General features: G+C 47.5%; 1 protein-coding gene across 3 annotated transcripts; it reads right to left on the bottom strand.

Annotated features, from left to right (window-relative positions):
- Nucleotides 1–914: 914 nt before the first annotated feature.
- setd9 (SET domain containing 9) lies at nt 915–28,119 on the bottom strand. 3 transcript variants are annotated; one of them, XM_038790951.1, is made up of 6 exons: nt 27,928–28,119; nt 20,068–20,435; nt 15,982–16,105; nt 14,321–14,436; nt 5,136–5,241; nt 915–1,249 (listed from the first exon to the last, which is right to left on the bottom strand). In XM_038790951.1, the coding sequence occupies exons 2-6, from the start codon at nt 20,267–20,269 to the stop codon at nt 1,162–1,164; spliced, it is 636 nt and encodes a 211-aa protein (XP_038646879.1). In that variant the 5' UTR covers nt 20,270–20,435; nt 27,928–28,119; the 3' UTR covers nt 915–1,161. The 3 variants fall into 3 exon arrangements, with proteins under 3 accessions (XP_038646879.1, XP_038646878.1, XP_038646880.1); XM_038790950.1 differs by lacking the exon at nt 27,928–28,119 and adding an exon at nt 27,247–27,456; XM_038790952.1 differs by lacking the exon at nt 27,928–28,119 and adding an exon at nt 27,247–27,399 and having other exon boundaries at nt 20,068–20,241.
- Between the last annotated feature and the right edge of the window lie 32,829 nt (nt 28,120–60,948).

The raw sequence follows: 60,948 nt of genomic DNA, 5'->3' as shown, positions 1-60,948 counted from the left end.
GAGAAGTGTGCTGACATGTAAAAAGTAAAAGTGGCCATCGTTCCAGTTGACCATTGGCTACTTTCCCCTTTGAGGGGGAGAGCTGGCTGGTGGTTCATTTAACCTGAGGAACACACCTCAGGCAAGGTTGAGAAGGCGGGGCTTTCATGTAGAGGGCCCATGGCAGACATGGAGAGGGTAGTGGGTTCATGGCAGACTCAGCAGCATAGACTAGGCAGTGGTACACATGATGCAGTGGCACGGAGTGGATGCCAGATGCGTCATACCCCTCCATTGATCAACAGTGCCAGGAGATAACGGAGTTGGTGAGAAATCGTAGGACACCTGGGTGTGTAGAACATGAGACGATATGTGATGGTGGGAGAATAAAGGACAACACAAGGATTGACATGTGTCTTCACGTGATGCTGCAGACACTTTGACCAGTGTTATAAATGCCTCCCATAGGCAGAGAGTATACTGAAGAGTGCATTTGTGTCAGAAACTGGGACCAATTTTAACAGAACCCTCATTATGAAGAGACAACCTTCTCAGTTGTGTGCTGATAAGTCAGGGAAGAACTGATAAGGAAGGTTGGCCAGAAGAAGTGTCTGGTCAGTCTGTCCTGTCTCTCACTATTTCTATTCAACTGTCCGCACTGGACCATGGGCAGGATTCTCCGTTGGCTGATGGCGAAAATGCAAACCACAACTGGACGGACAATAGGTTCTGGCGCTAAATCCGCAGTGGGTGGCGATTTGACGCCAAATCGCAATTCTCCACCACCACGACAGCGGTGTCAATGTGGTCCGGAAGGCACGTAACCGTCTGCATATCATTAGCGGGCCTGACCCAGTATTCTCCGGGGCCTCCGCGATTCTCTGCCTCCTCAAACTGGGAATCAAAATAAAATAAATCAACTTCACCACTTTGAGTTGATTTCAGTCAAATTACATTTGCACTGTTCTCTACGTGTTAACACAAAGTGGTTGTTGTTAATTTTTAATACAAAAGTTACATGTGTTTCAAAAGGGGCTTATTTGTCCTTCTCGTCCAAATGACAATGCAATTCATCATTTAGTAAAAAGCTGTTTGTAAAGCAATAACCGAAGAATTTGGATAAAATGAGAAACTCCACACTGCTTGGGATGAAGTTCCTGATGTCATTCGTGTCCTGGTTTTTCAACGCACTATAGTATAGTAATTAGAGAACAGCTCTTCTCCCTTCTCTATCTCTCTAAGTGCCACAAGAACCACACATCGCAAAGGCCTGCAATACAAAACAAATGGAAATCTTGAGGGTCAGAAACAGATGAAACATTTAAATTGCGAGCACCACAAAGCACCACAGAAGTGTATGTGCAGTAGGAAGCTAATTCAATTCACTCTGACTGTGCTTGCTCTATTTTGTCTGGGCTTTTAAAATCTTTCTCTATTTCTTTTCATATTTGTCTTCAAGCGCTTATCCAATGATGGAGTTGGCTTAAATAATAACATATTCCCTATTGTAAACATTTTGCAGGAAAAAAAAATTATTCCAACCTACCTCTTTATGCTCTAACACTAGAACAAAGAACAAAGAAAAGTACAGCACAGGAACAGGCCCTTCAGCCCTCCAAGCCTGCGCCGACCATGCTGCCCATCTAAACTAAAATCTTCGACACTTCCGGGGTCTGTATCCCTCTATTTCCATCCTGAAAGACTAATCCAAGATGTATACCCATGTTACTGATTCACCAATCAATGGAAATAATCTTTCACTATTTACAACCTGAAACCCTTCACAATTCTAACACTTCAATTATGTCTTACTGTAACATTTTCTACTACAGTGAATAAAATCCTAGGTTTTCAAGACTTCCCTCATTATTATACCCACTCATTCCAACATATTTCTATTAAATCCATGTTTATCTTTTTCCCAATATTATTTCTATTATCAAGAAATCTAGTGTTCCAACAATGCTCCAGTGTACAAATTGATCGTCAACACCATATTTTTGTACTCGTGAAGCCCAGAGTGCCATTAGCCCTTCTGTGGCCTTTTTTGTTTACACGTCAGCTTTTAAAAATTATGTATTTTCTGTATTGGATTTTTATGTTCTTCCATTCCACTGGCAATTGCACTATTTAGGATACATTTCTAAATAGTAATGTAGTTCTTTTACATAAAATGTACTACCTGACCTTTATTTTTGGTTGAATTGAATTTGACATATATTTGTCCGCTCTGCTGGCTTGTCTACGTTCTCCTGTAGTTTTCAAAGTCCCTTAATTTGGTACCATGACCATTCATATCGTTCTCTCCATACCCAGGTCCAAATCATTTATGTATGTGGAGAATAACAGAAGTCTCAATACAGAACACTGAGCTATAGCAGTAGCTCTAACTCGATATCCATTTGCTCCAACTCATATTCTTCTATCCATGCCATTACTTTAGCTTTAATAGAACAGCACCGATGTTTGCAACAAATATATTCAAAAACTTTATTTGAATATCTAAGTATATCACACCCAATGCATTCCCTTTGTCCATCCAACTGGTAATTTAGTTGAGGAATTTGATTGAGTCAAGTGTGATCTGTCCTTTACAAACTTATGTTGTCTGTCAGTAAGATTCTTACTAATATTGTTTTCTATTCTAGCAGTTCTCCTACATTGGCAGCTCCCACATGGACAGTATAACTGGTTCTTATCTTGCACAATCTTTTCTAACTTCTGTGATATGTCCTTCCTTTGGCACCTGGAAGACAACAAAGCACCTGGAACTGAAAGTTTGGACTGTAAAAGATTATGTCAGCCCCTCTAAATACTGTCGCTATTGCATTTCCAGTTGTGCATTCGAAGCTCCAAAATTTGAGACATCTGTAGTTTGTTAATGCCATTGATATTTATTTTTTTGTCTTTGCTCATGTCCTCCAGAAGAAGCTAAAGTTTCAAATTATTTTGATATCTAAGGTCGAATTCTCTGACCATTCGCTGGTGGTGGGGTCCTCTGCCCCAGTGGGCAGCGCACTCCCGCTCAGCGGCATGGGGTGGCTTCAATGGGAATTCTCTTTGACAGCGGCGGAAGCAGAGAATCCCACAGTGGGTTGATGGGCCAAATAGCCTCCTTCTGCACTGACAGGATTGCTTTTTTTGTTGTTATTTACAGCACAGGCCATTCGGCCCATCGTGTCTGCACTAGCTCCCAAAAGAGCTACCCAGCTAGTCCCATTCTCCAACCCTATCTCCTTAACCCTCTAAATTAATCACTTTCAAAAAATTCCCAAGCTCTCTTTTGAAACCTCCTGTGGAACCCGCCTCTGCCACTCTCCCAGGCAGTGCACTCCAAATCCCAACAACTCTGAGTAAAGACGTTTCTCCTCATCTCACTCCTAACTCCCTTGCTGACCATCTTGAAATTGTGGCCCCCTAGCCACTGACATATCAACGAGTGGAAACAGAATATCCTTGTTTAGCCTGTCAAAATTGTTCAGAATTATGAGCACCTCCGTTAGGTCACCTCTTAATCTTCTCTGCTCCAAGGAGAACAAGCCCAATTTCTCCAATCTTTCCTTGTATCTAAAATTCCTCATTCCTGGTATCTTTCTAGTAAATCTCACATGAAATTCTCCAGGCTTTTAACATCCTTAAATAACTGAACACAACACTCCAAATGTGGTCTGACCAATGATTTGTAGAGGTGTAGCATCACTTCCTTGGTTTTATACTCCATGCCTCCATTTATAAAGCCAAGGATACTATAAGCCCTCTTAACAACTGTTTCAACTTGTCCGGCCAACATCAGAGAATTATACACTTGAGCCCCAAGGTCCCTCTGCTCCTGTACTCCCTTTGACGTTGTACCATTGAGCCTATATTGTCTCCCATATTTCTTTTACCAAAATGCATTATTTCACCTTTCGCTGAATTGATGTTCATCTGCCAGGTGACTGCCCATTTGGCCAACTTGTCAATGTCCCTCCTGAAGTCACTCACCGTCATCCTCCCAATTCACTATTCTCCCTAACTTAATATCATCTGCAAATTTAGAGATTTTGCAATCAACACCTATCTCTAAATCATTTATATAAATTAGAAAAAAGTGAGCCCTGGGTAATGCCACTTTCAACTTGTCTCCAGTCTGAGAAATGCCCATCTATACGTACCCTCTGTTTCCTATCTCTTTGCCAACATGCTGCCAAGGACCCATCGATCCTAAACATTTTTAATTTGCTCCCAACCTGCCATGTGGCACCGTTTCAAATGCTTTCTGAAAATCCAAATATACAGACGGCATCCACGGAACTACCTTTGTCCACCGTCTGTCATCAAAGAACTCATTTGTCAGACATGATCGGCCCCTGACAAAGCCATATTGACTGTCTAGTATTAACTAAGTGTATACTTATCTCACTCAGTAATATGGCCTCCATTAGTTTTCCCATTGTTAATGTCAAGCTGATGGGATTCTATGAAAATGCACATTCTGAAATCCTGCCATAGCTTCTCACAGCCTTGCCTGAATTTTAAGACTATACCTCTTATTTAAAACTCTTCCATTAGAGAATATAGTTTCTCTCTTTATCTATCTCCAGTAACTTTCCCATGTGAAATGTTTTATTTCATTAAGGGTGCAAGTTGTGCAGTTGCATTTTGCACCATGTCACTGTCCTGTGAGACATTTTGGCTGTGTTATTAAATATTGCGCCAAATAATACTCATTAAATGGCGCAGTGGTTAGCACTGGAACTACGGCGCTGAGGACCTGGGTTCGACCCCGGCCTCGGGTCACTGTCCGTGTGGAGTTTGCACATTCTCTCCGTGTGTGCGTGGGTTTCACCCCCACAACCCAAAAGATGTGCAGGTTAGGTGGATTGGCCACACTAAATTGCCTCTGAATTTGAAAAAAATAATTGGGTACTCTAAATTAAAAAAAAAAAATACCATTAAATACTTTGTGTATAAATGACTAACAATTGGTGTCACATATTTCATCTATTAAGTTTGAAGTACCACTTCTATACTGTATATGCAATCACTGTCTAAATTAATCTTAACTGAAGAAGGTTTTGGACAGATATTTGTAAAGTTCTCAATCCAATGCATTTTGATGCTGCTTTTTGATGGCAAAATAGTAAATCATAGTTCAAATTCCAATTGGAACCAACCTTTCCATAATGTGACCGTAGTTAACATTTGGAATATACTGACGGAGCTCTACAGGAAAAGTTGCAGGAACATCAAACTCCTGATAACATACATTAGCTGCTTTCTCTGAAACAAAACAATATACAGGATTAGTTTTTATTTAAACACACTAATGAGATCTGCAGATTTTTTTCCCGTTAATTTTCTGAATGCTTATGCACGGTAGCATAGTGGTTAGCACAATTGCTTCACAGCTTCACGGGTTAGGTGGATTGGCCATTCTAAATTACCCGTAGTGTATGGTTAATGGGGGGATTGTTGGGTTACGGGTATACGGGTATACGGGTTACGTGGGTTTAAGTAGGGTGATCATTGCTCGGCACAACATCGAGGGCCGAAGGGCCTGTTCTGTGCTGTACTGTTCTATGTTCTATGTTCAGGGTCCCAAGTTCGATTCCCGGCTTTGATCACTGTCTGTGTGGAGTCTGCACATTCTCCCCGTGTGTGGGTTTCCTCCGGGTGCTCCGGTTTCCTCCCACAATTCAAAGATGTGCAGGTTAGGTGGATTGGCCATGCTAAATTGCCCTTAGTGTCCAAAATTGCCCTTAGTGTTGAGTGGGTTACTGGGTTATGGGGATAGGGTGGAGGTGTGGGCTTGGGTAGGGTGCTCTTTCCAAGAGCAGGCATCTCCACATCATGACCTTCAATGTGATCATGGCTGATCCAATCCTGGCCTCAACTCCACTGACCTGCCTGTTCTCCATAACCCTTCAACCTATTACCAATTAAAAATGTCTAACTCCTCCTTAAATTTACTCTGTCCCAGCATCCACCACACTCTGGGGTAGCAAATTCCACAGATTCACAACTCTTTGGGAGAAGTAGTTTCTCCTCAAATCTGTTTAAAGTTTGCTACCACTTAATCTAAGATTATGACCTCTTATTTTAGAATGCCCCACAAGAGGGAGCATCAGCTCCATGTCTACTTTATCCATATCTTTTAGCATCTTGTATACCTCAATTAGATCTCCCCTTATTCTTCTAAACTCTAGAGAGTATAGGCCTAAACTGTTCAATCTCTCCTCATACGACAAATCCATCATCTCTGGAATCAATCGAGTGAACCTCCTCTGAACTGTCTCCAATGTCACTACATCTTTCCTCAAATAAGGAGACAGAGATGAGAATTTTTTTCCCCTTAAGAGGCCTGTGCATCTCTGGAGTGCTCTCCTTCAAAAGGCAGCGCAGAGCAGTCTTTGAATATTTTTAAGGCCGAGCTAGTAAGGGGTGAAAGGTTATCGGGAATAGGCAGGAATGTGGAGTTGAGGTCACAATCCGATCATACAATTATAGAATTTATAGTGCAGAAGGAGGCCATTCGGCCCATCGGGTCACCCTTGGAAAGAGCAGCCTACCCAAGCCCACAACTCCACCTTATCCCCATAACCCCAACCAACCTTTTTGGACACTGAGGGGCAATTTAGCATGGCCAATCCATCTAACCTGCACAGCTTTGGGCTGTGGGAGGAAACCGGAGCACCAGGAGGAAATCCACACACACACGGGGAGAACATGCAGACTCCACACAGACAGTGCCCCAAGCCGGGAATCGAACCTGGGACACATAATCGAGGGGCCTACACCTCCTAATTCTCACGTTCGTAATGTCTTGGTTAATATTTATCCCTCAATATCACTAAACCAGATTATCTTTATACTCAATTTCTTTCACATCATATGCCATCTTTTATTATGCTGTTAACCATTTTAACTAGTCATTTCAAAGAGAGTAACAAATGCTCCCACTTCTCAAATGGTCATCAATTGTACCATAATACGAAAGTTATTCTGCCTATCCACATTTGCTTCTTTCTCATTAAAATACATATGCACCTAGTTCAAATAAAGAACTAACCATGCCAGGCGTGCATAGGTTGTGCAGGAACTCAGGTGACAGAATTAATCTGCCTGCTAGAAGTCAGGTACAATGGAATGGGGAACTTGTCCATTCCTTTCCTTCCCTACTAGAGCTTTTGCAATTTTAAAGTACAGGCAGCAAGCATGCCTGCCTGCCTGAAGTTGACAGGGTCCTCTTTAAACATGGAGCCAGAATATAATAATAATATAATTACCTTTTATTGTCACAAGCGCCTGTTCGGGTAAGCTGGTACGGGAATTGAACCCGCGCTGCTGGCCTTGTTCTGCATCACAAACCAGCTGCCTAGCCCACTGAGCTAAACCAGCCCATGATGACATTGGACCCCATTTGCTAATTTAACCTGAAGCCTGAGCGAGGGAATAGTGATGGCTCCTCCATTGGGCTATACCTGCTGAAATCAGCACCTTGAACCAGAAGAGGCTCAACAAAGGGAGTTTTTAAAAATTTGATTCCAATTTGTTTGGTCACCTGGAACATTAGTGGTTTGAATGGCCCAGTGAAGAGGGCATTTGCCCATCTAAAGAAGTTCAACTTCGATGTTGTTGCTTTGCAAGTGACCCACTTCCGTGCCAGGGATCAGACCAGGCTGCACAAGGGGTCAGCTGGGAAAGGTTTTCATTCAATGGCAGGGCCAGGGGTACGGAGATTCTAATGAATAAAATAGTTCAGTTTTCCTCCTCTCAGATTGTAGCTGACCCCAATGGTCAATATGTTGTTGTTTGTGGATCTCTGTTGAACACCCCGGTAGTCATGGCTAATATTTATGCCCCAACTGGAATGATATGAATTTTATTAAGTCACTGCTGGTCTCCCTCCCCAACCTGGACTCACGCCAGCTTATTTTAGGTGGGGACCTGAATTGTGTTTTGGACCCTGGATTGGATCATTCCAAATCTAAATCTCTTGTTCCACCTGGGAAAGCCAAGGCTTTGTCTTCTTTATGACAAATGCGGGGTGTGGATCCTAGGTGCATTTTTGCAGCCAAATTATAGAGATTTCTCTTTTTGTTCACATGTCCAACATGCACATTCAAGGTTGATGAATTCCATTCGAGAGGTGGATCGCCTGTACTCGCTTGATCCTACTCCGAAGCTATTGGCAAGTAGGAAAAAAAATACAGACCTAGTTCGAGCTATTGTCTATGTGGGTTACAACACTCCAATGGTACTTTTTATGAGTATGGGGAGAAGGCCAGTCGTCTTCTGGCTCACCATCTCAAATGTCAAGTGGCCTCCCATGAGATCACTCAGATACTCAATTTGGGAGGCAACCTTGTGTCCACCCCTCCCCAGGTCAATACGGCTTTTAAATCCTTTTACCATGAACTCTATAGATTGGAGCCCTCTGCAGACATATGGGTCAAGTCCAACTTTATGGACAGTCTACCTATCCCAATGGTTGAGGTGGTTAAGAGCAGTGAGTTGGACTCCCTGTTACGTCCCAACGAGAGTTTAAAATATATCGAGCTGATGCAGTCTGACAAGGTACCTGTTCCGGATGGCTTTCCAATTGAATTTTACAAGAAATTCACAGAGCAGCGTGTACCTTTATTATTGGACATTATTGGTTCAATGATTCCCTAACCTGGGGACGCTGCCTCCGACTCTCACTCAAGTCTCTATTTCCCTGCTTCTTAAGAGGGACAAGGACCTGACAGAGTGTGGCTCATTCCATCCTATCTCATTTATGAATGCGTCGTTGAGCTGCTTATTAAAATGTTGGCTCTCCAGTTGGAGCCTTGCCTCCCAAATATAATTTTGGAAGTCAACCGGCTTCATGATTATACATCGCTTGTTAAATGTCATACTTTCCCCCTTCCCAGTACCCAAACCTGAGGTGACAGTATCTCTTGATGCTGAAAAGACATTTGACAGAGTGGAATGGGAGTATTTATTTTAGATTCTCGGGAGGTTTGAATTTGGTCATAAATTTGCTTCCTGGATTTGCCTGTTATATAATGCCCCTACTGCCAGTGTTCTTACGAACACTTCAAACTCTGATTATTTTACCTTGAGTAGGGGTACTAGGCAGGGCTGCCCACTTTCTCCACTCTTGTTCATCCTGGCAACGGAGCCACTCTCTATAATGTTGCAGTCCTCTAGTCAATAGAAGGGTATTAGCTGAGATGGGGTCAAGCATCGGGTGCCTCTCTATGTGGTTGACCTACTTCTTTATATTACAGACCCAGTTCCTTGCATAATGAAGTTACTTAACACCTTCAGCTCTTTCCCTGGGTACAAACTGAATTTAGGCAAGAGTGAATGTTTCCCGGTTACCTCCCCTGGGTGGCGAGCCCAATTGGGGACATTACCTTTAATCCTTTCTAATACAAACTTTTCCAATCTGGGGTCCAGGTGGCCCACAACTGGGCCTCACTTCATAAGTTGAATTCACAAGTCTGATTAATACTGTCAAAATATATTTTCAGAGGTGGAACAACCTTCCTCTATCTTTGTGGGTGGGGGGACTTCCGGTGGGGGCATGTAGGTGTAAGTCACACGTTGGGTGGCTCCTGCCCGAGGCTCTGGTTTTTGGAGTTTAATGGTTCTAGGGACAATTTTTGGATAAGCTGGTGCAGGAAGACATAAGGAAGGAGGTGAATGTCGAAGACCCAGAAACCAGAAACAAGCCGCTGGGAAGAAGGGGGCAAGTGAATGTTCGCCGTTGAGCGAACAGGTCAGCCCGGCAGCAGGAAAGGTGGTGGAGGCTGGGTCGCTGGATGGGGCCATGCCCTTCACAGTGGAGACTCTGAGCGATGGCAGTGATGAAGGAACTGGTGGAGCAGGCAATGGCGCCAGAGAAGGCGGTGGTATTGAAGACATTGGCCCGAGGCCAACTGAGTACTTTGCGAAGATGTTGGCGGAGTTGTTGGGGGAGGGGGAAGAACCCTCCCAGTATAACTGGACAGGGCGCATCGGTCGCTCAGGCCCAAGCCGAAGACAAACGAGCCACCAAGGACGGTGATCATTTGTTTTCACAAATTTCATGTCAAGAAGGTTCGGAGTTGGGCAAAACAAAGGTGTGAGATGCAATGGGAAGGAGCTGGTATTCGTATACACCAGGACTTAACTGTGGAGCTGGCGACAAGGCAGGCAGCCTTTGGAAGGGTGAAGGCAGCACTCTACAGTAATGGTGTGAGGTTTAGTGTGGTCTACCCGGCGAAGCTGAAAGTGACCTATAACGCAAGGGACTTCTACTTTTGAGACGGTGGAGGTGGCAGAGGTGTTTGTGAAGGCTGAAGGACTGGGATTAAAATGAGAGATGGGATTGGGGTTTGGTTCTGGACTGAGGAAAGGGGAGTGAAATGCTGTATACAGCCTCATTTCTTGTTTCAGGGTGTTTATTTGTTATGTATGTGGGGGGGAAACAGTTGGAGGTTTGGATTTTGGGTTGGTTGGTGGGGAAGGGTAGTGTACCCTCTACTATGATGAAACGTTATTGATTTATTTATGGTTTTAGGTGCTAATTGAATGCATAGCTAAAGAGCGAAATTATTAAAAATGTCGACTGTGAGAATACAGTCATTGTTTCAGATAATGAATTAACTATTGAACTTTAGTGTCTTGACTATGGAAATTTAGACATTGTTTTATGAATGTTTCATATAAAGAATTGACTATTGTATTTCAGTGCATTCGGCAATAAGAATGTATCAACTAATTACCTACAGCAAGGTCTATGGCCAGCAGTAGCGTGAGAAACCTATTTTCATGAGACTGCGCACGTAGATGCTGAGTTCGCTTTGATAGACACCAGTCAATCTTAAGTAATGGCCAATGTTTGATTAATAAATCATCCTCTAAGTAACAGACATCCATTTGAACAAATGAGGAAGTCTCAGCTGAGAATTAGAAACCAATGAGAGTAAATGAGGGATTAGGCCAGAGATATCGATTCCCGCAAAAGCAAGACCTTATAGTTGAGGTCTCATTTCTGAATTTCAGCCTTCCTGAATTCTTGAATCACCTATCCATTTGTTTTAACGTGATTTATTTATACTCTAATGTTTAATGCTTTTTTTGCCATGTTTTTGACCCATGAATTTATTGTTTGAAATTGTATTTCTAAGTTTGATTCAGGTCTTATGCGAGTGTATTAAAGTGAGTAGTTAACAATAAAGTTGTATTATCAACACCTCCAATCAACCAAACAATCGACTCTTCTTCGAAGAAGGTAAAACAGGAGTTCCAACATATGGGTTACAGTGGGTAGGAGAATATTGAACTTTAGGGATATGGCGGTTTTCTGGGACTTGGTTATCTTGCACGGGTTTTGTTTGTCTGTCTTTGTTTTCTGGGACTGAGTCACGGGGGAGGTGAGCGGGAGGAGGGGTCCTGGGCAAGAGCCTCCTCACTATCAAGTGAAGGTTGGCTAGTGAATGGGAGTGTGGAGGGGCCGTGGTCATTGGAACCTGGTTGAACAGGTTTTGATGGGAGGTGTGAAAGGTCGGGGGATGAGATTGATACTGGGGTGGTGTTTGCAAGAGGAAGTGGATAGGGAGTTTCTGGGAGGGGGGGGTTCGATGGCAATAAAGGGCAGGGTGGGTCAGGCCCAGTAGGCAGGACCCGGGGTGGTGATGATGGTGGATAGGAGAGACCTCTGGTCAGAATGGTAACGTGGAACGAGAGGGGGTTGGGGGGGTGCGGTGAAGAGGTTGAGGGTGTTTGCGCATTTAAAGAGTCTAAAGGCCAACGTGGTACTGTTGCAGGAGACCGATTTGAGGGTGAACGATCAGGTGAGACTCAGGAGCGACTGCGTGAGTCAGGTTTTCCATTCGGGGTTTGACAGCAGGGCTCGGTGGGGGAGGGGGGTTAGCTGTATTGGTGGGCAAGAGGGTGAGGTTTCAGATGGAGAAGATGATGGCAGATCGGAGGGCTGGTACGTGATCATAACGGGGGCATTAAAGGGGAGGTTGGTGGAGCTGGCGAGCGTATATGGCCTCAACTGCGATGATACAGGGTTTGCAAAGAGGGTGCTGGGTGCCATCCCAGATTTGGACACCCACGAGCTAATAGTAGGGAGGGATTGCAATATGGTGCAAGAGCCGAGGATGGACAGGTCTCAGTCGAGCTCGCTTGCCCAGTCAGGGGGGTGAAGGCGCTGGCTGGGCTCATGAGAGTGATGGGAGGAGTGGAACCGTGGAGGTTCCTGCACCCGAGGGAGTGGGTGTATTCATTATTCACCCCGGTACATAAAGTGCACTCGAGAATAGACTTTTTCACAGTAACTTCATTGCAATGTTAATAATTAATAATGTTTTTAAGGTAAAGATAGATAGTTTTTTGAAGAATAAAGGGATTAAGGGTTATGGTGTTCGGGCGGGAAAGTGGAGCTGAGTCCACAAAAGATCAGCCATGATCTAATTGAATGGCGGAGCAGGCTCGAGGGGCCAGATGGCCTACTCCTGCTCCTAGTTCTTATGTTCTTATGAGACTGCTTGTGACAATAATAAAGTTTGTTATTATTTTATGGTGGGGAAGGTGTTATTGGCCGGAGTCAAAGGGTTGGTGTATTCAGCGATATTGATTTTGGACCATGCGCCACATTGGGTGGATGCGGTTCTATAGAAGGGGGTGTCAGAAGCCAGGATGGAGAATAGATGTAGGGTTGTTAGGGGACCGGAGTTTTTGCGGTAAGATTGGGAAGTTGATCGAGGAATATGTGGCATTTAATTGCATAGGGAAAGTTTCACAGTCAGTGGTTTGGAGGCTTTGAAGTAGTAAAGGGGGAGGTGATCTTGTTTGAGGCCAAGGTTGACAAGGAAGAGAGGGAGGAATGCCAAAGGTTGATAGAGGAGATGCAGAAGGTGGATAGTGGATACGCAGGGGACCTGGGTCCAGCCTTTTTGGCCAGGAAGACGGAGTTTCGGGCGAAATGTGACCGGTTGTCCACAGGGAAAGCGGTGTGCCAGTTGAGAAGGGCGAGGGGGGCGCGAACAAGGGGAGAAGGCGGAGGGATGTGGTGGCTGGGAGATAGTCCAGATGTAGGATAAGATGGGGAAGCTAGTGGTGGCTCCGGAGAAGATCAATAAAGTTTTTGAGGAGTTCTATGAGAAGTTGTATAGGTCGGAGCCACCGGGTGAGGAGCGAGAAATGAGGGAGTTCCTGAAGGGGTTGGAGTACCCGAGGTTGGGGGACGATAGGGCAGGGCTGGAGAGGCTGGTGGGGGAGCAAGAAGTAAAGGAGGCAATTGGGAGGATGCAGTCATGGAGGGCGATGGGATAGATGGATTCCCAGTGGAATATTATAAGATTAAGGACATGTTGACGTCGCTGATGGTGGGAATGCTTGAGGAGGAGATAGGTAAGGGAGTCTTGCTACAGACGTTGGGGCAGGCTTCGATTTCCCTGCTGTTAAAGAAGGATAAGGACCCGGTGGAGTGTGGGTCGTATAGGCTCATATCCCTTTTTACTGTAGGTGCCAAATAATTGGCAAAGGTGCTGGTGGCAAGGTTGGAGGGGTGTCTCCCGAAGGTGATAGGAGAGGATCAGACGAAGAAGGCGAGCCACATGCTGGCGCACCAACTGCAGAGGCAGGCCGAGTCCAGGGAAATATTGAAGATACGGACTGGGGCTGGAGATGTGGGGCTGGATTCTCTGCCGGCGGGATGCTCCGTTTTGCTGGCAACCCGGGGATTTCCTGATGGCGCGAGGCTACCCCACAATGGGAAACCCCAATGACCAGCTGGCGTAACGGAGCATTCCGCCGGCGTACTGAAACTTCTAAAAAAATGTAGTTTTAACTTCCAGCTGAGCCAGCAGGAAAAAGAATAGCTTGGTACGATATTTTACTGAGATGGGTTGTTTATGTGTTGTCAATAAATCTGATAGATACTGTGCTCAATAGTCTAACCCATGTACTTGTTCTGCGGTCTTTTGAAGTCAAGGAGAACATGTGAGGTCATGGGACATATTGTAAAGCTGAAAACAGTGAAGAAGTTTTTCAGTTTAACCTTGTTATACATGCACTGGATGTGTAAAGCAAGAGTTTACTAATGAGAAAGATTTCTGTTGCTGAGCACACGGAAAGTCTGTGAGTTAAAAGTCCAGATATGAGTTAAAGAGTCTATTCCTAGTTGACTTTATTGATGGATTTTCTTGCTTTCACCATCTCCTCTGATCTCAAATGGAACTCTCACACCTTTTTCAATTGCTAATTCTGCCTTCTAGAATCTCAATTTACTTATTGATGAGTTACACATTTATTAATTGCACGGTTCCTATCTGTAGCAACAAGGTTTATAAATATCCAAAAGAATGTAACATACCATTAGAACAGTTGTTGATGTACTGACCCACAGCTAACGGATTGGCTGGGCTTTCTGAAAGCCAAGTGGCATCGCTTGTTTTATAAGGACCAAGCCTGTCCCGTCCATTGCATGATCTGAAAGTAGTCAGAGAAATGAAACTTGTCATGATAAATGTGGAGGCAATAAACCATTTATCAGAAAGCTACTTCTTTTTTTTTTAAATCCCAATAATATAAGGTTTGTGGTGTTGCATTAAATAACAGTTTTAATAGTGGTGAAATACTGCAATGTGTCAGAGTTTTGCCACACTGCATCACAGAATGCTAGGATTTGAGTGTGAACCTGCATTTGCACAGTGGTTAGCACTGTTGCTTCACAGCACCAGGGTCCCAGGTTCGATTCCCGGCTTGGGTCACAGTCTGTGCGGAGTCTGCACTTTCTCCCCATTTCTGCGTGGGTTTCCTCCGGGTGCTCCGAATTCCTTCCACAATCCAAAGATGTGCGGGTTAGGTGGATTGGTCACGATAAATTCCCCCGTAGTGCCCAAAAGTTAGAAGGGGTTGGAGGTGTGGCTTAGGTAGGGTGCTCTTTCAGGGACCGGTGTAGATCCGATGGGCCAAATGGCCTCCTTCTGCACTGTAAATTCAATGATTTAGCCCCATTCCTAAATTCTCAGTCCTAGATACACCATCACGGGCAGGAGTTGTTAGAAACCAGAGAAGGCAAAATTGGAGGGCAGTCACAGTGAACAAGTCTTGAGCACTTTTGATAGAACTCTGTTCTATCTTCAGTCGTTCGCACTCGAAACGTGAACTCTGTTTCTCTCTCCACAGATGCTGCCAGACCTAGAGTTTATCCAGCATTCTCTGTTTTTATTTCCCATTATACTGAAGTTCTGGTTTTAAGCATAGTATTTACTAGATGATTAATGAAATGAAAAAAATGAAATGAAATGATAATCGCTTATTGTCACAAGTAGGCTTCAAATGAAGTTACTGTGAAAAGACCCTAGTCGCCACATTCCGGCGCCTGTTTAGGGAGGCTGGTACGGGAATTGAACCATGCTGCTGGCCTGCCTTGGTCTGCTTTCAAAGCCAGCGATTTAGCCCTGTGCTAAACCATCCCCTTAATGATATTGATCAGCAGTTCTGTAAAATGCTGGACTCTTTCAATAATAAGTAAATTGCGCAAAGAACACACCTACAGGCATTCACTTAGTTGCCATTACAACAGAAATTAAAATCTGTATTTACACAGCTTATTTAACATAATAAAAAGGATTCCAGTCTTTCACAGAATCTTATCAAATAAAATTTGATCCCAAACCAGCGAAGCCACATATGGAGATATTAGGTATGGTGACCAAAAGCTTAGTGAAAGAGCTTTAAGGAGAGCAAGGTAAAGAGGTTTAGGGACGGGATGTCAGAGCATAGGGCCGAAGCAGCTGGAGGCCAATGGTGGAGTGATTAAAATATAGGATTCGCAAGAGATCAAAACTGGAAGGGATCAGAGATCTTGGAGTGTTGTAGAGGAGGATGCCAGGGTAGGGAAGGTCGAGTCATTTAGTTCAGTTGTAAATTCCTACTACAGACTACTTTGAAAAATTACAAGTGCATTCGGGCTTTTAAAACTGAAGTAACTGTGCTCACACCTTGAATAAAAAGGGAAATAAAACTTACCTATAAATAACTTTAGAAATTCCATTGTCATTCCCATCAATCAACACACCATCTATACATCGAAAAATGAAAGAGTTGCAAATAGACTGGAAAAAGATTGGTTCATATTGTTGATAGATAGTACCTGTTATTCATAAACACAGAGCATTTGTTAAATACGGTTAACGATGTGCTTCTCAGATTTTATAAATACACACATATTTACAACAGTTGAGAGCAGAGAGATGGTCTCATTATATCATTGAATTGTCATAGAATTTACAGTGCAGAAGGAGGCCATTCAGCCCATCGAGTCTGCACCGGCTCTTTTGAAAGAGCACCCGACCCAAGCCCACATCTCCACCCTATCCCCATAACCCAGTAACCCCACCCAACACTAAGGGCAATTTATCATGGCCAATCTACCTAACCTGCACATCTTTGGACTGTGGGAGGAAACCGGAGCACCCGGAGGAAACCCACGCATACATGGGGAGAACGTGCAGACTCCGCACAGACAGTGAACCAAGCCAGGAATCGAACCTGGGACCCTGGAGCTGTGAAGCAATTGTGCTAACCACCATGCTACCGTGCTGCCCAATTATAAGGTGAAAATTCTAGCTTTTCAAATTTAGCCAAGAATCTAGTTTGGTTTAAGCGATCTGTACATTTGCACATACGGTTTACAAGTACTTATAATCAAAGGTAGATGGGGAGAGGTATTCATTCTGCTTTATTTGATCGACTGAATCACACTTATTTTGGAGCCAAAAATTGATAACTTAGGGGGAACAACCACTCCTCATATTAACATTCAATGTAGTCCCAATCTGAAACAAGTCCTTGCTTCGACAGGGATGGATGGCCCCAAATCTTCCACCTAGCTATTTTTATGGATTGGATTTGTTTATTGTCATATGTACCGGGGTATAGTGAAATGTATTGTTCTGCGTGCAGCTCAAACAGATCATTCCGTACATGAAAAGAAAATACATAATAGGACACTAGGGTTGAAAATTCTAATTGGCTTTGGATGTACAATTCACTTGCAGCAGCTTGAATTTTGTGCTCCAACGATTGATGTTTAGAGTGATACCCTTGGGAAATATTAATTAAGCAACAACTTGCATTTATATGATTCCTTTAAGATAGGAAAATGACTCAAACTCAAGTGTTATTAAAATGACACTGAGTCACGTGAGGGAATATATGGGTGAATGACTAACAGCTTGGTCAAAGAGATAGGTTTTAAGGAGAGGTAGAAAGGAGGATAGAGGGTGGGGATGCCAGTGCTTAGGACCGAGGCAGCTTAAGTCGGAGCCGTCACTGGTGGTATGATGAAAATCGGGAATGTGCAAGAGGTCAAAATTGGAGGAGTGCTCCAGGGCTGGAATCAGTTACAGTGACAAGGACAGGTGAGGCCATGGAGGGATTTGACGAGAATTTTCAAACCAACGTGCTACCAGGAAGGCAATATAGATCATGCTGGGTGATGGGTGAACTGCATTTGGTCTGAGTTTTAAGATGCAGGCAGAAATTTTGGATAAACTCAATCTTGTAGATGGTGCAAGGTGGGACGGCAAGACAGCATTGGAATATCAGGTTCAGAATGAACAAAAGCGCGGATGAAGGTTTCAAGAGCCGAAGCAGATTATAACAGCAACTAAAATCCAAAACGACTACCCTGAAACCACTCTTGTATGCCATTCTTTTTGTACACCATGGAGTTCACAGGAAAGTTTTTAATCAAAATATAAACCTTCAAACATATAAATAGATTTAAAACCCTGAGAGCAACAGTTGTTGAGATTTAGCAAACAATGACAGCACAAATTTGCGGTCTGCATGTCCCATCAGCAAGTATCATAGTGAACACAGACAGCCAAGATGCTCCATTATAATTCAGAAGCAGAGAGTTATAATCCAGAGCTGATTAATAATGAATACTGTTCGTATGTGTGTTTTAAAAATATATATATATATATATTTGTTGATGGCAAAAGTAAAAGAATGGACAAAAATTCCCTGAGAACTCCATGATATAAAACTAAAATAATAGAAATGTAACAAGATATAATATGAATACCCGCAGAAAATATTGAGTGAGTTACAACAGTCAGTCTCAAAATACAATGAGAACTCCTGTTTGGCTTTGTCAATAGGAAACCCACGCTGAAAGTGTCAACATTTATCTACAGTATCTCTTCTGGCTGTCGACGAGACTGTGATTGCTACATATAATATTAAAAATCTGTCAAGCAGCAAAAGCTGCAATCTCAGTACTAGGTATTTTTGGTCGTAAAGTCAGCATGAGTCTAAGCATGCAGTTGCTTTAGAATTCCACTGGGTGGTACTGCAGAATAACTTTATGGAAACATGACGACTTCGGCCATCTAGAAATCATGGGCACGATTCACTGATTACTGACGGCGAAATCGCGTTCGGCGATTGACCGTAGAATCCCTTTTTACGCCAAAATCAGGGGCGGTGCCATTTTTCGAATGCTCCGCCCTGTCAAATGGCGAACTCGAGGAGTACGCCACACCCCATTGCGACGGCCTCAGGACGTCACCTGAGGCTCTCCCCCAATGAGCCGACTTCCCGACGGCGTGGGACACAGGTCCTCTCAATGTTCCTGAACCTGGCGTGCACATGCGTGGCCACAGATCCGGCCATTCTGCGTCCGTATCGGCAGGTAAGGGCTTCACGTGGCACGGCTGCTGGCCCCCCACTGGGCGGAGCATTGGTGCTCCGACTTTTTGGTCTCAAGACCAGATGCATCCTCCGGTCATAGCCGCTGAATCGGAGAATCCAGCCCCTTGAGTCAGTCACTGACTGCCTTAGGCTTCCGGTCAGACACTAAACCCAGAATTACACTCCCAATCAGAAACATCACACCCAATACATTTTTTTTCCTCTTTTTTTAAATTTAGAATACCAAATTTATTTTCCAATCAAGGGGCAATTTAGTGTGGCCAATCCACCTAGCCTGCACATCTTTGGGTTGTGGGGGTGAGATCCACGTAGACACAGGGAAAATATGCAAACTCCACACAGACAGTGACCTAGGAACGAACCCGGGTCCTCAGCGTTGTAGGCAGCAGTGCTAACCATTGTGCCACTGCGCTGTCCCTCATCCCCAATACCTGATGATTCATTCCACCCCAGACATCTGAAGATATAGTGTGCAAACATCAGCCTGTGCATGGTTCCACACCAATTATGATTCAGATTTCAGCTGAATACCCCTTCTCCAAACCTGTCCCACCTGCTGTGTCGGCATTGCCCTCAAAGCAGTGCAGTATGTGACTGGCACTCCGCAAACACCCTCACACTTTTCCTCTTGATGCTGCACCACCCTCCAAAATTTTTTTCAGCCCTGCATCTACCAGGTTGTTTTTGGGTTGCAATCCTCCCTTAACAAAGAAATGACAGTCTATGCCACCATCACACTCCTCTCCTCGCCCCACCAAAACTGTCAGACTTTCGGGTGATTGAAAACCCCACCCCCAATCAATTGCAGGATTTGATAACTCTCCTCCACCACCCTCCCAACTGATCACCTTGCAAATTCTGTTAACCTTACTCCCCCACTATTGAAAGACATTCTGAGCCTATCGCTGAGTGTCGTTGGTCCCCCACCACCACTTTTTGAGTTTGTAATCATATCCTTTCCACCCAGCAGGAAGAAGAGAAGTGAGGAGGAGATAAACAAGGGTAAGAAAGTGGTTCAGGGGAAGCTGAGGGGGAATAAGGAAGAGGGAAGTGACAATGAGGAAAAAACAGTATTCTTATTTCCCCGTTTTATTGTGTTTTTCCATCTGGGAGAGGAGAGGACAGTAGTGAGCAGGGCTAAAGAAGGAAGGGTGGGGGGTTTCAAGAGAGCTGGCAAGTAGGGAGGAATTGCAAAGGTGGTTCAGAACGGATGAGGCAGGGATGACAATGTGGACAGGCAATAGAAGCAAGTACAGGGGAGGAGAGGGGAGATGGAGATAAAAGCAGTGAAATATCATACTCCTAGTAACTAGTGCAAATGAAACAGTAACTTAACATTATGCATACAAAATTGCAGGATATAAACGTTGTTAAAAAAAATGAGTTCCGTACCAGGATACATGCAAACAACTGCTCCTTTAGGCACCTTTCCTGTTGTAACAAATACCCCTCTTCCAGCAAAGGAAAGCGAACTAGTTGCTCGATTGATAATGAATCCAAGTGTTTCAAACATTGCCTCATGAGGGTTCAAATCCATTCCACGTCCTTTTGTTTCTTTCTTAGTTTCTTTAATAGACCGAAAATTAGTTAACATATGGAAGTATTTTGATTGGCTATTTTCTGGCAGCAGGTTAAGAAACTCGGCTTGATTGCTCAAATCACTCAAGAACAAAATACGAAATAGCTTCAATAATGATGACTCAACCAGTTGATCAGAAATAACTTTATCCAAAGAATCTTCTGCAACAAATCGTAGTGTCCTGTAATAATCAATGAAAATAATTATTTGCCTGCTTTGAGAATGTCCTGGAACTCCCTCCCTAACAGCACTGTGGGTGTACGTACACCACAAGGACTGCAGCGGTTCAAGAAGGCAGCTGACCACTACCTTCTTGAGGGCAATTAGGAACGAGTAATAAATGCTGGTCTAGTCAGCGAGGCCCACAAAAGAATAATTTTTTTAAATCACTGTGCTTCTGAGAGGGAATAATCAAATTCTGGCTCTGGGGTAAGATGGCATCTGCACAAGCCGGACGGGTTGGACCGGATAAGATCTGGGATTGAGTTCCTTGCAGGGTGTTTCGCCAGTGCTACTGGAAGGGCTTTAAACTAACTCTACAGGGGTGTGGGAAACAAGAGGAAATATTAGAGAGGAATGCCAGGGTGCATAAAATACTGGGAGGGACAGAAAGCACTACTTTAAAGAATAATAAGTTAATAGGTAAAGCTGGAGTAATGGCTAAACAAAATATGTCTAAATCAGGGTTGCTGTGCATATATGTGAATGCATGGAGTATGGTAAATAAGACTGGGAGTTACAGGCACAAATTGCATTGTGAATTATGATGTTGTGACGATAACCAAAACCTGTCTCAAGGCAGGACAAGACTGGGTGTTAAATATCCCTTGGTACAAGATATTCAGAAAAGATAGGAAAGGAATGAAAGTGGGAGGGATGGCAGTATTAATTAAGGAGAGTGCTGCAATGCTGGAGATAAAGGATGTCCCTGAGGATTCAAGGACAGAATCAATTGTGGGCAGCATGGTAGCATAGTGGTTAACACTGTTGCTTCACAGCTCCAGGGTCCCAGGTTCGAATATCGGCTTGGGTCACTGTCTGTGTGGAGTCTGCACGTTCTCCCTGTGTCTGTGTGGGTTTCCTCCGGCTGCTCCGGTTTCCTCCCACAAGTCCCGAAAGACGTGCTGTTAGGTGATTGGACATTCTAAATTCTCCCTCTGTGTACCCGAACAGGCGTCGGAATGTGGCGACTAGGGGCTTTTCACAGTAACTTCATTGCAGTGTTAATGTATGCTTACTTGTGACAAAAAAGATTTTTAAATTTGGATAGTGTTAAGAAACAAAAGGGGTGCAATTATTTTGCTTGGTGTAGTCTATAGAATACCAACTCATGAGACGGGCGAGGAAGAAAGATATGTAGGGAAATTACAGAGAAATGCAAACATTATAAAGTGGTTTTAGTGGGGGTCTTTAATTACCCAAATATAGCCTTGGGTTAGTGGTAGTGTAAAGGATGGAGAGGGCAAACCTTCCTAGATTGTTTTCAGGATTTTCTACAACAGTGTGTGTCCAGTCCAACAGGAAAGGATGGACCCAGTTCTTGGAACTGAGGTGGGGCAAACTAGATCAAGTGTCAGTGGGGAACATTTAGGATATAGCGATCATTGTACTGTAAAATTTAGGATGATGATAGAAAAGGAAAATAGGCAATCCAGAGTAAAAATAATTAACTCGGGGAGATCAGACTACAAAGGGGCAGGAATGGAACTGGCCCAGTTAGACTGGAACAACTGTAGCTCAACAATGGGCCACCTTCAAAACAGAAATGGTCCAGGCACTGTCAAGGTATATTCCCTTAAAAGGGAAAGATAAGTCAAAAAATCCAGAGATCCCAGGATGAAAAAGGAGATAGAAATTAAGATAAGGGAGAAAAAATGTGTTTATGACAGGTGTCAAATAGAAAATCAATTGACAATTGAAAACCAAGAGGTGAAAAAGCACATTAGATAAACCAAGAGGGATGATGAGTAAAGACTGGTAGCCAACATAAAGGGGATTCCCAAACTCCTCCGTGGCATATAAATAATAAAATAGTGGTAAAAGGAGTAGGGTCGATTAGGGACCTAAAAAGGAATTTACACACGGAGGCAGGGTGCAAGGCTGAGGTATTAAAGGTAATATCAGACCACTGGTGGGCAAGCTTCTGGAAATAATTATCCGAGTTAGCTTCAGTAGTCACAAGAAAAAATGTGGGTTAATTAGGAAGAGCTGTCATGGATTTCTAATGGGGAAATTAGCTTGCTGGATTTTTTTTGAGGAGGTGACAGAAAGTGTCAATGAGGGTAGTGTGGTGTTCATGGACTTTCAGAAGGCATTTAGTACAGTGCCACACAGACATGTGAAAAAATGTATAGCTCATGGAATAAAGGACAGGAGCAACATGGATACAAAACTGGCTGAGTAATAGGAAGCAGAGAGTAATGGTCAATGGATATTTTTCAGGCTGGAGGAAGGTTTGTAGTGGTGCTTCCCAGGGGTCGATATTGGGACCGTAGCTTTTCCTGATATATATTAATGAAGATGACACGAAACTTGGAAGTATTGTAAACTGTGAAGAGCACAGTGTAAAACTTCAAAAGGACTTAGACAAGTTGGTGGAGTGGGCAGATAGGTGACAGATGAAGTTCAATGCAGAGAAGTGAGGGGTGATGCATTTTGGCAGGAGTGACAATATTGAATAAGGGGTAAAATTCTTCAAAAGGTGCAGGAGCAGAGGGACCTCGGTATATGCACATAGATCACGGAAGGTGGCAGGAAAGGTGGAGAGCGCAGTTAATAAAGCATATGGTATTCTGGGCTTTAGTAATAAGGGCATAGAGTATAACAGCAAGAAGGTTGTGCTGGTTCATATAAGATGCCAGTTAGACCTCAGCTGAAGAATTGTGTACAGTTCTGGGTGCCACACTGTAGGAAGGATGTGAAAGCATTGGAGAGAGTGCAGAAGATGTTTAGAAGAATGGCTCCAGGGATGAGAAACTTCAGTTATGAGGATAGAATGGAGAGGTTGGGACTGTTCTCCTTGGAAAGAAGAAGGTTAAGAGATTTATAGAGATGTTCAAAATCATGAGGAGGCTGGAGAGAGTAGATAGGGAGAAACTGTTCCCACTCGTAAAAGGATCAAGAATATTAGGGCACAGATTTGCAAAGAAGCAAATGCGATGTGAGGAAAAAACATTCCCACACAATGAGTGGTCGATGTCCGGAATACACTGCCTGGAAGTGTGATGGAGGCAGGTTCAATCGAGGCATTCAAGAGGGCATTAGATGGTTACTTGAATCGAATCAATGTACAGGGGTATGGGAAAAAGGCTGGGGAGTGGCACTAAGCCATGCATTTGGAGAGCCAGTGCAGACACAATGGACCAAATGGCCTCCTTCTGTGCCATAATAATTCTGTGATTCAGGACTGACCTATTGCAGGTGCCAACTACAAACTGAGAATGGTGTTTTCTGAACTACTTCTAACTATGACCTATATAATATGTTCCTGGAATAAGACCAATCAAATAAAACTAAGGGCAGAATTTTATTACCTTCGACCCTGCTAAAACGGTGAGACAAATTTCAGGTCTGGAACCCCAGGTCTCCCCACATCACACCTGGTCATTGCTTTTTTTTTCCGTCATTGCTTAATAGCAGAGGAAACTAATTCACATCCACCTCTGGCTCCCAGACCAATTAAAAGGGGAGGGGATGGCATCTGAATTATGTTTCCATTCAGTCAAAGCAAGTATTTCTAATTAAAGAGACCACAACATGGGTTACAAATTATCGCAGATTCAGGGTTAAAACACCTCATAATTGTCTTACCAATCTCAACCATTTCTTAATTACTTCCCCGTAAGGCACAAGAGGATTCCCCGCCCTCCTTCAATACCCCCTTGGGGGGAAAGCCGGAAGAGGGCAGGATTACTTTAGACTCTCAACCTTACATCAATTTCCAGGACTTTCTCACCCTGCCTGCCACAGAACCTTCCCCCACTGTGCTGGGAGAATTCTGCCCAAATTCTGGTTGCAGTTTCAAGCAGATACAAGCAGTTGTCAGCAATTTCACTCCTTACATTTTAATGGACAGGAATCTTGCAGGCTGACACTCACATAAACTGAAAACCCCAGCATCTTCTATTCTAAAGTGACTCACAACACTAAATCTTTAGAAAGCACTGGCTATCCCTCAATTGGAGCATTATGTCCAAAACTGGGCACCGCATTTTAGGAAGCATATGAAAGTCTTGGAAAGGGTACAGAAGAGAAATGGAATGGGATCAAAGTTGAGGGATTTCAGTTATGTAGAAAGACTGCTGAAGCTGGAGTTGGCCTGCTTAGATGAGAGGACAACGGACGTAAGAATTGCATATATACAGCACTATTCACAAACACTAGATGCCTCACAACGCTTTAGAGTCAATTAAGTACATTTCAAAGTGTAGTCACTGTTGTAACGTGGGAAAGACGATGCCACTTTGCACACAGCAAACTGCCAAAGACAGCAATGCGATAATGACCAGATAATCTACTTTTGTGATGTTGATTGAGAGATAAATATTAGTCAAGACACAACGGATAACTTACTTGCTCTTCTTCAAATTAGTGCCATGGGCTTCTTTACAACCACCAAACACGCAGACAGGTTTAACATCTCATTTGAAAGACTGTGCTGTACTCCCTTGGTACTGCACTGGAATTGCCTTGATTTTTGTGCTCAAGTCCTGGAATTAGATTTGAACTCAAAACTCTGTGACTTACAGGCAAGGATGCTACAAATTAAGCTACAGGTGACATTGATGGAGATTTGATAGATGTATTTTTTTTCCTTTCTTCTCTCATGGGATGTGGGTATCATCGCTGGCAAGGCCCTTCCCTTGCTTGAACTGAGTGGCTTGCTGGGCCACTTCAGAGAACAGTTAAGCGTCAGCCATACTGCTGTGGTTCCAGAGTCACATGTAGGCCAGACTGGGTAAGGATGGCAGATTTCCTTCCCTAAAGGGCATTAGTGAACTAGAAGGGTTTTATACAACATGGTCACCATTACTGAGGCTCGCTTTAAATTGCACATTTATTAACCGAGTTTAAAGTTCATGAGCTGCTGCGGTTGGATTGGAACCCATGACCCCAGAGCATTATTCTGGGCCTCTAGATTACTAGTCCAGTGACATTACCATTATGCCACCATCTCTCCTTATTTACAGTTGAGATATTTAGAGTCATGAATGGTTCCAGTGGTAGAAGAAGGCACAGATTTAATGAGATCAGCAAAGGAACCTGAGATGACACGAGAAAACAATTTCTTACACAGCAATTTGTGATGATCTGGAATTCACTGCCAAAAAGGGTAGTGGAGTAGAATTAATATCATTCAAAACAAAATTAGGAAAAAGCAAGGGAATGGAATTAATTGGAAAGCTATACAAAAGTGCCAACATAGGCACAATAGACCCAAAAGCTTCCTTCTTTGATGTATTGTTCAATGAAAGCACAGCACCTCTCCTCCAGAAACAAACACTACACAATGAACTTTTTAAAAGACCATGGGCGGGATTCTCCACCCCCCCCCGCCACATCGGAGAATCGCCGGGGGTCGGCGTGAATCCCGTCCCCGCCGTCCTCCGAATTCACCGGCCCTCCAAAAGTCGGCGAGGCGTGAGTCGCGCTGCCCGCCTCGGAGAATGGCGGGGACTGGCACGACTCAATGGGTTCCGGGGCTGCCCGAATTCTCCGGCCCGCGATGGGCCGAAGTCCCGCTGGTTTTTTGCCGGTTCCCCCGGCGTGGATCAGACTAGGCCCCTTACCGGCAGGACCTGGCTGCGTGGGAGGGCTCCGGGGTCCTTGGGGGGGGGGGGGGGGGGGGGGGCAATCTGGCCCCGGGAGGTGCCCCCACGGTGATCTGGCCCCCGATCAGGGCCCACCGATCCGCGGGCGGGCCTGTGCCATGGGGGCACTCTTTTCCTACGCGTCGGCCGTCTCAGCCTCCACGATGGCTGGCGCGTAGGTGAACCCCCCCCCTCCCCCACTCTGCGCATGCGCAGAGATGACGTCAGCAGCCGCTGACGCTCCTGTGCGGTCTCTCGCCGGCCGGCTGAGTCCCTTCGGCCCCGGCTGGCGTGGCGCCAAAGGCCTTCCACGCCAGTCGGTAGGGCGCAAACCACTCCGGCGCCGGCCTAGCCCCTGAAGGTGTCGAGGATTCCGCACCTTTGGGGTGGGCCGACGCCGGAGTGGTTCACGCCACTCCGTCCCACCGGGTATGGGAGAATCCCGCCCCATATCCTCTCATTTAGCTATGGAAAATGTCACTGTAGATTTACTTTGTATCATATACACACTGAATAACAAGTATTAAGAAGATTAAGGAGTATGAGGGTCCAAAGCCTATCCAGTTCTTCAATGTGGAAGTGTCACTACTGGTACAGTGTGCTCTAAGGAAAAGGAAGTGCTTATGAGTTTATTTTTGAATTGAGATTTAAACATTTTCCACAAGTTCAAAATGAGGCAATTGAAGAAAACCTCTTTCTTTTCCTTTTAATTTATATTATCAAAAACATTTTGTGTTTGGTGTATGATGGGGCAGCACGTTAACACAGTGGTTAGCACTGTGCCTTCACAGCGCCAGTGTCCCAGGTTTGATTCCCCCGGGTCACTGTCTGTGCGGAGTCTGCACATTCTCCCGGTGTCTGCGTGGGTTTCCTCCGGATGATCCGGTTTCCTTCCACAAGTCCTGAAAGAGGAGACACCGCACAAACATTTGGTGTATGTTACTTTATTTAATATCTTCAGTTGCTGTCGTTTGATATTTTATTTCCATTAATATCTTACTCTTGTATTTATGGTGTAATAAATTAATTTTAAATAGTTTGTGTTGCTCAATTAAATTGTTGAATATTTTGCATTGACTATATATTCTATTACAATTATAGTGTTAATTCCACGGTTTTAATGTGGGTTAATGACTATTTTGTGATGCAGATTTTGAGTTGGTTATTTATTGGTGTTTTTACCTTTGGTTTTTCCACAGGTTCAGGGCGATCCAGGGCACTAGCCTGTATTTATAGCGATTCCAGCCCGATACCAGCTTCTTCAGCATAGCCGCAGCTGACAGCCCAGAGCGCGGCCAGGCGCTCGGCTCTCTCCTGGAGGGAGGGAACAGGCCCGGTTCTCCCCGGGAGGAAATAGGCGGGCTCGGTCCCCGGGAAGTTAGGGCGGGCTCGGTCCCCGGGAAGTTAGGGCGGGCTCGCCCGCCCCCCCCGGGAGGTTAGGGCGGGCTCGGCCCCCCCGCCCCCCCCGGGAGGTTAGGGCGGGCTCGGCCCCCCCGCTCTCCCCGGGAAGTTAGGGCGGGCTCGGTCCCCGGGAAGTTAGGGCGGGCTCGGTCCCCGGGAAGTTAGGGCGGGCTCGCCCGCCCCCCCGCTCTCCCCGGGAGGCTAGGCCGGGCTCGGTCCCCGGTTCTCTCCCCGGGAGCTAGGCTCGCCTCCCCGAAAGGGTAGGCTGGCCTCGGCCCCCGCTCTTCCCGGTTCAGCTCCTCAATCAGTGTTGAGCTGTACCTTTACTGTGAGTCAGTTGATGTCACTGTGAACACTAACGTTGGTGGATGTCACTGTTATTATTAGTTCCAGGTTTAGTCTGGTTGTTTCAGTCAAATGTGCTTTTTTGTTTTTTCTTTCTCATAAAATGGAGCAATTCACCTGGTGCCACTCCTCTACATTTTCCATTTAGCCCTGCAGATTTTTTTCTCTTCAGATGACAATCCCATTCTCCTTTGAAAACCATGATTAAATCTGCCGCCAGCACTCTCTCAGATGGTGCATTCCAGGTCATAACCACTTGCCGTGTATAGAACATTTTCATGTCACTATTGCTTCTTTTGATAATCGCCTGAAGTCAGCATCCTCAATCAGCGTGTTTCTTCATTGTTTTACCATTGGGAACAGTGTATTTCTATCTACTCTGTCCATAAGGTCATACGAAGTAGGAACGGGCCTACTTAAGCCTGCTCCACCATTCAGTAAGATCATGGTTGATCTGATTGCAGCCATAACTCCACTTCCCTACGCAACCCCAAATAACCCTTGACTTCTTTGTCAATCAAAAATCAAACTTGGCCTTGAATATGTGCAATGACCCAGTCTGCACTGCTCTCTTTGGAAGACGAATAACAAGTCTCACAACACCAGGTTAAAGTCCAACAGGTTTATTTGAAATCACAAGCTTTCGGAGCACTGCTCTTTCGTCTACTAAAGACTAATAGCCCCTTCATGATTTTGAATGCCTCCATCAAATCCTCTCTTAACCTTCATTTTTCCAAGGAGAACAATCATATCTTCTCAATCTATCCACATAACTAAAGTTCCTCAGCCTTGGAAACACTCATTTTTTCTGCGCACCCTTTAAATCTTTATTTTCTTCAAAAATCTTGACACCCCCACCTTTTGTTTTAGAAATGAAACACCGTTATTTAAAGACAATTTCATTTCTCAACCACAAGTTCTACCTTATCGAACATTTCAAAGATCCAAATGCATGTATTAACATAAAATATCAGCCATGATATGATATGATAATAAATGGCGGAGTAGGCTCGACTGGCCAAATGGCCACCTCCTGCTTCTATTTTTATGTATATACCCCACAGTATTTTCACATAAGGTCAATGTCAATCCTTTTCCACTCGCGACAGTGCATCAGCAATGATGTTCTCCAAACCAGGTGAATAATTTTCAAATTAAACAGTTGAAATAACAGACTCCCATCAAAGCAACCCGGTGTTCAAATTTCAAAATGTCTCCAGTCACATTAAGGGATTATGGTCTGTGTATGAGATTGCTTCTGCTGTATTACCGGCAACATAAATCTCAAAATGTTGGAATGCTCAAACTCAAACCAAACTCAAAATCTCTTTTCCAACTGTAGAATATTTCTGTTGATGAGAATTTAATTTCCTTGAGAAATTCCCAGAGACTTCTCATTCAAAGTTAATTTTCTTGCAACAACACAGTCTCCACACCAATATCACTAACATGCACAGCCATTTTAAACTGTCATAATTTGGTGGCGTCGTCAACAGTTTTTAAATGTTGGTATGCAGTTTGGCAGTTTACTGTCCAGTTGAATTTCTTATTCTTCTTCAAGAGTTCTGTTAGTGGTGCCATAACACTGATAAAGTTTGGCACAAATTTACGATAAAATCTACTAATTCCCAGAAATCTTAAAAACTCTTTCCTTGTTGTAGGTTCTGGAAAATCCCAAATGGCCTGTGTGATAACAGAAAATCTAGGTCACCACCAGTGGATGAAAACAACAACTATTTATTTACAGGCAGAAAACTATTTAAAAGTGACTATTTTACAAACATAATATGGCAAAACAACAACAATTCCTACCCTCCTGCTGTCCAGACCTTGACTGTGGGTTTTAAAGGCCTGCTCTCTAGCTAAAACTGCACAGACTCTGGTCCATTGGCTGGGAGTCACGTGGACTCCAAGATTTGCTGAAACCGCGGATCAGGAAGTCACGTGATCTCAAAAGTTCACCGCAACATCCTTCCCCCTTATCCTGGGTTCTTTCGACATATATGATACTGGCCCTGTCTTAGCCACAGCGATCCCAAGACCCAGCTAGAACCACTTCCAAAATTTCTTATGAAAACTGGGTCGTTCACTTCAAATGTTCTCTCCACCTTTGATGAGTCATGGTTTTTAGAATATCTTGCCTAGACTCCACCTTTTCCGCTAAATTTGGGAATATGAGGCTTAGACTGTTACACAACCGCGCCCCATTAGCAGTTCCACTGGGGCAATGCCTGTTGTTGAGTGTGGGGTAGTTCTATACGACAGCAAAAATCGTGAAATCTTGGTATTAATGGAGGCTGGCAACTGCTTCCTAATTCCGGACTTGAAAGTTTGTACAGCCTAGTCCACCAAACCATTGGACGACAAGTGGTATGCGCTGTTTTGATGTGCCTCTGACATGTTCTTGTAGCCGTAATATTCATATGAAATGGAAATCGCTTATTGTCACGAGTAGGCTTCAATGAAGTTACTGTGAAAAGCCCCTAGTCGCCACATTACGGCGCCTGTCCGGGGAGGCTGGTATGGCTATTCCACTTGTGTTTCTGGTCAATGGCAAGCCCCAGGATGTTGATAGTGGGGGTTCGGCATTTGTAATGCAATTAAATGCCAAGGGGTGATGGTTAGATTATCTTTTGTTGGTCATGGCTATTTCCTGACGCTTGTGTGGTGCGAATGTTACTTGCTACTTGTCAGCCCAAGCCTGGATGTTGTCCAAGTTGTGTTGCATTTGGACATGGACTGTTTCAGTATCTGGGGAGTTGTTGAATATTGCGAAATCATCTGCCAACATCCCCACTTCTGACCTTATGATAGGAGGAAGGTAATTGATGAAGCAGCTGAAGATGGTTGGGAAGAGGACACTATGAGGAACTCATAAATCCCCTAAAACTGATGTTGGGTTAGGATCCCAAGATCACTCCCACCTTCTCCTGGGTTTCACCAGGGCAGGATTGAAGACAAATGACTCACAGCACTCCTTTTTCTCAAAAAGTGTGATTACTGCTTGATAGGTGGTTGTCAACGTGTTGGAAAGCACTTCACTCGTCTTCAACTGCATTTTGCTGCTGCCAGCTTTCACCACGCAATTGGAGCAGCTTATGAAGCTCCACCTTGCATCTCTGCCGAGGGGTAAGAGGAAAGGCCACACTACTGCTTCCTCCTCAGCCACGGCAGAGGTAATAGACACCAGAATCTATCTGGGAGGAGGCAACAACCTCTACAAGCAAAGGATCAGCTTTCTCTATACGTCTGAGCACCTGTGTCTTGCGAGCATTGCAGTGTCTAAGAACAAGAAATATCTCCTTCGCAGTGAAACATCCACATGATGCGAGCGCTCAAGCGGCTGCAATTTCACAAGCTCCGACTCTGCTCATCTTTTTTTAAAAATCTTTTATCCATATGTACATCTCTTTTATGTATTTTCTTGGTCTGCATGCGTTTTAATATTAAATGTGCTCCATCAACAGTGCTCTCTCTGCGACAAGAACCAACTCGAGATTTGTCAGTCAGTGTCTTGGCACTAGTGTGTCGAGACAAAATGGACGGAATGGCCTCCTTTTGCACTGGAGGAATTCATGGTTCTATTACTAGAAAGTTTTACAGCATTCAGTTGAAAATCAATGGATCAGAGCAAACCTCAAAGTTTAGTGGGACCTGGGTCTGCCTTTTTGTGCAGAGCCTTTTGATCTGGGGATAAGTACATGAGAGTACCACCCGCAAATCTTGCTCCAATGACAAGCTCTCCCTCTTATTTTTTTATATATGCCAGCGTTGAAAATGCTAGTTTGCAGAGGTATGTTGTCAGAAATGGCAAGAGTACAACAATAGCATGGTCAAAGATTGTCAGATAGCCATGTGCCGCAGTCAACCAAAACACCTCCAAAGATATCTCTCCAAATGTCAGCTTCATTATGCGATCCATCCATAGTTCTGCATATTCCTCTTTTTCTTTTAATGTCTGCTTTTGTCATGAATTGGAAGAAAGTGAACTAAACAGATCACAAATCCAGTCATCCACATCTGTAATGGAGAAGTAGCACTTGAACCTCTCGCAGCATTTTGAGATATTGGAATATGAGCTGGATCTGCCGCTGATGATGTGAGTGGAAACATCTCAAGTGAACCCCCTGCCACTGTTTCTTGCCAAAGGCCCAGTTTTGACCTGAAATCATGAAGTTTATCTGTGATGGTCCGGGTTGTCCTGTTCTGCCCCAACATTTTAGTATTCAGCTCATTCAGATGGCTGAAAATGCCTGTGAGACTTGCAGGCTTACCCCACCAGTAATTATCAGATAGTAACTCTTTAGAAGGCACTTCATGCATTGTTCAAAACTCTCAGTTCTCTCTGGAGCTCATGAACACGGATGAGAACCTTCCCCCGTGATAACCATCACACCTCAGTGCAGTAAACTCTGATGTTTGGCCCCCATCTCTGCACACAAAATAGTGAACAAATCTGATTTTAATGGCCATGATTTTGTGTAATTCACGATTTTCATGGCTTGCTCTAATACTGCAGCTGAATGGTACCAGTGTTTTGGCTACATGAGCTTCACGGTGGGGGGAAAACAATGAATAGGAATTTCAGGATTTTGCTCTTTCGCCATACTGACAAATCCTTTAATTTCCCCATCATGAAGGCTGCTGTGTCAGTGCAAATGCTGCAGCACATGACCCAGATAAGTTTGTTTTCCTTCAAGTTAGTATCTGTTACCCAAAATATTTCCTCATGACTCGGTAGCTCCTTACAAAATAAAAAATTCTCCTGAATGGAATCTCCATCAAAATACTGAACTTTTCGTCTCCACCTCTGCGCGAGGTTGGGGCTGATACAGCTGAAGGTGGTATATAGAGTACACCTCACAAGGGCAAGAATGAGCCGGCTCTTTGAGGGGGCAGAAGATGTGTGTGAGTGTTGCGGGGGAGGGGGGGGTGGCCTGTATATCACTTTCATATGCTTTGGTCCTGTCCAAAGCTAGAGGATTACTGGAAGGAGGTTTTTCGGGTAATCTCTAAAGTGGTGCACGTGAAACTGGACCCGGGCCCTCGGGAGGCCATATTCGGGGTGTTGGACCAGCCGGGGTTCGAAACGAGTGCGGAGGCTTCACCTCGTTGATCGCCCAAAGGCGGATCCTGTTGGGATGGAGATCAACCTCTCCACCCTGTGCCCTGGCGTGGTGGGGAGACCTGTTGGAATTCTTGACTCTTGAGAAGGTTAAGTTTGAACTGAGGGGAAGTATGGAGGAATTCGACAATTCCATAAGATCATAAGATATAGGAGCAGAATGAGGCCACTTGGTCCACTGCTCCGCCATTCAATCATGACTGATATTTTCTCATCCCCATTCTCCTGCCTTCTCCCCATAACCCCTGATCCCTTTATTAATCAAGAACCTATCTATCTTTGTCTTAAAGACACTCAGCGAATTGGCCTCCACAGCCTTCTGCGGCAAAGAGTTCCACAGATTCACCACCCTCTGGCCGAAGGATCGTCCCTTTCGTCTGAGATGGTGTCCTCGGATTCTAGTTTCTCCTACAAGTGGAAACATCCTCTCCACATCCACACTATCCAGGCCTCGCAGTACCCTGTAAGTTTCAATAAGATCCCCTCTCATCCTTCTAAACTCCAATGAGTACAGACCCAGAGTCCTCAAACGTTGCTCATACGACAAGTTCTTCATTCCAGGGATAATTCTTGTGAACCTCCTCTGGACCCTTTCCAAGGCCAGCACATCCTTTCTTAGATATGGGGCCCAAAACTGCTCTCAATACTCCAAATGGGGTCTGACCAGAGCCTTATACAGCCTCAGAAGTACATCCTTGGTCTTGTATTCGAGCCCTCTTGACATGAATGCGAACATTAGGGCTGGTTTAGCTCACTGGGCTAAATCGCTGGCTTTTAAAGCAGACCAAGCAGGCCAACAGCCCGGTTCGATTCCTGGACCAGCCTCCCCGGACAGGCGCCGGAATGTGGCGACGAGGGGCTTTTCACAGTAAGCGATTGACAATAAGCGATTTTCATTTTCATTTCATTTCATTGCATTAGCCTTCTTAACTGCCAACTGAACCTGCACATTAACCTTAAGAGAATCGTGAACAAGAACTCCCAAGTCCCTTTGGGTTTCTGCTTTCCGAAGCATTTCCCCATGGGCGTTATTCATTGTGCACTTTTGAGAATTGGATAACATTGAACATTAGTGTGGGGGGTGTGGGGGGGGGGGGGGGGGGGGGAGAGAGAGAGACTGTATGTGTTACTGGTGACTATGGGTGATTCCTGATTCCTTTTGTTATTTATGTTAACATGCGGGCAGTTGTTTGGGGGTTGGTGGGAGGATGGGATTGTTGTTGTTTATATGGGGATTAACATTATATTCATTACTGCTGATTGTTTATTGTTGGTGGGTGCAAATTTGGGGAAAAATGTGTAAAAGGAGAATAAAAATATATTTTTAAAAAACATCCTGAACTTTGGCCTGCAGCTGACAGTGTCCACTTATATCGGTGGACTCGTCAATCTGCAAAGCAAACTTCCCAGTTGCTGTGTCTAACGTCTCTTACAGAACCTCCTTGATATCAGCCAATATGTTGTCAATTCACCATTTAACTGTATTATCAGAAAATGGAACTATGTCGATCTATCTTGCGGCATTAGCTCCTAACAGTACAGCGTTCAGTCTTTTTACATGCAGGCAGAATGAAGGTGTCGGCAATGACAGAGGGGAAGGCAGGCAGGGGGTTTGGATTTTCCGAACCTGATGTATTATTACTGGGCGGCGAAGGTGGAGAAGGTGTGGAGCTGGGTCAGAGGGGTTGATTCCCAGTGGGTCAGAATGGAGGAGAGTTTGTGCAGGGGGTCATAATTGAAGCGCTAGCAACAGCGCCGCTCCCGATGGCCCCAGGGAAATACTCGGGGAGTCCGGTAATAATAGCTTCATTGAGAATTTGGAGGTAGTTTCGCCAACACATCGGGTTGGGGGCAGGGTCAAGGGAAATGCCGATTCGGGAGAACCATAGATTTGAGCCAGGGAAGTGGGACACAAATTTTCGGAAATGGGAGAAGAAGGGGATTAAGACACTAAAAGATTTGTTTCTTGTGGGTTGGTTTGCAGGATTTAAGGAGCTGGGAGTGAAGTATGGGCTGGAGCAGGGGGAAATGTTTAGATACATGCAGGTTCGGGATTTTGCCAGGAAGGAGATACAGAGCTTCCCGGTGGAGCCGGCCTCCACATTGCTGGAGGAGGTGCTGACGACAGGGGGACTGGAGGAGGGGGTAGTGTCGGCGGTTTACTGGGCTATTTTGGAAGAGGAGAAGGCACCACTGGAAGGGATCAAAGCAAAGTGGGAGGAAGAGTTGGGAGAGGATATGGAGGAGGGGTTCTGGTGTGAGGTGCTCCGGAGAGTGAATGCCTCCACCTCGTGCGCGAGGTTGGGACTGATACAGCTGAAGGTGGTATGTAGAGTACACCTCACAAGGGCGAGGATGAGCCGGCTCTTTGAGGAGGTAGAAGATATCATAGAATTTACAGTGCAGAAGGAGGCCATTCAGCCCATCGAGTCTGCACCGGCTCTTGGAAAGAGCACCCTACCCAAGATCAACAACTCCACCCTATCCCCATAACCCAGTAACCCCACCCAACACTAAGGGCAATTTTGGACACTCAGGGCAATTTTTATCATGGCCAATCCACCTAACCTGCACATCTTTGGACTTTGGGAGGAAACCGGAGCACCCGGAGGAAATCCACGCACACACAGGGAGGATGTGCAGACTCCGCACAGACAGTGACCCAAGCCGGAATCGAACCTGGGACCCTGGAGCTGTGAAGCGATTGTGCTATCCACAATGCTACCGTGCTGAATGTTGTGGGGGGGGGGGGGGGCTAATCATGTTCATATGTTTTGGTCCTGTCCAAAGCTAGAGGATTACTGGAAGGAGGTTTTTAGGATAACCTCTAAAATGGTGCACATGAAACTGGACCCGGGTCCTCGGAAGGTCATATTCGGGGTGTCGGACCAGCAGGGGTTGAAAACGGGTGCGGAGGCAGATGTTGCAGCCTTCGCCTCGTCGATCGTCCTAAGGTGGATCCTGATAGGATGAAGAGCAGTCTCTCTACCCTGTGCCCTGGCATGGCGGGGGGACCTGTTGGAATTCTTGACTCTTGAGAAGGTTAAGTTTGAACTGAGGGGAAGGATGAGGTTGGGTGGGGAAGGGTTGGGTTGGGTGGGGGGGTTGGGTTGGGGGGATTGGATGGGGGGTAGGGGGTGTTGTGTTGGGGGAGGTTGGGTTTTGGGGGGAGGATTGGGGGGGATTGGGAGGGTTGTGGGGTTTGGATGTGTTGGGGGATTGGGACTATGTGTTCATAGTGACTACGGCCGCTTCTTGATTCCTTTTTGTTATTTGTTTAAGTTAACATGCGGGCAGTTGTTTGGGGGTTGGTGGGAGGATGGGATTGTTGTTATTGATATGGGGATTGACATGAAATTCGTTACTGATTATTGTTTATTGTTGGTGGATGTAAATTTGGGAGAAAATGTGAAAAAGGAGAATAAAAATATTTTCTAAAAAACGGTGTCGACAATGATGTGGGGCTTCTTTGATTTTTCTATAAGCTCAACCACCATGTAACTGGCTTCTTGAGCTTTTTCCAATACTCCACACAGCCCATCAGACATTGGGTCTGCTTCAAATTTTGTTCTTTAAACGATTGAAGTACTGAACGTCTTTGTTCGCAAGAGATGGAGGTTTTTTCCTGCAAATGGCGTTTTAGCTTACTTGGTACCATCGCAGCGTTTGGCAACTTGTCTCTACAGATGAGACATTCTGGTAAAGGGGAATCTCCTGTCCATGAAAATCCAAAGGCCAGATAGCTCTCGTTGTACTGTCTCTCAACATTTCTTGATTTTTATTTCTCTTGGGGTTCAGATGATTCTCACCGATTGAATGAACAGAGGAATCACCTCTTTTAGTAACAAATTTATCCATTTCTTCTTAGATCGGGGATATAAAATAGGTCCGGCAAAGCAATGTGGATACAATCGATTTTGCTGCACCTGCTTGTTTTGTCTTGTTTTACTCTCCGCAAAAAAGCAGGTTCATTCGAGGCATTCAATGGAGCGTTTGATGATTATTTGAATAGAAATAATGTGCAGGAGTACAGGGAAAAGGCGTGGGAATGGCACTTTGACTGAGCCACAATGCTTGTCTGGAAAGCCAGTGCTGACATGATGGGCCAAATGGCCGCTTTCTGTGCAGGAGTGATTGCGCGATTGAAATGTTAATTGTCCCTCCTCTGCAGGTTTGGCCTGACCTCTCTGTTTTTGGTATTGATGTCGATGAGAATTTCCATGGACTTCTCTAACAACTAGAACCTTATTGGTATGCTTTTGATGAATGTTGTGTAGCCACCGAAGTTGGCCATTCCCTCAATACAAAATGGAGGAACGCAAAGCTTGCAGGTTAAAATGGACAAAGTTTGCAGCACAAGCGGGCTGCAACAAGCCACTGTGTATTCTGTCTGCTAAGAGAGCAGACAGCACCGAAACGAACATTCCGCATACTAATGAGGCAATCTCCGGGACAGTTAACATAGTAATGGAATGATCCTAGGGACAATGGACACAAATAGGGAAGTGATTGCAACATTGTATAGTAAGCCAGACACCCTGGCACCAGCGGGGTTCGAAGACAAAGCACCTGAAGGCCCGCCCAGTAGCCGAGGGACAGCCTCAGTATTGGGGGGATTCAAACAAATCGATTGGGAAGAGACCCAATCGATCCCCAGCAGATAGAGGGTCCGCCCAAAAGGACGCGAAGCTAGGACCTATAAAAGACAGGTCCCAAACTTAGTTCATTCTTCTTGACCAGCCCTCCTCTCTTGACCAGCCCTCTCGACCAGCTTTTACCGAAGAAGACCTTGACCGAGAGAGAGGAGAGGTTCGGACAGCGGCCACCAGCAAATAAGTGTCTCACAATGATCGCTACCAGAGATAGACACTCCTAACCCCGTTTTAACCCGTACCAACCTGAAGTCTGCGGACCCAGTGCAGAACAAGGGGCCTTGTCCCCTGATCCGGCAGTTCCCTTTAAGATAAGTATTGGTTTATTCAGTGGTAGGAATAGTTTAATCATCTTAGCGTGTGCATGAGTAGTTTATAATTGTATTATAATAAACTCATTTGTTTGAACTTACTAATTGGTGTATGGTTTTATTGCTTTGAACTTGACCTTGAAACTTGTGGCGGTATCTTAACGATACCTGGCGACTCCAGAGCTAAGTAACAAAACAGAGCCAAATTGAGTGTTTTTTTTTTAAATATAATTTTTATTGGAATTTTTTACAGACAATATAAAACATAACGACAAACAATGAAATGCAACAAAATAACCCATAATAACTGTAACACCCCCGGACCATATGTATCCCATCCCCCCACCCCCCAACCCCAATGAACAACAAAATAACTTAAAAATAAATTTAAATTAAATAAACAAATATAGTCATTGTCTGCCCCCCCCCCTTTTCCCTCCCCTTTTCCCTCCCCTTTCCCCCCTCCCCCCCGGGTTGCTGCTGCTACTGTCCCTGTACCCTATCGTTGAGCCAGAAAGTCGAGAAAAGGTTGCCACCGCCGAAAGAACCCTTGTACCGACCCTCTCAGGGCGAATTTGACCTTCTCTAGCTTAATGAAACCCGCCATGTCATTGATCCAGGTCTCCACGCTTGGGGGCCTCGCATCCTTCCATTGTAGCAAGATCCTTCGCCGGGCTACTAGGGACGCAAAGGCCAGCACACCGGCCTCTTTCGCCTCCTGCACTCCCGGCTCCACCCCAACCCCAAAAATCGCGAGTCCCCATCCTGGCTTGACCCTGGATCCCACCACCCTCGACACTGTCCTCGCCACCCCCTTCTAGAACTCTTCCAGTGCCGGGCATGCCCAGAACATATGGGCATGGTTCGCTGGACTCCCCGAGCACCTGACACACCTGTCTTCACCCCCAAAGAACCTACTCATCCTCGTCCCAGTCATGTGGGCCCGGTGCAGCACCTTGAATTGGATGAGGCTAAGCCGCGCACACGAGGAGGAAGAATTAACCCTCTCCAGAGCATCAGCCCATGTCCCGTCTTCGATCTGTTCCCCCAGTTCCCCCTCCCACTTAGCTTTCAGCTCCTCTACTGACGCCTCCTCCGCCTCCTGCATAACCTTGTAGATATCAGATATCTTCCCCTCTCCGACCCAGACCCCCGAAAGCACCCTGTCGCCCACCCCCCTCGCAGGAAGCGAAGGGAATCCCTCCACCTGCCACCTAGCAAATGCCTTTACCTGCAGATACCTGAACATGTTCCCCGGGGGGAGCCCAAATTTCTCCTCCAACTCCCCCAGGCTCGCAAACCTCCCATCAATAAACAGGTCCCTCAGCTGTCTGATGCCCGCTCTGTGCCAACTCTGAAATCCCCCATCAATGTTCCCCGGGACGAACCTATGGTTCCCCCTTAACGGAGCCTCCATCGAGCCCCCCACTTCTCCCCTATGTCGCCTCCACTGCCCCCAAATCTTGAGGGTAGCTGCCACCACCGGACTCGTGGTATACCTCGTAGGAGGGAGCGGCCACGGCGCCGTTACCAGGGCCCCCAGGCTTGTATCTCCACAGGACGCCCTCTCCATCCGTTTCCATGCTGCCCCCTCCCCCTCCATTATCCACTTGCGCACCATCGACACATTGGCCGCCCAATAATACCCCGAGAGATTGGGTAACGCCAGCCCCCCCCCATCTCTACCCCGCTCCAAGAAGACCCTCTTCACCCTCGGGGTCCCATGCGCCCAAACAAAGCTCATGATGCTGCTAGTCACCCTTCTAAAAAAGGCCCTAGGGATAAAGATGGGCAAACACTGAAAAAGGAACAAGAACCTCGGGAGAACCGTCATTTTGATGGACTGCACTCTACCCGCCAACGATAGCGGTACCATGTCCCACCTTTTAAATTCCTCCTCCATCTGCTCCACCAGCCTGGTAAAATTAAGCTTATGGAGAGTCCCCCAACTCCTGGCCACCTGCACCCCCAGGTATCTGAAACTCTTCACTGCCCTCTTAAATGGGAGTCTCCCAATTCCCTCCTCCTGATCACCCGGGTGTACTACAAATACCTCACTCTTGCCTAAATTTAACCCCAAATTCCGCTAACAGCTCCATCACCCCCGGCATTCCCCCTTCTGGATCCGCCACATACAACAGCAGGTCGTCCGCATACAGTGATACACGATGTTCCTCCCCACCCCGCACCAGACCCCTCCATCTCCCTGACTCCCTCAACGCCATAGCCAAAGGTTCAATCGCCAGTGCAAAGAGCAAGGGGGACAGGGGGCACCCCTGCCTGGTCCCACGGTAGAGCCGAAAGTACTCCGATCTCCTTCCATTGGTAACTACACTTGCCATCGGAGCCGCGTAGAGCAGCCTCACCCATTTGATGAATCCCTCCCCGAATCCAAACCGCTCCAGCACCTCCCACAGGTACCCCCACTCAACTCTATCAAACGCTTTCTCCGCATCCAGCGCCACCGCTATCTCCGCCTCCCCCTCCACTGCCGGCATCATAATAACATTTAGCAGTCTCCGCAATTCGTGTTGAGCTGCCTTCCCTTGACAAATCCTGTCTGATCCTCGTGTATCACCCCTGGCACACAGTCCTCTATCCTGGTGGCCAGGATCTTCGCCAGCAACTTAGCGTCAACATTGAGGAGCGAGATAGGCCTGTATGATCCACACTGCCAGGGGTCCTTATCCCGCTTTAGGATCAGAGAGATCAGTGCCCGCGACATCGTCGGGGCCAAAGCCCCCCCCCCTCCCATGCCTCATTGAAGGCTCGCACCAACACGGGGCCCACCAGATCCGCATACTTTTTATAAAATTCCACCGGGAACCCATCCGGCCCCGGCGCCTTACCTGACTGCATTTGTCCAATCCCCCTGACTAGCTCCTCCAACTCTATCGGCGCCCCCAGCCCCTCTACCAGCTCCTCTTGAACCTTTGGGAAACATAGCCTGTTCCAAATTGAGTGTTAAGCACACTCACCCAGAACGAGCAACAGTTGGGACCGAAGGCCTTATTTAAACAAAACCCATGTAGCAAGGAGAGATAATGGCTGCCTTAGTCCTCTGGTGCGTGGAGCCCAAGATGTCCTTGTGGATGTCTGCAACACCCACTAAGCAGGGTGGTCGCTCCTGATGTGGGAATGGTAGGTTCGGAGACTGTGGCTGTGCAGACTGTGCCCAGGCTGTAGGAAGGGCATGTAACCCCCCCCCCCCCCACACACACACACACAATGGGACCATCCAAACTTCAAGGCACCAATCCCTGAATCTCTGGTGGGTCAGATTGAGGGGAGTGTCCAAAATGGAGTGAGTGAAATCCAGAATAATTAATTTTATTATCTCTTTGGATTGGGGACGCATTTCAGGGGATGGTGGTGTCCAGTCTGGTGAGTGGGAAGGGAGTCAGCCAATGGAAATGAAGTACTGACTTCCAGTGGCAGACATGGAGTAAGTGGTCGCACACAGGGCGGCTCCTGCTTGAAGCCGTTGGTTTAGGTCCCTTTACCTGAACTTTAGGGAATTCCGGCAGAAAGGTTGTGCGGAGAGTGGAGGGGAATAAGTTCTCCCCCGATGGGCATGTCTACAGGTTACCAAACTTTCTTTTAAATTTAAAGTAATCAATCCATTTCTTTTCCAATTAAGGGGCAATTTAGTGTGGCCAATTCACCTACCCTGGACATCTTTGGGTTGTGACACGGAGAGAATGTGCTAACCCCACCTGGGGCCGGGATCGAACCCCGGCCGTTGGCGTCGTGAGGCAGCAGTGCTAACCACTGCACCACCTTGCTGCCCTACGGGTTACCAAACTTGACGGAAGACAGTGAGAGCCCTAGCTAAAGAGTTGGAGGAGACTGATGGTCCGGCATCAATTATAAAAATGGCAAAGGGGGAAGAGTCATTGTTGACTGGAAAGCTGCTAATGGAGAAGTTGATGAGCTTCATTAAGGATGAATTTCAGCAGCAGCATAAAGAAATGCAGAGTGACTGGTCAAAGGTGATTGAGGGGGCAGTGGCACCTCTTAGCGAGACCTTGGAACAAGTGGAGAAGAGTCTCGAGGTGAAAGGGGCGATGATCCAGGAGATGGAGAAGGTGGTGTCAGACCAGAGTGACCGGATTGAGAAGGTGCTGGACAAGGCCCTGGAGGTGGATCGGTCCATAGATCCATGAGGCAGAGGCCAAGAGTGGAGGAGCCACCACGGGCGGTGATTGTGGTTGTGCACAAATTTCAGGAGAAGGAAAAGATTTGGAGGTGGGCCAGAGCACAGCGGGATTGTGAGTGGGAAGGTAACCAAATCCGGATCTATCAAGACATTGGAGTGGGCGAGGTTCAACAAGGCCAAAGCAGTGCTCTATCGGCAGCAGATTCGGTTTGGGGTGCTGTACCCGGTTAGAGTTTGGGTAACTTTTGAGGGCCGGGAGTATTACTTTGCGATGTCGGAGGAGGCAAATGACTTTATTATGAACATAAGCTGGGGGAGGCTGAAGGGAAGAGTTAGCAGTGTGAAAGTTTGTTATCTGTTTTGATTTGCTGACTGGGAAAAGTTGTAATGTGGGGGCGGGGGGGGGGGGGGGTGGTTATGGGCCGGGGATGAGATTTGGAGAGAAGGAGCAGGGGGTGCAAGTCGGATTCGTGGGTGGGGGTTGTTGTTGTGGGGGACCTTCAGGCGGATTCACCCGCTAGCAAGGAATGCTAGTGAACGGAAGTGGTGGTGGGGGGGGAGGGGGGGGGGTGGTGGGGGGGGGGGCTGCGGTGGTTAGCCAGTGGGGGGAGGGGGGAGGCAGCGATGTACCAGTTATGGAGGATGAGTTTGGTCATGGACAGGGTGGGTGGCCATCTTGAGTGGGCCCAGTTCAGAGTGGGGTTGGGGCGGGCAGAGCCTAAGGTTGATGATGGCAGACTGTAGGGGTGAGGGGAGACACAAGCCTCCAGTAAGAAAGTGAGAATCGTGACATGGAATGTCCGCAGGATAAATGGGCAGGTTAAGCGGTCCCCGGTGTTCGCAGACTCAGTAATATATAGGAGGTTGTTGAGAGTAATTATGACCCCGTCAAGGGGGTGAGTGCCAGAGGTGATCGTATCCATGGACGTGGAGAAGTCCTTTGACCTGATAGAGTGGAGGTATTTGAGGTTCAGGGGAGGTTGGTGTTGTGCCGTGGGTTTGGCTGTTGTATACGTCCCCCATACAAGTATGTGAACGTATAAGACGAACCTGGAGTATTTTGGGTTGTATAGGGGGAACGAAGCAGGGGTGCCCGATGTTGCCGCTGTTGTTTGCGTTGGCGATTGAGCCCTTGGCGATGGCACTTCAGGCCTTGGTTGAGTGGCGGGGGATTGTGAGGGGGGCAGGAAGCACCTGGTGTCATTGTACGCCGATGACCTGTTACTATTTGTGTCATACCCATTGGAAAGTAGGGGGAGAATCATGGGCTTACTGGAGTTGTTTGGGGCTTTTTCGGGTTATAAATTGAATGTAAGGAAAGTGAGTTTCTTCCAGAGAATGCTGTGAGGCGGGGGAGGCGAACTTCGCAGCTCTGCCATTTAGGTGGCAAGGGAGCGGTTTCGGTACCTGGGGATCCATGAGTGGGCCACAGTGCATAGGTGGAACCTGACGAGGTTGGTGGAGGGGATCAAGGGGACCTTAAAAGGCGGGATACACTGCACCTGACATTGGCGGGTGGGTGCAGGTGGTGAAGGTGAACGTGCTGCCAAGATTCCTGTTTGTGTTTCAGTCCCTCCCACGTTTTCTCCCCAAGGCCTTTTTTTCAGAAGCGAGCTGCGCTAATCTTGGAATTTGCGTGGGCAGGGACGATGCCAAGGGTGAAGAGGGCTTTGTTTCAGAGGCGGGAGAGGGGGGGTAGACGCTCCCAATAATGTTGTATTATTATTGGGCAGCGAACGTGGAGAAGTTGAGACGATGGTGGGAGGCAGAGGGGGCGGTGTGGGTCAGGTTAGAGGAGGAGTCTTGTAAGGATACGAGCGTGAGGGCTTTGGTGATGCCCCAGTTGCCGCTCGTTCCAAGGAAGTATACAAGCAGTTTGGTGGTGGGGTTCTCTATAAAAATCTGGAACCAATCTGGAGGCATTTTAAACTGGGTCGCATGTCGATGTTGATGCCATTGTGTGGGAACCATAGTTTCACACGGTGCGTGGGGGGGGGGGGGGGGGGGGGGGGGGGGTGGGGGGATGGATGGGATGTATAGGAGGTGGAGGAAGGAGGGGTTAGTGCGGGTCAGGGACATGTTTGCAGAGGGGATGTTTGTGGGCTAGAGGAGCTGTGGGAGAGGTTTCAGCTAACAAGACGGAGTACTGCCAGGTGTGGAACTGTGCGCGGAAGGAGCTGCCCTCATTCCCTCAGATACCGGAGAAAAATGTATTGCTTCTGGAGAAAAAGCTGCTTCCGGATGAGGTGGGGGATGGTAGAATAGGAGATATATATGGGTGGTTGGGAGAGTAAGGCAAGACATTAGTGAAAAGGATCAATCGGAAGTGGGAGGAGGAGTTGGGGATGGGGTTAGGATGGGGTCCCTGGTGTGAGGTAAGCAGCACGGTATCACAGTGGTTAGAGCTGTTGCTTCACAATGCTAGTAACCCAGGTTCGATTTCTGGCTTGGGTCACTGTGCAGAGCCTGCATGTTCTCCCCGTGTCTGCGTGGGTTTCCTCTGGGTGCTCTGGTTTCCTCCCACAAGTCACGAAAGTGCTTGTTAGGTGAATTGGACATTCTGAATTCTCCCTCTGTGTACCCGAACAGTCGCCGAATGTGACGACTAGGGGATTTTCATAAGTAACATCATTGGAGTTTTAATGCAAGCCTACTCGTGACACAAATAGTGATTATTATTATTATGCAAAGTGAACTCAACCTTCTCTTGTGCAAGAATGAGTTTGATACAATTTAAGGTGGTGCACAGGTTCCACATGACTTGGGCTCTGATGAGTCAGTTTTTCCCGGGTGGTTGATGGGTATGAGAAGTGTCTGAGAGGGCCGGCGAACCATGTTCATATATCCTGGGGGTGTGAGGAGTTGGAGAACGTTTGGGAGGCGGTGTTCGAGACCCTATTGAGGATTGTAGGCTTTGAGGTGTAGCCGAGCCCTACGGTGGTGATCTTTGGAATGTCGGATGTCGACAACCCTTTTTTTGCCACAAAATAGGTACAAACACATAAATCAAATATACTCCCTCAAACACACTCCCACCTCTCTCTCTCCTTCCCTCACTAACACACTCATCTCTCTCTCCCGCACACACACACATCTCCCTCCCTCACACACTCATCTCTCTCTCCCTCCCTCACACACACACTCACATCTCTCTCTCCCTCCCTCACACCCTCACTCATCTCTCTCCCTCCCTCACACACACACTCATCTCTCTCCCTCCCTTACACACACTCATCTCTCTCCCTCCCTCACACACTCACTCATCTCTCTCCCTCCCTCACACACTCATCTCTCTCCCTCCCTCACACACTCACTCATCTCTCTCCCTCCCTCGCACACTCACTCACCTCTCTCCCTCCCTCACACACTCACTCATCTCTCTGCCTCCCTCACACACTCACTCATCTCTCTCTCTCCCTCACACACTCACTCATCTCTCTCCCTCCCTCACACACTCACATCTCTCGCTCCCTCCCTCACACACTCACTCATCTCTCTCTCTCTCTCACACCCTCACATCTCTCTCTCCCTCCCTCACACACCCACTCATCTCTCTCTCTCCCTCATGGACACGCTCATGTCCAAAGCTGAACATCCCCTCCTCTCTCACCCACACTAATTCCCCTCCTCTCTCGCCCACACACTCATTCCCTCCTCTCGCCCACACACTCATCCCTCTCCTCTCTCGCCCACACACTCATTCCCCTCCTCTCACACCCACACACTCATTCCCCTCCTCTCTCGCCCACACATTTATTCCCCTCCTCTCTCACCCACACTCATTCCCCTCCTCTCTCGCCCACACACTCATTCCCTCCTCTCTCACCCACACTCATTCCCCTACTCTCTCGCCCACACACTCATTCCCTCCTCTCTCGCCCACACTCATTCCCCTCCTCTCTCGCCCACACATTCATTCCCCTCCTCTCTCACCCACACTCATTCCCCTACTCTCTCGCCCACACACTCATTCCCCTCCTCTCACACCCACACACTCATTAACCTCCTCTCTCGCCCACACACTCATTCCCTCCTCTCGCCCACACACTCATTAACCTTCTCTCTCACCCACACTCATTCCCCTACTCTCTCGCCCACACACTCATTCCCTCCTCTCGCCCACACACACATTCCCCTCCTCTCTCGCCCACACTCATTCCCCTCCTCTATCGCCCACACTCATTCCCCTCCTCTCTCACCCACACACTCATTCCCTCCTCTCGCCCACACACTCATTCCCCTCCTCTCTCGCCCACACTCATTCCCCTCCTCTCTCACCCACACACTCATTCCCTCCTCTCGCCCACACACTCATTCCCCTCCTCTCTCACCCACACTCATTAACCTCCTCTCTCACCCACACTCATTCCCCTACTCTCTCGCCCACACACTCATTCCCTCCTCTCTCGCCCACACACTCATTCCCCTCCTCTCTCGCCCACACTCATTCCCTCCTCTCTCGCCCACACTCATTCCCTCCTCTCACTCCCACACACTCATTCCCCTCCTCTCTCGCCCACACACTCATTCCCTCCTCTCGCCCACACACTCATTCCCCTCCTCTATCACCCACACTCATTCCCCTACTCTCTCGCCCACACACTCATTCCCTCCTCTCGCCCACACACTCATTCCCCTCCTCTCTCGCCCACACTCATTCCCCTCCTCTCTCGCCCACACTCATTCCCCTACTCTCTCGCCCACACACTCATTCCCTCCTCTCGCCCACACACTCATTCCCCTCCTCTCTCGCCCACACATTCATTCCTCTCCTCTCTCACCCACACTCATTCCCCTACTCTCTCGCCCACACTCATCCCTCTCCTCTCTCGCCCACACACTCATCCCCTCCTCTCTCACCCACACTCATTCCCCTACTCTCTCGCCCACACACTCATTCCCTCCTCTGTCGCCCACACTCATTCCCCTCCTCTCTCGCCCACACATTCATTCCCCTCCTCTCTCACCCACACTCATTCCCCTACTCTCTCGCCCACACACTCATTCCCTCCTCTCGCCCACACACTCATCCCTCTCCTCTCTCGCCCACACACTCATTCCCTCCTCTCGCCCACACACTCATTCCCCTCCTCTCTCGCCCACACATTCATTCCCCTCCTCTCTCACCCACACTCATTCCCCTACTCTCTCGCCCACACAATCATTCCCTCCTCTCGTCCACACACTCATTCCCCTCCTCTCTCGCCCACACACTCATTCCCTCCTCTCGCCCACACACTCATTCCCCTCCTCTCTCGCCCACACACTCATTCCCCTCCTCTCTCGCCCACACTCATTCCCCTCCTCTCTCACCCACACTCATTCCCCTACTCTCTCACCCACACTCATTCCCCTCCTCTCTCACCCACACTCATTCCCCTACTCTCTCACCCACACACTCATTCCCTCCTCTCGCCCACACACTCATTCCCCCCCTCTCGCCCACACTCATTCCCTCCTCTCTCACCCACACTCATTCCCCTACTCTCTCACCCACACACTCATTCCCCCCCTCCTCTCGCCCACACACTCATTCCCTCCTCTCGCCCACACTCATTCCCTCCTCTCTCACCCACAGTCATTCCCCTCCTCTCTCGCCCACACACTCATCCCTCTCCTCTCTCGCCCACACACTCATTCCCTCCTCTCGCCCACACACTCATTCCCTCCTCTCTCACCCACACTCATTCCCCTCCTCTCTCACCCACACTCATTCCCCTCCTCTCTCACCCACACACTCATTCCCTCCTCTCTCGCCCACACACTCATTCCCCTCCTCTCTCACCCACACTCATTCCCCTCCTCTCTCACCCACACTCATTCCCCTCCTCTCTCACCCACACTCATTCCCCTACTCTCTCGCCCACACACTCATTCCCTCCTCTCGCCCACACTCATTCCCCTCCTCTCTCGCCCACACACTCATTCCCCTCCTCTCTCGCCCACACACTCATTCCCTCCTCTCGCCCACACTCATTCCCCTCCTCTCTCGCCCACACACTCATTCCCCTCCTCTCTCGCCCACACACTCATTCCCTCCTCTCGCCCACACTCATTCCCCTTCTCTCTCACCCACTCATTCCCCTCCTCTCTCGCCCACACACTCATCCCTCTCCTCTCTCGCCCACGCACTCATTCCCTCCTCTCGCCCACACACTCATTCCCTCCTCTCTCACCCACACTCATTCCCCTCCTCTCTCGCCCACACTCATCCCCTCCTCTCTCGCCCACACACTCATTCCCCTCCTCTCTCGCCCACACATTCATTCCTCTCCTCTCTCACCCACACTCATTCCCCTACTCTCTCGCCCACACTCATTCCCCTACTCTCTCGCCCACACACTCATTCCCTCCTCTCGCCCACACTCATTCCCCTCCTCTCTCGCCCACACTCATTCCCCTCCTCTCTCGCCCACACTCATTCCCCTCCTCTCTCGCCCACACTCATTCCCCTACTCTCTCGCCCACACACTCATTCCCTCCTCTCTCACCCACACTCATTCCCTCCTCTCTCACCCACACTCATTCCCCTCCTCTCTCACCCACACTCATTCCCCTACTCTCTCACCCACACTCATTCCCCTCCTCTCTCGCCCACACTCATTCCCCTCCTCCCTCACCCACACTCATTCCCCTACTCTCTCGCCCACACTCATTCCCCTCCTCTCTCGCCCACACTCATTCCCCTCCTCTCTCACCCACACTCATTCCCTCCTCTCTCACCCACACTCATTCCCCTCCTCTCTCACCCACACTCATTCCCCTCCTCTCTCACCCACACTCATTCCCCTCCTCTCTCGCCCACACTCATTCCCCTCCTCTCTCACCCACACTCATTCCCCTACTCTCTCGCCCACACTCATTCCCTCCTCTCTCACCCACACTCATTCCCCTCCTCTCTCACCCACACTCATTCCCCTACTCTCTCGCCCACACACTCATTCCCTCCTCTCGCCCACACACTCATTCCCCTCCTCTCGCCCACACACCCATTCCCTCCTCTCGCCCACACATTCATTCCCATCCTCTCTCACCCACACTCATTCCCCTCTCACGCCCACACACTCATTCCCCTCCTCTCTCACCCACACTCATTCCCCTCCTCTGTCGCCCACACTCATTCCCCATCTCTCTCGCCCACACTCATTCCCCATCTCTCTCGCCCACACACTCATTCCCTCCTCTCTCGCCCACACACTCATCCCCCTCCTCTCTCGCCCACACACTCATTCCCTCCTCTCCCGCCCACACACTCCTCCCCTCCTCTTTCGCCCACACACTCATTCCCCTCCTCTCTCGCCCACACTCATTCCCCTCCTCTCTCACCCACACACTCATTCCCTCCTCTCTCCCACACTCATTCCCCTCCTCTCTCGCCCACACACTCATTCCCCTCCTCTCTCGCCCACACACTCATTCCCTCTCTCGCCCACACTCATTCCCCTTCTCTCTCACCCACTCATTCCCCTCCTCTCTCGCCCACACACTCATTCCCTCCTCTCCCGCCCACACACTCCTCCCCCCTCTTTCGCCCACACACCATTCCCCTCCTCTCTCGCCCACACTCATTCCCATCCTCTCTCGCCCACACTCATTCCCTCCTCTCGCCCACACTCATTCCCCTCCTCTCTCGCCCACACACTCATTCCCCCCTCTCTCGCCCACACTCATTCCTCCTCTCTCCCACACTCATTCCCCTTCTCTCTCACCCACTCATTCCCCTCCTCTCTCGCCCACACACTCATCCCTCCTCTCTCGCCCACGCACTCATTCCCTCCTCTCGCCCACACTCATTCCTCCTCTCTCACCCACACTCATTCCCCTCCTCTCTCGCCCACACTCATCCCCTCCTCTCGCCCACACACTCATTCCCCCTCCTCTCGCCCACACATTCATTCCTCTCCTCTCTCCCCACACTCATTCCCCTACTCTCTCGCTCACACTCATTCCCCTACTCTCTCGCCCACACACTCATTCCCTCCTCTCGCCCACACTCATTCCCCTCCTCTCTCGCCCACACTCATTCCCCTCCTCTCTCGCCCACACTCATTCCCCTCCTCTCTCACCCACACTCATTCCCCTACTCTCTCGCCCACACACTCATTCCCTCCTCTCTCACCCACACTCATTCCCTCCTCTCTCACCCACACTCATTCCCCTCCTCTCTCACCCACACTCATTCCCCTACTCTCTCACCCACACTCATTCCCCTCCTCTCTCGCCCACACTCATTCCCTCCTCCCTCACCCACACTCATTCCCCTACTCTCTCGCCCACACTCATTCCCCTCCTCTCTCGCCCACACACTCATTCCCCTCCTCTCTCACCCACACTCATTCCCCTCCTCTCTCACCCACACACTCATTCCCTCCTCTCGCCCACACTCATTCCCCTCCTCTCTCGCCCACACACTCATTCCCCTCCTCTCTCGCCACACACTCATTCCCTCCTCTCGCCCACACTCATTCCCTCTCTCTCACCCACTCATTCCCCTCCTCTCTCGCCCACACACTCATTCCCTCCTCTCCCCCCCCACACTCCTCCCCTCCTCTTTCCCACACACTCATTCCCCTCCTCTCTCGCCCACACTCATTCCCCTCCTCTCTCGCCCACACACTCATTCCCTCCTCTCGCCCACACTCATTCCCCTCCTCTCTCGCCCACACTCATTCCCCTCCTCTCTCGCCCACACACTCATCCTCCTCTCGCCCACACTCATTCCCCTTCTCTCTCACCCACTCATTCCCTCCTCTCTCGCCCACACACTCATCCCTCTCCTCTCTCGCCCACGCACTCATTCCCTCCTCTCGCCCACACACTCATTCCCTCCTCTCTCACCCACACTCATTCCCCCCTCTCTCGCCCACACTCATCCCCATCCTCTCTCGCCACACACTCATTCCCCTCCTCTCTCGCCCACACATTGCATATCCCCTCCTCTCTCACCACACTCATTCCCTCCTCTCTCACCCACAGACTCAGTCCCCTCCTCTCTCGCCCACACTCATTCCCCTCCTCTCTCACCCACACACTCATCCCCTCCTCTCTCGCCCACACTCATTAGCACCTCTCATCATCTTCTCTCACACACACTCACCCATCCTCCGAGGACCTCCATCCCCCTAACTCTCTCAAACCCACCTCGACAAGTCCCAGACTCCAGCCCGCACTCTGCCACACACCTCTGTGCATTCCAGTCCCCTTGCCCTTTCACACACACACACCTCTAAGAGGCTTCTCAATAGTTTCTTGCCACCAGCTTCACTCTCAGGACCAATTTTCGCTGTGGCCACAGTCAGTTGTGCCCTGCAACAGCAAAATGGAATATATCAAATGGCTAGTCAGCCTATCAGCATCCAATGATCTGAGAGGCTTTGCCTTAATTGGCCTATTGCATTGCTGTAATCATTTTTGAAATTGGTCAGTTTCTCCCTATTGTGTACAGAAATATTTCCTGATTTCACTCCGAAGGGCTTGCCTATAATTCTTTGACAATGCCTCCTTAGCCCTAGACTTATTGTAAAATAGACTTATTATTAAATAGCCCTAGACTCCCCAACCAATGAAAATAGGTCTACCCTATCTGTTCCCCTTAATATCTCAAAAACTTCAATCAAATCACCCGTAACCTTCTAAATTCCAGGGATTACAGTCAGAGTTTGTATCATCTTTCCTTGTAATTTCATCCTTCGAGTCCAGGTATCATTCTGGTAAATTTGTGCTGCGTAAATGAAAACTACTTTCAAAGTAAAATTATAATTACAGTTCCCTAAAGTTACTATCTTTTGATTAGAGCATATATGCCAATATTAACACTGATCACATAACCAACTGGAGAGCTAAGATGACCAATGCGGCATCAAGCCCAACCACTAGGAGGTGCTGGTGTACAGCATTACATCCAAAACTCACTGTCTCACTTCACTGCCATGCACTATTTTGAATCAAAACCTATGAAACACAAAGGGTAAACAAATTAAAATGACCATTTACAGATAAAATGAACACATAATCAAGTAATTTACTTAGTGAGAAAGCAGTGCAGTTCCTATTCTCAAACTCAAAGCCTTAAATAAGTTCTGAAATAAATTATTTTCCCGCTAATGCATCCTGGATCACCTTAAACATGATTACTGTGATTCATATTTTAGCATCAATACTCAGTAGATAAATGTATTACCAATTGTTGTACCAAGCCAAATAGACTATCGAGGGCTAAGTTCCAGTCTTTCATTTGTACTATCTTTGCTGCAAATGGCTTCTGGACTCGGTGTGCAAAAAATAAAACTTTAAACACAAATGAATTAATTCACAGGATGTGGACTGATGAGGCAGCATTATTGCTCCTCCCTAATTGTCCTCGAAAAGATGGTTGAGATGCTGTCTTCTTGAACAGCTGCAGTCCATAAGGTGTAGATACACCCATAGGGAGGGAGTTCCAGGATTTTGATCCACAGTGAGAGTGAAGGAACTGTGATATATTTCCAAGTCAGGATGGTGAGTGCCTGGAGGGAACTTGTAGGTGGTGGTGTTTCTATACATCTGCTGCTCGCATCCTTCTGGGTAGTAGAGGTCTTGGGTTTGGGAGGTGCTGTTGGAGCAGCCTTGGTGAGTTGTGGCAGTGCATCTTGAAGATGGTTGACACTGCTATAATTGCATCTTTGGTGGATGGGGCATCAATTAGGTGGGCTGCTTTGTCCTGGATAGTGTCAAGTTAATTGAGTGTTGTTGGAGCTGTAGTCATCTAGGCAAATGGAGAGTAGTCCATCGCACTTTTTCCTTATGTTAGTGCGCTAGGGCAGACCTAGGGTTGGTGAAGGGCGCACCTGAGACATTATTTTTCAGGTGCAATGCTATGAATATGACTATGTCAGGCTGTTGCTCTTCCAATTTTGATACAAGGCCCCCGGATGGGTGTACTGTTGTCATTTACGGTGCTTAGGCCAATGCTATGTTGTCCATCTGGTTCCATTCCTTTTTGACTTTCCTGTTGCAGTTTGAGACAACTGAATGGCTGGCAACATTTCAGAGAGCAGTAAAAAGTCAACCACATTGCTATGGATCTGAAGTCACATGTAGGCAAGGCCAAGAAAGGATGGCAGATTTCCCTCCCGAAATGGCATGAGTGAATTAGATGAGTTTTGACAATATGAAAACAGAAAGCATTTGAAAAACTCGTCATCTGTGGAGAGAAAGAAAGTTAATGGGTGACATTTTCACCTCCCATCAGTGGGATATTTGGCAGATGGGGGTGGGAGGTATGGCAGTGAGCAAAACAATTAGGTTGGATCTCCTCTCTTGACATTCATGGCAAGTTGATGGCATGTCGACGATCCTGCTGAATGTCGGTGGGAACCCATTTTGCATCTCCTGCATGTTTATTAAATCCGCAAAAGACTGGAATCGTGCAAATCCTCCCACTATCAGAAGGAATTACCTGACTGCACATTTGTGGCTTGCATCCAGTGAGAATTTTATTACGATTCCAGACCAGACCCCAAAAGTGCCTGGGATACCGGACAGAAACCCCAATATTTAATTTTAATTTTCTAAGACTGTGTGGAAAGGAAACCTCGCTTCAGAAGTGATTGCACGAAGAATTAGGGACATGGTAGATTAAAACAAACCAGTGGTTAGTACTGTTGCTTCACAGCGCCAGTGCCCCATGTTTGATTCCCGGCTTGGGTCACTGTTTGTGCGGAATCTGCATCTTCTCCCATTTCCTCCGGGTGCTCCGGTTTCTTCCCACAAGTTCCGAACAATATGCTGTTAGGTGAATTGGATATTCTGAATTCTCCCTCTGTGTACCTGAACAGGTGCTGGAATGTGGTGACTAGGGGATTTTCACAGTAACTTCATTGCAGTGTAAGCTTACTTATGACAATAAAGATTATATTATTATTATATAATACCAACACAGTATTAAAATCTTTAACATCACATCAGAAAATAGCTTATCACTCAAACAATACTACCCGATCCAGTGAATACAATAAATACCCTTAGCTGCTATCTTTGTTCCTACTTAAACAAGAAAACAAAAACCATCTCAGCTCTCAATCCAATTTAACTAACAATGGCACATAGGAATGTGGTACAGAAAACAGGCTGAGAAGATACACATTGGCCAGGAACACAAACTGCCCCATGAGACCCTGGCTGGAATCAATACTGGCCATCTGCAAAAGCACCCAAGTCAAGGCATAAACCTGTTATTGCGATATGGACTTGTGATTACCCACTCCAAGTCTGTGAATATGTAACAAACTTCCAGACACAGGTGATCAACTTTGCAGCAGGACAAAGAACAGACAAAAGAAGCCACCAGACTCCTTAATAAGCTGATGGCTGGTCAGACAAGGGGAGTTTCAGAGGACAATGGGTCGTGATTGAACAACCATGGATAAACAGGAGTATCCTGGAGACGATTCTCCGAGCCCCGCGCCGGGCCACCACGCCGGCGCACGATTCTCTGAGGTGCGGAAAATTGGCAGCATTTGCACCGGCGTGTTTGGCGCGGTGCCGGTCGCTGGAATCGGCAGGGCCGCTGATTCTCCGGCCCGGATGGGCCAAGCGGCCGCTCCGATACGAGAGGCCCGCCGGCGCCGTTCACCCTTGGTCGCTGCCGGCGGGAACTCTGCGGGAACGGTCGGGGGTGGGGGAGGGGGCTCCAATGGTGTCTGGCCCTGCTGCTGCTGACCTTTTGTTTTTACCGTTCTGCCAGGAGATCTAGGAATGGTTGCCATCTCCTGAAAAACCCCTGCGCTGACCCACTTAGGGCAAATTTCACCCTCTCCAATTTAATAAACCCCGCCATATCGTTGATCCAGACCTCCACGTTTGGGGACCTCGCATCCTTCCACTGAAGAAGAATTCTCCGCTGGGCTACTAGGGACGCAAAGGCCAGAACACCGGCCTCTTTCGCCTCCTGCACTCCCGGCTCCACTGCAACCCCAAAAATTGCGAGTCCCCAGCCTGGATTGACCCTGGATCCTACCACCCTCAATACCGTCCTTGCTACACCCTTCCAAAATTCCCCCAGCGCTGGGCATGCCCAGAACACGTGGACATGGTTTGCTGGGCTCCCTGAGCACCTTATACACCTGTCCTCGGTCCCAAAAAACCGGCTCATCCTTGTCCCGGTCATATGAACCCTATGCAGTACCTTAAACTGTATGAGGCTAAGCCTCGCACACGAAGAGGAGGAGTTCACCCTTTCTAGGGCATCCGCCCACGTCCCCTCCTCAATCTCCTCACCCAGCTCCTCCTCCCATTTATCTTTCAGCTCCTCCACTGAGGCCTCGTCTACCTCCTGCATCACCTGGTACACTTCCGAGATCCTCCACTCTCCAACCCATACCCCCGAGAGCACCCTGTCCTGGACCCCACGCGGTGGCAGCAGGGGGAACCCCGCCACCTGCCGCCTGACAAACGCCCTTACTTGCATGTACCTAAAGGTGTTCCCTGGGGGGAGCCTGAACTTCCCTTCCAGCTCACCCAGGCTCGCAAACCTCCCGTCTATGAACAGGTCCCCCAGCCTCCTGACACCTGCCCTGTGCCAACTCAGGAACCCGCCATCAATTCTCCCCGGAACAAACCGGTGGTTTCCCCCGTATCGAGGACCCCATCGAGGCCCCCACCTCCCCCCTGTGCTGCGTCCATTGCCCCCAAATCTTGAGGGTAGCTGCCACCACCGGGCTCGTGGTATACCTCGTCGGAGGCACAACCATCGCAAGAAGAAATGACCCTGGATTTCGAACCCAGAGAAGGCATCCACATCGAGTGATCGTAGCCTGCCAGCTTCCTTTACTAAGTGCGGGTAAAACCCAAAGCTCAGCTGTGAGTCTGAATCATATTTTCTTGAGTAATAGAATTGTGAATAAAATTGCGTTAAACTGTGAACCTGTTTTGTCCTTTGTTCATCTCGCAAGTAAGGGCACCTGGGTTAGACTTCTGAGTAAATAAACTGGTTGACCGCATCAGAGGTTTTAAAGGTACAACAGGAATGTTTGCTTTTCAGAAATGTTCCTTGAGAAAGAGAGCCCTCGTGATACAGCTTTAAAGACGAGATCGGACTCCTGTCAGACCCATGGCTGTATTTCTTCAAAAGATACATCTCAGTTGTTCGCAGATAAGTCTGCATTGCTTTAAAGACTGTTAATCTCTTAACTGAACTGCAGAAAGAGCAAAACTGCTTCACTTCTGGACAGAGCTTTATTCAGCTCAGAACTGAACTGCTTCACGCCTGATGCCTTCACCCAGCAACAACATCACCTTCCCAAGCTGTAATTTAATTAACTCCATAGGGAGTTAATCAAACCAAAATTCCAGTAGCCCAATCTTTTTACGATAATTTAATTGCACCCCTGGCTCCCAACCTTTCCAACTAGGGTTTATTTTAAAATATGACTACAGCAGTCAAACATACTGTAATCCAGACTTTTAACCCTTGTTGCACCAAGTACCTATAATACAATACATATCAAATTCCAACATCCACCACAATATTAAAACACTTACCTTACAGTCGAAGAGCCCGCCCTGCTTTGAGCCCTATGCTCCAGGGGCAGCTGCACCCGCCTCAGCCTGAGCAGTTGGAACTGATGGCGTCACAGGCAGAGGGGATTGGGAACACCTGGATATCCTTGGAGTGTCCGAGTTGGATGTTCCTCCTCCCTTTGGGGCCTGAGTTGCCCAACTCCTTGGAAGAAGGGGCACCTGGAGGGAAGGTTGAGATTTCGCAATCACCTCTCGTGTGATCACAACAGAAACCCACCAACGGCTGGACTGATAGAGTGCATGTCCGGCAGAATCTGGGCAGCACAGTAGCATAGTGATTAGCACAATTGCTTCACAGCTCCAGGGTCCTAGGTTTGATTCCCGGCTTGGGTCACTGTATGTGCGGAGTCTGCACGTTGTCCCCATGTGTTCGTGGGTTTCCTCCGCGCGCTCCGGTTTCCTCCCACAGTCCAAAGATGTGCAGGTTAGGTGGATTGGTTATGCTAAATTGTCCTTATTTGGGTGGGGTTACTGGGTTATGGGGACAGGTTGGAGGTGTGGGCTTGGGTAGGGTGCTCGTTCCAAGAGCCAGTGCAGACTCGATGGGCCAAATGGCCTCCTGCACTGTAAATTCCATGATTGTTGGGTCTCCATGGTATCTGTTATCCTCTCCATGGAAACTTCCATGTGCTTGCATGTGAGAGCCACAACATCTTGAGATCAGCCAGAGGGGCTCCACCATCTCTCATCCTGTTCTCTTGGGGGCACCTCTGATTGCCAATTATTCCTTTCACATACATAACCAGTGTATGATGGCATTTTCTCAAGTTGGTTCCTCAACATATTGGTACCATTCCATATACACTCCAGGAATTCCTCCTCTGTGGTATTGTTATTAATTTGATTTGCGGAATCAGTATGTACCAGATTAAAGTCACCCGTAATTAGATGCTCCTTTATTGCATGCATCTCTAATTTCCTGTATGTCAGGCCATCCCCAACATCACCATTATAGTTTGGGAGTCTATATAGAACTCCCACTAATGTTTTTTGCCCCGTGGTGTTTCTCAGCTCTACATAAGCTGGTTTAGCTCACCAGGCTAAATCGCTGGCTTTTAAAGCAGACCAAGCAGGCCAGCAGCACGGTTCGATTCCCGTACCAGCCTCCCCGGACAGGTGCCGGAATGTGGCGACTAGGGGCTTTTCACAGTAACTTAATTGAAGCCTACTCGTGACAATAAGTGATTTTCATTTTCATTTTTCATTTTCATAAAGAGATTCCTCATTGCCAGAGTTAACATCCTTCTTCACTATTGTGTTAATTTCCTCTCTCACCAGTCAGGAAAACATATATTACAATTCAATGTTAGAAAAATACAACCAACCATCAACCATATGTATCCCATCTATGCCCCCCCCCCCCCCCCCCCCCCAGCTGATGGTGATTTATTCTTTAAAATTACATATTTTAAGGGGCTAAAGGGGCTGGTTTAGCTCACTGGGCTAAATCGCTGGCTTTTCAAGCAGACCAAGCAGGCCAGCAGCACAGTTCGATTCCCATATCAACCTCCCCGAACAGGTGCCGGAATGTGGCGACTAGGGGCTTTTCACAGTAACTTCATTGAAGCCTACTCGTGACAATAAGCGATTTTCGTTTTCATATTTGGAGGTAACGGAACAAGTCCGCCCTGAAAGTTGAAACGTTGTCGAAAGCTCCTCCAAACCATCTCTCCAGAAACAGATCCCCAAAGCTCTCAAGGCCCTTTTCCTCCCCACAACCTGAACGTCGCGTCCAGACTCGACAGCACAAATAGGTAATTGCCACAGATAGGGGCCAGGAATGGCGAGCCCAATTTATAATGCTGTCTAAACTGCCTCCATATCCTTAAGAGTGGACATCTGGAAGCACGGTGGCGCAGTGGTTAGCGCTGCTTCCTCATGGCGTCCAGGACCTGGGTTTGATCCCGGCTCTGGGTCACTGTCCATGTGGGGTTTGCACATTCTCCCAGTGTTTGCACGCGTCCCACCCCCACAACCCAAACATGTGCAGGGTAGGTGTATTGGCCCGCTAAATTGCCCCTTAATTGGGAAACAAAATTGGTTACTGTAAATTTTTTTTTGGAATCCTTAAGAGTGGACACCACCACTGGCTTTGAAGAATACTTTCCCAAAGCCGCTGCCAAAGCCCTTACACTAGAGCCGCTACAAGATCTTGCCTCCAGCTGACCCCACATGGAGCTCAAACTCCTCAATCTACTCGACCACCATTTCAACGTTGGCCGCCCTATAATAAAAGAGCAAGGTTACGCTAAACCACCACCCCCGAACTGTTGGCCCATCTGAAGGAAAGCCCTACTTGGGGTCTTCCTCGCCCAACTGAAGGAGGCCCTAATTTATTAATCCTCACAAAAATAGATTTAGGGAGAAGAGCAGGGAGACACTGAAAATTAAATAAAAGCCTTGGGAGAATATTCACTTGTATAGTCTGGATCCTGCTGCCAAGGACAGAGGGAGGCTATCCCACTTCTGCAAGTCGGACCTCACCCTGCTCACCAGCCTAGTGTAATTCAATCTATGGAGCGATGGCCAGTCATGGGCCACCCGGATTCCCAGATAACAAAAGCTACCTCTGTCAAGATGAAAATATATTATCCTCAGATTGGTTCCCCTCTCCGAGGGTTAACCGGAAAATGTTCACTCTTCTCCGGGTTTAACTTGTATCCTGAAAAGGAGCCGAAGCTCCTGAGTAGCTTCATTATGTCATCCATAGAGGAGACCGGATCTATAATAGACAGAAAGTCATCGGCATATAAGGAGTCTGTGTGGAGTCTGCACGTCCTCCCCCTGTGTGCGTGGGTTTCCTCCGGGTGCTCCGGTTTCCTCCCACAGTCCAAAGATGTGCGGGTTAGGTGGATTGGCCATGCTAAATTGCCCGTAGTGTCCTAATAAAAAAAGTAAGGTTAAGGGGGGGGTTGTTGGGTTACGGGTATAGGGTGGATACGTGGGTTTGAGTAGGGTGATCATGGCTCGGCACAACATTGAGGGCCGAAGGGCCTGTTCTGTGCTGTACTGTTCTATGACACCTTATGTTCCCTCCTCCCCTGCCTTATACCGCTCCCTTTACCTGAAGATGTCAGCGCTACAGCCAAAGGCTTAATTGCCAACGCTAACAGGAGTGGCGACAGAGGACACCCCTGCCTTGTACCCCTGTTCAATAAAAAAATACCCTGAGCTCGAAGTGTTGGTATGTACACTGGCCGTAGGGGCCCTACACAGCAGCTGAACCCACAAAATGAACTTCTGCCAAGACCAAATTTCCCCAGGACCTCGAAAAGGTATCTACTTTACTCTATCGAATGCCTTCTCCGCATCCATGGACACAATAATTTCCGGTCCAGAAATCGGGAAAGGGAAAGGGACAAAATTCAAGAACCACCGTACACAAGTCAATAGTTGCCAACCTTAATGACACCTGTCTGGTCGTTCACTATCACCTCCGGTACACAGGGCTCCAAGCGTCAACACCTTAGCTAGTAGTTCGGAGTCAACATTCAAAAGAAATATGGGTCTATATGGACCACATTCCGTGGGATCCTTGTTCTTTTTCAAAATGAGATGTAAAGGCGTATGAGAGTGTGAGGGGCAAGGAACCCCGTGGCAAGGAATTATTAACCATGTCCACTATCAATCGCATTAACTGGCTTGCACATTTCTTATAAAATTCGACAGGAACCAATCAGGACCTGGGGCTTTACCCATTTGCATCAGTCCAATGGCCTTCAGTATTTCCTCAGGATTAAACAGGGCCTCCCATCTCTCTCTCCTTCACTGGAAAGGGCAAGCTATCTAAGAACGGCAACATTGTCGAACTATTCTTTGGGGGCTCTGATCTACAGAGGGTCCTGCAAAATGCCTCAAAAGCTGCATGGAAACCAAGCCAACACATGAATTTTTGATCTGAATAATCTCCAGGGGAGCTGCCTGCCGCCTCAGCTGATGGGCTGAAAGATGGTTGGCCTTCTCCCCATACTCATAGAAAACTCCTCTTGATCACCAGAGATAGCTCACTGCTTTCCCTGTGGACAATGGATCAAACTGTGTTTGCAGCTGCTTCCTATTTGCTAGCAACTCTGTGTAGGCCCACACGAATATTGGCGATCCGTCTCAGAATCGCTTCCACCAGTCGCTGCTGCTGCATCCTCGCTCTCCTATCTAAGTGCGCCATACCTCTCCTCTAACAACCTGCTCAAGGTTTTTTCACAGCATGGAGGGAGTGATAGTCATTCCTATTGACTCTAATATACTTCTCGATGGTCGTGGACACGCACTCACAAAACCCTTTGTCCGTTGACAGCTTTACATCCAATCTCCACAGTGGACACTGACTGGATC

The sequence above is a fragment of the Scyliorhinus canicula genome, chromosome 3, assembly GCF_902713615.1.
Source record: "Scyliorhinus canicula chromosome 3, sScyCan1.1, whole genome shotgun sequence".
Lineage (NCBI taxonomy): Eukaryota > Metazoa > Chordata > Chondrichthyes > Carcharhiniformes > Scyliorhinidae > Scyliorhinus > Scyliorhinus canicula.
This window is presented reverse-complemented; position numbering and strand designations above follow the sequence as displayed.

Coding starts and splice junctions, on each gene's coding strand:
- setd9 (XM_038790950.1), bottom strand. CDS start 27,332: ATGCTGAAGAAGCTGGTATCGGGCTGGAATCGCTATAAATACAGGCTA. Junction 20,436..27,246: donor AACCTGTGGAAAAACCAAAG/GTAAAAACACCA, acceptor TGATTATTACAG/GACACTACGATTTGTTGCAG. Junction 5,242..14,320: donor CATCAACAACTGTTCTAATG/GTATGTTACATT, acceptor GTTTTGTTTCAG/AGAAAGCAGCTAATGTATGT.